Genomic DNA, 72,089 nt, shown 5'->3' with positions numbered 1-72,089 from the left:
GACGTTGTAGAATGATCTGCACCTTATCTGAAACCCACAAGGCTGTTACCTTGGGGAAGGGAGGGTTTACTGTATTTTATAAAGAGTGCTTCTCAGTGGATACCTGATTTGTTTTGTGTTCCTATGAATGTGATGTGTGTCTTGACATAAAATTTTATATTTTTATAGCCCTGTTTAACACATCACAAAAATATAGAGATTTCTTGATTAAGACAAAAGGCAAGAAGTATGTTCAGCACAAGTCTTGACTAAAGTTGAAGGGGGGGGGGTAAACTGCCCATTTCTTTGTCTACTTCTACTGCCAATTATTTTCCCTCTGTATAATTTTGAGGTTCTTTGGCTAAATGGCTAAATTATTAGTGCATGAGCTGCGCCCTTATTAGCCCTGTGTAGTGGAACAGTCATTTGTGCATCTTGTTATGTTAACAGTCCCTGTATCCCTCTTCCCTCTGGGCTTTGCACTTGGCTTATGGGTATCAATCAAATTAATTGAACTCAATGACCACCCGGCACAACAGCCAATGAGAGGCTGCTGACATTTGTCTTATTTACCAAATTCCTTTCTAATGTCATTAAAAGGGGAATGTGTATCTATTCAGGCAATCACAGGTCTGTATATACAGACAACTCACGCTGGCCTGTGATTTTGTTAATAGGAAACTGCTAGAATCCCATTTTTGCACTTATCAGTGTGCTGTGCACAGAACTGCTGACACAATGTCAACAAATTCCTAATTTTTTGTGGAACTGCAAACCAGACCAGAAAACTGCATTTTAATCCTCTCGAACCCAATACCCAACCTGCTACTGCTACACATGCCATAATTACCATATTCAAGTACTTAATGCAGGTACTCGGAAGCTTATGGCACTTCACATTTCAGTCCATGGGAATCAATATAATTAATATAGTATAATAGTGGTTTGATTGGAAGAAAATGACTCTTACTACTGATGTATTACTTTTATTATGTTTATCTGTATCAGAATCTAGGGTCAGCAGGTTGCGATACTTCCTATATACAGTAGCTTCCTATATCCTGCACAATTATGGACCCGCCTTATACCTTATGCATAGCAATGGATATGGCCCAGGTGTATAGCCTTATACATTAAGCTGGCCAGACGCAAAGATAAAGGTCACACGAAATGAAGGTTCGTACGAAATTCAGATCCTGTGTAGATTGTCCTGACATTTTTCGTACCATTACATTGGGTCATTTAGTCGGACAGGTTAGAAAGTTTCTGTCCAATAACAATAATATCTCTGCATCGATTGCCGATCTGACAATATCAGTGGGTGACTGTCTCTGCTATTTGTCAGACATTACTTTCATACGATTGCTGTAACGGCAGTGGTAGGTCGGAAGATTGCAACGAATGATCATTTATCAGACATAAGGATAAATCTATGGGATGTCTCCTGTATTTTGCACACCCTAGTACAGCCTCTTATACCCTGTAGAAGCCACAAAACAGACTCCAATCCCCACAGCTGTGGATCTTACCCTCAATCGTCATCTTCATGTATTTATATAACCCTGAAAGTTATGCTAAAGAGATCATATTAATCATAAGAAGGGTTCAGACTGACAAACCATTATAATGCTTATTCACAGCATTAAATCCCGCAGGATTACATACAATGAGATGCACAAACAAATGCACGTGCGCTCACACACCCACACACACCCACACACACACAGTCATTCAGGAGGTAAAACTCACTAATCTGATCCATGAATAAGGCAGAGAATATGAACAATAAGCACAATAGCAAAATACTGTCAGCAAGTACAAACCGTTTTGTCAACACGTTTGTCATATTTATGGCAAATAAACACGATTTCTGATCTGCATGCCGCATTCTTTATTGTAGACATGAAGCATCTGGCACTGGTAGGCAGCATCTGGCACTGCAGCTACTTCAGCCCTACAACAGTCTGTTATTCTCAGTGTATATTACAGCCCCAACTCCCCACCAACTGCTGCTGAAACTTCTTGGAACCAGGATTTTTTTTGCTATTCACGAAGAAGTGCAATGCTAATGTGTGAGAGTTAATAAAAAAGGATAATATTCCAATTACAAATGCGGCTCATTAATCCAATTGCTTAAAATATTACAGATCAAGGGAAGCATATGCTGAAAACTGTCTTTAATACACCCATACCAACAGGATTTTCTGCATGTGATTAAAATATGATTTCTGGACGACAGCCAGTGTGATTAGGGCAGCTGATTTTAAATACGGCTGTTTCATTAAGAGGGGTCAGAGAGAGAGAGAGAGGAGCACTGACACCTAGTGGCCCAATGTACTAATTAAGCCGCTCCTATATAACATTTCTGATGTCTTTTTAATGGACTTCAGGCTGAAGAATTTATGTATAAAGGTTTACAAACAAATGCAACAGATAATAAATTGCAGCTGAGTATGAAAGGGAAACTGTCCTAATGTAATTCTTGTTTCATAACTGATGATTATTTCAGGAATAGTAGGTTCCTTATTTCCACGAGATTAAGTCATGGATATAACGAAGTTTTGCAGAAGCTAAGCCTCCCCAAATCAACATCAATGAATTTCCTTACAACAAACGGGATGGCAATATTATACAAGAAGGTGGCACAGCATTTATCCTGCCTTGTGTTCTGGCTTGTTTTACATGGCACTGTCCTTGGGATAGAAGGAAAAGCTGGCATCTTCATAGAAAATGTCTTTAATTAGCTGCCCCAAACCCAAATGTCACCCTCCATCTATGAATGAAGCTCAGGATAATTCCTCTTACATAAAGAACTATGCTACTCTACATTTGCATTTCTCTAATAAGTCTTGGTACAGCAAGGGTTGCCATCCAGATGGTATTTTACTAGTCTAGGCTGTCAATCACCAGCTATGGCAAAGGCTGGTACTACAAATTTGCCAGCAATCATCTTGATATTAAGGGGCCGATTCACAAAGGGTCGAATATCGAGGGTTAATTAACCCTCGATATTCGACTGGGAATTAAAATCCTTCGACTTTGAATATCGAGGTCGAAGGATTTTAGCACAAATCCTTCGAATCGAACGATTTGAAGGATTTTAATCCAACAATCGAAGGAATATCCTTCGATCAAAAAAACTTAGGAAAGCCTATGGGGACCTTCCCCATAGGCTAACATTGAGTTCGGTAGCTTTTAGATGGCGAACTAGGGGGTCGAAGTTTTTTCTTAAAGAGACAGTACTTCGACTATCGAATGGTCGAATAGTCAAACAATTTTTAGTTTGAATAGTTCGATTCGAAGTCGTAGTCGTAGTCGAAGGTTGTAGTAGCCCATTCGATGGTCGAAGTAGCCCAAAAAACACTTCGAAATTCGAAGTTTTTTTATTTCGAATCCTTCACTCAAAGATAGTGAATCGGCCCCTTAATGTGTAATTTCCTATCTTTTCCTTCTTGGCCACTCAGTTACCCCCGTCCTGTTTCAACCTAGATCCACCCCAATCCCACCTCCAATGCAATCAAGCAGTGGCGTAACTAGATGTTACTGGGCCCCACAGCAAATTTATATTAGGCCCCCAAAACACTCAGAGGTTGTCCTGTTTTACCGATATATATTGAAATTGCTCATTAAGTAGGGCCGCATGGGGCCCCCTATACCACCTGGGCCCCCCTGCAGCCGCAGGGTCTGCTTCCTCTGTAGTTACGCCCCTGTAATCAAGCTTCCCTGGAATTTTTAAGCCACCCCTGCAGAGGTTGCAACCAGGAACTGCGGCACATCGGAGAAATTACTAAAAATTGAGTGTGTGGCTTATTAGGGGGACCCTAACTCTACGGAATAGGGGTTTATAAATGGACGTTGTCAGGACCAACAGTAATTTAGGCCACACATTTGATGTACCACATCTATGCCAGTCATGTTCCCCTGGACCCCTATAACAGTTATTTGACCCAGGTTTTCAGCAGTAATAATTGAGCTAAATCTGTAGGTGTCTGTGATCCTGCTGAGATGAACAGAGTCACCATCATAGGATTAAAAGCAGGACTCATGGGCCCAGATGAATTGGGGGAACTGTCAGAACCCAATCTTGCCATTATGGGACTTCTCTTCAAATATTTATGTATAAGATTGCTGGGCTTTTCCTGGCTAACCTTTAAATGGAACCCTAACAAATTATCTGATGTAGGAAATAGCCTACTGTATCCCCTTTTATTTTAAAGTACATTTTCCCTTTAAATAAAGCCAATAGTCAGATATCAGATAAGCCTGTGCAACAGCTGTGGGTATTAGTGCAACAGTATACCTGATAGACATGCGACCTTGCGGGGAGAGGCAACTCATAATTGTTACAAGCCAAGGAAGATTACTCCTTAAACGCAAGCCAGACAGAATTTGCTTTGCATCAATAATCTGATGAGCTCATTTGCTGGCAGCGATTTTCTGCTGGTTTTAAGAAAATTCAAACCCCCGAGCAGGAAATAAAAGTTTAGTTTGTAATATACACACATTGCAATGTGATTATACTACATATCAGCATTGTATTATTGAGTTATTATTTTCTCCCAGTTACATATAAAGATTTATGTGATTTTTATATTAAATTCTGAAATTCCCATGTCTAATACTACTGGAATTAATTGTGGGCTTTGAGAGTGAGCAGCATGTCTAATGCTCAGTGCTCTGATCCCTGGTGTTTAAAGGGATATTTCTGCAAAGAGTCTTTGGTACAGTCTAAGCAGCTCCTATAGTAGCCGTGGGGATAGTAGCCACTGGGAAGTGACTGTAGTTGTGGAATAGCAGGTATAGTAGGGAAAGATGTGCGTATAGTAGCAGTGGGATCATAATCTCTGGAAAGGGACTGTGATTGTGGGATAGTAGGTAGCAGGTAAAGTAGGGAGAGATGGTGCCTATAGTAACAGTGGGATATTAGTCTCTGGGAAGGGACTGCGACTATGGGATAGCAGGTAGGTATAGTAGGGAGATATGGTGCCTATAGAAGCAGTGGGATAATAGTCTCTGGGAATGGACCGTGGTTGTTGGATAGCAGGTATAGAAGGGAGAGAAGGTGCCTTTAGTAACAGTGGGATAATAGTCTCTGGGAAGGGAGTGTGGCTGTGGGATAGCAGGTATAGTAGGGAGAGATGGTGCCTATAGTAACAGTGGATAATAGTCTCTGGGAAGGGAGTATGACTGTGGGGTAGCAGGTATAGTAGGAACAGATGGTGCCTATAGTAGCAGTGGAATAATAGTCTCTGGGAAGGGAGTATGACTGTGGGGTAGCAGGTATAGTAGGAACAGATGGTGCCTATAGTAGCAGTGGAATAATAGTCTCTGGGAAGGGACTGTGGTTATGGGATAGCAGGTATAGTAAGGAGAGATGGTGCCTATAGTAACAGTGGGATAATAGTCTCTGGGAAGGGAGTGTGACTGTAGGATAGCAGGTATAGTAGGGAGAGATGGTGTCTATAGTAACAGTGGGATAATAGTCTCTGGGAAGGGAGTGTGACTGTGGGATAAGTATGTATAATTATAGTTAAAGTAATATAGGAGTGCTACTGATCTGTACAAAGTTCCTCTCTGTAATATCATATATGCAAGGGAACACATTTTCAAAAGCATGGATTTTTAGTAGCATTATGATAAAAAAAATATGATTACGCCCCATATCAAGACTTTACCTGGTTGCGTTACCAAGGGAAAATTTTCTCGCAGGCTGACTTTCCATAGAAATGCCATTTTATATAGGAGAATATAAATGAATATTGCTGGTGAAACAAGGGTTGATATTAGCTTCCCAGTCTCTCAAGGTAGAGCTTATTGACCCATGTGTGGAGACAAACAGACCAATATTTGGACAGATTATTTTGGGCAGGTTTGGAAATTCATCTGGCTGAAGATGGCATCAAGCCAAATGATGTGAGTATTCTTGATTGCAATATGCAGTATGATATTATATAGCCCTTACTTAGGACAATTGAAATAACCCCGATAACAATAATAGATACATTTATCACAACATAATTGAATATGCAATAGTTACAGCTCATGGAGACTTTATGTGTAACCCACATAAAAGCCAGTTGCAGCGATAGACCTGGCAATTGTTTGTAGGTATAAGATACGTTATCCAGAAAGCTCACAATCATGGAAAGGTCATCTCCCACAGACTCCATTTAAATCTAATTTTTAGAAATGATTTCCTTTTTCTCTGTAATAATAAAACAGTATATTGTACTTGATCCAAACTAAGATATAATTAATCCTTATTGGAGGCAACTTTTAAAGATTTTTTTAGTAGACTAAAAGTAATAGCCTCTGTATGTACACCTATGATATTTATTGTAATCTATGCAATCTATGGCTATTTATGCACCCAGAACGTAAACCCTGATTATTCTCTCTCTCTTTCTCTCAAGAGGAAATCAGTGGTGGAAATTAAAGTCTAATTTGAAATCAAAGCAAACCAGATTATTGAGAATGCAGAGAGGTTATTGGTATAGTTCTGCAATGGATTTATTGAGTGAGTCAGAGACTCCTGAACTACAGATGAAGTCCTGCGATGTGCTTCCATAAACTGACTCATGAGCAAATTTATTCTCGTGGGTCATTTTGTTGAACTGGGAGGTCTTTATGGTGAATTGAAGGTAATACATGGGCAGAAAGAAAATTCAGACACACTAGGACACTGGTAACAGGCTGGCTGCAATACATAATGGTATCAAGTGGGGCAGTAAGGCTCCTATCCCTGTCTGCTATTATTGTGCTTCCAGCTACTGGATGAAATTGAGCATTACAAGTGCAAGGGAGACAACCAGATAAGAGTTAGTGTGGATTGTATTTATGTCTGTAATTATATTCCTAATTTTCTCATATTTTTGTGCCACACTCCATAGTAACGACTAGAGCCTGCACTCACTGTGCCACAATCCATAGTAAGGACTAGAGCCTGCACTCCTAACTGTGCCACAATCCATAGTTAGGACTAGAGCCTGCACTCGCTGTGCCACAATCCATAGTAAGGACTAGAGCCTGCACTCCTCACTGTGCCACAATCCATAGTAAGGACTAGAGCCTGCACTTGCTGTGCCACAATCCATAGTAAGGACTAGAGCCTGCACTACTCACTGTGCCACAATCCATAGTAAGGACTAGAGCCTGCACTCACTGTGCCACAATCCACAGTAAGGACTAGAGCCTGCACTCCTCACTGTGCCACAATCCATAGTAAGGACTAGAGCCTGCACTCCTAACTGTGCCACAATCCATAGTTAGGACTAGAGCCTGCACTCGCTGTGCCACAATCCATAGTAAGGACTAGAGCCTGCACTCCTCACTGTGCCACAATCCATAGTAAGGACTAGAGCCTGCCTCATTGTGCCACAATCCATAGTAAGGACTAGAGCCTGCCTCACTGTGCCACAATCCATAGTAAGGACTAGAGCCTGCACTTGCTGTGCCACAATCCATAGTAAGGACTAGAGCCTGCACTACTCACTGTGCCACAATCCATAGTAAGGACTAGAGCCTGCACTCACTGTGCCACAATCCATAGTAAGGACTAGAGCCTGCACTCCTCACTGTGCCACAATCCATAGTAAGGACTAGAGCCTGCACTCCTAACTGTGCCACAATCCATAGTTAGGACTAGAGCCTGCACTCGCTGTGCCACAATCCATAGTAAGGACTAGAGCCTGCACTCCTCACTGTGCCACAATCCATAGTAAGGACTAGAGCAGTGATCCCCAACCAGTAGCTCGTGAGCAACATGTTGCTCCCCAACCCCTTGGATGTTGCTCTCAGTGGCCTCAAAGCAGGTGCTTATTTTTTAATTCCTGGCTTGGAAGCAAGTTTTGGTTGCATGAAAACCAGATGTACTGCCAACCAGAAGCTCCCGTAGGCTGCCAGTCAACATAGGGGCTACCAATAGCCAATCACAGCCCTTATTTGGCACCACCCAGGAACATTTTTCATGCTTGTGTTGCTCCCCAACACTTTTTACATCTGAATGTTGCTCACGGGTGAAAAAGGTTGGGGACCCCTGGACTAGAGCCTGCCTCATTGTGCTACAATCCATAGTAAGGACTAGAGCCTGCCTCAATGTGCCACAATCCATAGTAAGGACTAGAGCCTGCCTCACTGTGCCACAATCCATAGTAAGGACTAGAGCCTGCCTCACTGTGCCACAATCCATAGTAAGGACTAGAGCCTGCACTCGCTGTGCCACAATCCATAGTAAGGACTAGAGCCTGCACTCACTGTGCCACAATCCATAGTAAGGACTAGAGCCTGCCTCACTGTGCCACAATCCATAGTAAGGACTAGAGCCTGCACTTGCTGTGCCACAATCCATAGTAAGGACTAGAGCCTGCACTCGCTGTGCCACAATCCATAGTAAGGACTAGAGCCTGCATTCGCTGTGCCACAATCCATAGTAAGGACTAGAGCCTGCATTCGCTGTGCCACAATCCATAGTAAGGACTAGAGCCTGCCTCACTGTGCCACAATCCATAGTAAGGACTAGAGCCTGCACTCACTGTGCCACAATCCATGCACATGCAGCATACACTCCCTGTGCACTAGATTCTATTATAAATATAGTATTTATTCCAGTTTAAATAGTCTATTTTGCAGTGCTGTACTTTAAATTCACAACAGTATGACAGACAGAATCCAAACAAGTACAAACATTGGAATAGGCCTGTACTCAGATATAACCACCATGATTGTTATGCGCTATTTAGTTAAGTGAGTAATTTTTCTGTCATCAGCATTTCATTTAGGCTTTGTTTTAATGCATGCTAAATGTATGCCTGCATTAAACTAATCAGTATAGTCATCTGGTTTTTGTCACTTTTTGTGCCAGTGAATGTGAATTTTTCCATTACCAAGCTGGTTCCCAGACACCCTTTGCCCCTGTTTTCCTCTGGCACCTTACTCCTCCGATTCACCCGTCTGTGCCTCTTCCCAGGATTTTTTCCACCTTCATTGCTATTTCTATTGCATATATATTTCCTTTCTCTATCTCTGCCATGCCCTTCATTTTCCCTGTCTGCACTCTCTTCTACTTGTTCATCCTTATTTCATCCCTATTTATTCAGAAACATATGCAGATGGTGCCTCACAAGTATGCCGCCCTATGTATCTGACCCTCCATACCAGCATGCCACCCTAGTTCTATATATCACATCCTCAATACAAGCATGTCACCCAAGTTCCATATATGTCACCTTTAATAACAACATGTCACCCTAGTTCTGTGTATCTCACCCTACATACCAGCATGCCACCCTACTTCTGTATAGTTCATCCTCCATACAGGTATGCCACCCTAGTTCTATGTATCTCACCCTACACACCAGCATGCCACCCTAATTCTGTATAGTTCATCCTCCATACAGGTATGCCACCCTAGTTCTATGTATCTCACCCTACACACCAGCATGCCACCCTAATTCTGTATAGTTCATCCTCCATACAGTTTGCCACCCTAGTTCTATGTATCTCTCTTGTAATATCGCACTCCACCCTAGTTCTATGTATCTTTCCCTGCATACAGGAATGCCACCCTAGTTATATGTATCTCACTCTCCATACAGGCACACCACCGTAGTTCTATACATTTCACCCCCGTATTCATCTAACTCGAAAATGTGGGGTTGGTGGGAGCTAAATAGATTTGACTCTGTGTCCCAGTAACTCCTAGTTACACCACTGCAGATATGAATGGAAAAAAGAAGGATACACATGTGCAAAGGAAAAGCATAGGGAGGACTGAAGAAGAATACTGAAGTTTGGCAGATGGACATCCCTGATTGGGAGATATATCTATATAATACACAAAAGCTATGAATATCTTGTAAATTATATCCTTATTAACGGTGAGTTCTTATGTCATCAGTTATAAATGGTGAGTTGTGATGTCATTTCTGTCACATGACTCACTGAAATTTGTGTATTATAATAAATAAAGTACCCCCAGTTGCAAAATATGAGGATATTAGAAGTTACCTCGGAGTTCCATGACCTGTATATGGTCATGAAACTCCTCGGTATCTTATAATATCCTTATATTTTACAAGAGGGGGTACTTTATTCACTATATCTATAAAATATAAAGTTAATATACTAGTATAAATGACTAAAGAATAACAGGTTTCACCCTCCCCTACCTGTCTGTAGAACTGCACCTATTATATACATGTTTGAGTAAGCTATATTAAATACAATGCCCTTGTTACTTCTACTTCAATTAAATAATAGGGGCATTACAGATAAAACTGGTAAATATCTGAAACACTAAACAACTTCACACACCTGCTCAGCATGCACCCGGCCTCGGCAAGAAGTGCAAACAGAACCAGAATTGCCGTTGCCTTGGTTACATCATGCACAATAATCATTCCACTTTTCTCGATCCCCCGTGGAGTCATATGAAATTGTGTCTTTTTGGACCCCAAAATTACTATAAATATAACAGAATTAAACAAAAGTGTCAAATCAGAGTTCTGGAAGAAGAACACATGGCCCACAATACTTAAGAGTTCCAAGGTGAGGTTCTGGATACTCTCAGATACAACAGGCGCTTGGATGACCTAAGTGCAACTAAGCAGGGGTCTTTGTGTAATCATAAATTATAAAACAATTAAATTACTGCTTTTTGTGTTTGCCTTAAACCGATATTCAGGAAAATATTACACGCTTAGTTTAAGGACATTTCTCTAGTTGTCAACCCAAATACCTAGAGCCCAATTGTCTGAAATGGCCCTCTGATGGCATTGATTAATCATCTGTGATTCAAAGGCAGGACCCTGGCCTGTCCCTTCCTGAAAGAATTGCTGAAAAGCACTCCAAAACTAAAGGTTGGCAGGTGCCTGTGGCACAGTTTGAAGGGGTGAAATTCAGGGAAGGAAAAAAAATTCAGATTGTTCTTAATTTGGTCATACACTATAAGATCTGCTTGTTTGGTGACTCAGTCCGACTCGAAATTCAAACCCACCCAATCGACACCTGCCCAATTTTTAATGAGAAATTGATCAGGTGGGCCGGACAGAGGGCCCCATACATGGGCAGATAAGGTGCCAAATTGGTCTAAAGGACTGGAATTGGCATCTTAAATCTGTCTATGTATTGCAGCCTTTACTGGAAAGTCATTGGTCTAAAATCCTTCTTTTCTCATATTGGTATGATAGCAGAAACAAAACAATTACTAACGACAGCACAGAAATAAATATATGGCATGCGATCAATGCCCTGAGAACTTACAATCTAGTAACTGGGGCACAAATAAAAATGTACACGAGGTTTGGGTTTGTGGCATTGTTGTTCAGCAGATAAAGGGCACAGCTCTGTTCTGGTTCTCTTCTTACTTCACTAATCATTCCTTCTGTGTCTCCTACAATGGAGTAACATCTTCTCCCCTGCCTCTTTCTGTTAGGGTTCCTCAAGGGTTTTTTCTCCTTCGGCAAACTAATCAACTCGCATGATTTCCACTACTAACTCTATGCTGACAATACTCAGATCTATCTCTCCTCTCCTGATCTCAATCCAGAACTCCTAACTCTGGTCTCCTCCTGCCTGTCTGCTATCTCTACTTGGATGTCGCAACACTACCTTAAATGAAACTCTCTAAAATGGAAATGGTTCTCTTTCCTCCAACTAAAACCTGTAACTATCATATCTAACAATTCCACTATCATCCTGTCTCCCCTATCCTAGATTCTGCTCTGTCCTTCACTTCTCATATCCAGTCACTAATTAAATCATGTCACGTCCACCTAAGGAACATATACAAAATACGATCATTTATCACCCAAGATGCCACCAAAATTCTTATTCACTCTCTTGTCATATCACGTCTAGACTACTGTAACTCTCTATTGATTGGCCTTCCCCTCCAGAGACTGTTACCTCTCCAGTACATAATGAACACTGCTGCCAGGCTTATACACCTCAGCAACCGCTCCTCCTCTGCCACGCCACTTTGCCAATCCCTGCACTGGCTTTCTCTACCTTTCAGAATAAAATTCAAATGAATGACCCTGACATTTAAAGCACTTCATAACTTTGCCCCTCCATAGATCTCTGAACTCGTCTCTATTTATTTACCCAACTGCTTACTACACTCCTCTACTGACCTGCTACTCAACTCTTCTCTCATTACCTCCTCACATGCTAGCTTTTAAGACTTTGCATCTGCTGCACCCCTCCTCTGGAATTCTCTCCCATGGTCTATCTGACTTTCTCCCAACCTTTCTGCTTTCAAGAAATCTCTTAAAACACACTTATTTAGAGAAGCCTACCATCACTCTGCTTAATTACCAAATGCAATACCAAATTTCTCACCCACTTAATTCTGATCTTGCCCACTCCCATACCTTGTGTCTTATTCCCTTCCCTTAAGATTTTACAGGGCCTTCCTCACCTTTTGTACCTGTATTGGTTGTGATGTATGTAACTCCATATGTTCTACATATGTAATTCATGTGATTTAGCTGTATAAACACATTTACTTTACAGCGCTGCAAAATATGTTGGCACTCTGTCAATATATGTTAATAATAAAGTGACAGACACGATATGCTAAACTGTTATAGCTGGCATAGAAGCAAGGAACTTGCAAGCTGTTAGGACAGAAAAGGATGGGATTTAAGGAAATGTTTGAGGGCAGGTAAGGAGGAGATGATGAAGAAGGGAGCTGAGCTTGGATGATGCTCTGCAGAAGACCTGGAGGTGAACATGAGTGAAGAGCAGGAGAAAGGGTAAGGGTAGAAGATCATGGGAGTAACCAAAGGGACCATTAGGATGTAATAAAAGGGAGGACATGTACAAGGGAGCTAGGGTGCAGAGTAAATTAAATTCTGGAAGGGATTGGCTGGGATTGACTGATAAAATGAAAAGGCAAAGAAAAAGTGGCTGGTAAGGTGGATATCTCTGGCACATTTATTATTGATGGCAGAAGACAGAGCCAGCTGAGTGGAAGATTGTAGATACTTACAGTAGTCTAGACAAGATATTATAAGGACATGGATAAGACTTGTTTATATAGTGGTGATAAGGCAGAGAGAACCATGCGGTGAACAGAGAGAGACCAAAGAGCTGCCGTTGGGCCGAGAGAGCTGAGAGGCTCCACCAAAAGCAGACATGTGCCTGGAGAGACAGAGTGTGTGGAAGGAATCCAGACTGGAGGAACAACCAGCCGGAAATTTCTATATGAGCATCCAAAGGAACTGGTAGTTGCACTGTATGTCTGAATGTGCTGGATTAGCCTAAAGAGAAACTGTAAAGCATCCGAAGAGGATTTGGAGTGAGTAGTGATATTTAAAGTAACAGTGTATTAAAGGATATCCACAGATTTGTATTACTTGTACTGCCATCTATCACTTTAAAGGATATATCTAGTTATTTAGTCAGACAGATCACGCAAGCAAGTTAGTTAGTGAGGCCCTATTGCCACCTGTTAGGAGTGCTGTCTGTATTAGTTGGCCATTCATTTTAGATAAACATTTATTCAGTTTAACCAATAGTGTGTGTGTTTTATTACTGTGTTCCTAGTGGGGCCACCCGTAGGTGCATTCCCCAATCCCACTAGGTGGAGGCACTGCCATAGTAAGTACCAGGTACCCAGTCTCTCCCCATACCACTGTGGAGTGGCTCAGGTTTGTCCCGTGCCATCAGGTAAGCGCAACACGTGGAGTGTAACAATGACAAAGGGGTGTCAAAAGGGTTACATGGGTTATACTTGAGAAAGTGCACACAAGGCCCAAAGCATGTTGTGTACAGTCTACAATAAAGCATAATCACAGTAGACATTCTGCTAAGAGTGCTCTCCTCAATCTCATGCTTTGGCTCCCTGTTGTATTGGACTCTGGCAAATTGTGGCATCTTGTACTTTCATTGCCCCTAAACATATATCAAAATAGTTTCCTCCAAACTGTTTCCTGTAATAAGCATTACTTATGATTTTGCCTTATAGGCACTATTAGGTCATGGCAGCAATTTCCTATAAATTAGGTATATTTTCCTCCAAATACTGATCACTCATTGGTGGGTAAAGTGCTGGGCAGGCATTGTGCGACCAATTAAGGCACTTTCATTCCTCTCTGGGAAACGGAGCTCTGAATCACTTCCCATAGCACAGAATGATAACATCGCTCTTGGCAGGGACTCCCACTAGTGTACAGTATATTGTAACTACTACATCTGCCCAAAGGAGGGGATGAGAGAATATTGCAGGACAGAGAACAACAGTGTGACACAACTTGCTGCACTTACATAGTCAATCACAAGGGGAAAACATATAGCCTCTCTGTGCTACGGTTTTATTTTCTTTAAACACAAAATAAACTGGAGAATTTAATTTGTGTCTCATATGGGTCCTTGTCATATACTTGAAAGGGGTGGTTCACCTTTAAGATAACTTTTAGTTAAGTTAAATTTTCAATTGGTTGTCATTATTTATTTTATTATACTTTTTCTTGATTTGCCTTTTTCTGGCTTTGAAATTGGAGTCACTGACCCTTCTAAAAACAAATGCTCTGTAAGGCTACAAATGTATTGTTATTGCATTTTTTTATTACTCCTCTTTCTATTCAGGCCTGCCTATTCATATTCCAGTCTCTTACTCAAATGGTTGCATGCATGGTTGCTAGGGGAATTTGGACCGTAGCAGCCAGTTTCAGAAACTGCAAACTGGAGAGCTGCTGAAATAGAAGCTAAATAACCACAAATAATAAAAATCTTGAATAATGTCTCAGAATATCAGTCTCTACATCATACTAAACGTTACCTCAAGGGTGAACAACCCCTTTAATTACTTTGAATGATAACCTAGCTTGTTCTTGTGCAGTGTCGGACTGGGAAACCAGGGGCCCACCCAAAAACCTTTAGACCAGGGAAGCAGGAGGGCCCACTGACACCTGGGCCCACCGGGAGTTTTCCTGGTATCCAGGTGGGACAGTCCGACACTGTTCTTGTGTACATAAGGACAGTGCAGGGATTAGAGTCTTCTACAATGCCTGGAACCCCAAACTAAGGAGGCAAAAGGATGTCATTGGAGATGTTCAATCAGTGACCCTCCAACTGTTGAATTAAAATTCCCTTCCAGCATCTAAAACGACAGTACCATTTTGTGTTTACACAAGGGAAAGTAAATGTATTGGTACTCAATTGATATTCCCTAATCCCTATTTCCTTTCTGGCACAACAACAGCAGTCCTGCCTCATTGTACAGCAGGGTCTCAGTCAGGATCAGCACAAGACAAGGCAGGATTCATTTATCAGAATGATTTACTGCACTGCTGCCTGGGAAGGTGCGTTTTCAATTTTAGACTCAAGTCCTTTTTAAAATACATGTATACTGTACATATATGTGGCAATGTGACAAGGAAATAACACAACACTATGATACAATGCCGAATACATTTTAAACAAATACAATAAATTAATAATTTATGCAGATTTGGAATTATGTTATGAAAGTATCCCCTTAACGAGAAAAGCATAGAATATATATATATATACTCTGTTACACACATTTGTATAAAGCATAGCAGATTTACAGCCAATTCAACACTAGGTGGCATCAGACATCTATAGAAGATCTCCAATTGCTTGCTCCGTGCCATGTGTGTAGCAGCAGGTGCCACGGTCAGTGGGAGATGTGCCAGTCAGTAGATATAGTTTCCAGGATGCCAAAAAGAGGTTGCCCCTCTGCCGGATATGTCTGAATGTCTGTATGAGATACGGCCTCTTGTCCTCATTTGTTTGAAAATTTGACATTATTAAGAGAGATCTCCACCCAAAAACTGTTTGTTGCATAATGGAAGAATATTTCATTCTAAACAATTTTCCAATATACAATCGTAACCACATTATACAAAAAACAGTTGGGTGGAGGATCCCTTTAAAATGTTTCCCAGCCATGAACGTATGGAATATTAAATACTCAGCCCAACACAATGATGCAGTTGCACAACAGTGCTGTGTGGTATTGCACATTATTGTGTGTGCATCTTATCCTATCAGTATGGCAGCCACAGGCTACACGTTGCACAAGATCCTTATAATAAATGTACCCCCTTTGTGACCCTTGCGAGTATACACCGCTTCCTTTTTTTTATGCATTTACACCAAAGAATGAATTATAAGGCAACACAAAGCTGTGAAATACAGAGATAGACTGTTATACAGGCTTGCTCCCAAGAGCTTACAGTCTATGGTGTCTACAAAGTGAATGCTGCTGACATAAGTACAGTATTAAAGCATGAATGGGTATATATAACAACACAACTGTACAGGTTGCATGGATATATGAGTATGTCAGTACCTGACCCAAAGAGCTTGCCATCTAGAGTGGTAGGCGAGTAAAGGTGGCTATACATTATATAGGTAGCAAGGTAGCCAAACAAGCAGATCTTTCCTCTGATGTGTCCTCCAAAGGTTGGCAATATTGGGCTAATCCTATTGTTTGGACTAATGGCCAAACAATTGCATGACAATGAATGGAATAAGGGCCAAGGACCTCATCTTTGAGCCAACGTGAAAATCAAACCTGCCCCATTGACATTTGGCCGAATTAGGGTACCTGTATGGGGCGCCTTAAAGGGGTTGTTCAATTTTAAGTTTAGTATGATGTAGATAGGGATATTCTGAGACAATTTGCAACTGGTCTTCATTTTTTTATTGCTTGCAATTTTTGAGTTACTTAGCTTTTTATTCAGCAGCTCTCCAGTTTGCAGTTTCAAATGACCCTAGCAACCATGAACTGATTTGAATAAGAGACAGGAATATGAATAGGAGAGGCCTGAATAAAAACAGGAGTAATAAAAAGTAGCAATAACAATAAATTTGCAGCTTTACAGAGTATTTCTTTTTAGATGGGGTCGGTGACCTCCATTTGAAAGCTGGAAAGAGTCGGAAGAAAAAGGCAAATAATTAAAAAAACTATAACATTTGAATAATGAAGATCAATTGAAAAGTTGCTTAGAATTGGCCAATCCTATAACATCCTAAAAGTTAATTTAAAGGTGAACCATCCCCTAAAGTGCAAACAAGAAGGAAGGTATCAAGTGAATACAGTATATACCTTTCAAAATAAACTCCAAGGATTCAGAAAGACAACAGAACATTTTTCCCCATGACAGAGATTATTATTTCATTTCCATGTACTTCAGCTCCGTGAAGGAATGTCTGCAAATGCATATCAGCTATTGTATAATCATAGGTGCCTCCTTCAGCAGGACGGGGACTGAATCTGTTGGGGAATCTTGTTCATTTGTACACATAAGGTAGAACAGCTGGGAGAAGAACATAAACATTTATAATAGGATTTGGGGTATTATCTGCCTAGAACTCGTTTTAGACATAATAATTCTAATGAAAATGCTTTCACTGAAAATATGGAGAAGACAGTATACCTGACAACAGTTCAGTACTGGGAGTAACACCATCTCTCCCTACTGTACCTGCTATCCCACAGTAACAGTCTCTTCCCAGAGACTATTATCCACTGTTACTATAGGCACCATCTCTCCCTACTATACCTGCTATCCCACAGTCACACTCCCTTCCCAGAGACTATTATCCTACTGTTACTATAGGCACCATCTCTCCCTACTATACCTGCTATCCCACAGTCACACTCCCTTCCCAGAGACTATTATCCACTGTTACTATAGGCACCATCTCTCCCTACTATACCTGCTATCCCACAGTCACACTCCCTTCCCAGAGACTATTATCCCACTGTTACTATAGGCACCATCTCTCCCTACTATACCTGCTATCCCACAGTCACACTCCCCTTCCCAGAGACTATTATCCACTGTTACTATAGGCACCATCTCTCCCCTACTATACCTGCTATCCCACAGTCCACTCCCCTTCCCAGAGACTATTATCTCACTGTTACTATAGGCACCACTCTCTCCCTACTATACCTGCTATCCACAGTCACACTCCCTTCCAGAGACTATTATCCATGTTACTATAGGCACCATCTCTCCCTACTATACCTGCTATCCCACAGTCACACTCCCCTTCCCCAGAGGACTATTATCTCACTGTTACTATAGGCACCATCTCTCCCTACTATACCTTTTATCCCACAGCCCACACTCCCTTCCCAGAGACTATTATCCACTGTTACTTATAGACACCATCTCTCCCTACTATACCTCTATCCCACAGTCACACTCCCTTCCCACGAGACTATTATCTCACTGTTATATAGGCACCATCTCTCCCTACTATACTGCTATCCCCACAGTCACACTCCCTTCCCAGAGGACTATTATCCTACTGTTACTATAAGCACCATCTCTCCCTACTATACCTGCTATCCCACAGTCACACTCCCTTCCCAGAGACTATTATCCACTGTTACTATAGGCACCATCTCTCCCTACTATACCTGCTATCCCACAGTCACACTCCCTTCCCAGAGACTATTATCCCACTGTACTATAGGCACCATCTCTCCCTACTATACCTGCTATCCCACAGTCACACTCCCTTCCCAGAGACTATTATCCACTGTTACTATAGGCACCATTCTCCCTACTATACCTGCTATCCCACAGTCACACTCCCTTCCCCAGAGACTATTATCTCACTGTTACTATAGGCACCATCTCTCGCCTACTATACCTGCTATCCCACAGTCCACACTCCCTTCCCAGAGACTATTATCCACTGTTACTATAGGCACCATCTCTCCCTACTATACCTGCTATCCCACAGTCACACTCCCTTCCCAGAGACTATTATCTCACTGTTACTATAGGCACCATCTCTCCCTACTATACCTGCTATCCCACAGTCACACTCCCTTCCCAGAGACTATTATCCACTGTTACTATAGGCACCATCTCTCCCTACTATAACCTGCTATCCCACAGTCACACTCCCTTCCCAGAGACTATTATCTCACTGTTACTATTAGGCACCATCTCTCCCTACTGATTACCTTTTATCCCACAGCCACCACTCCCTTCCCAGAGACTATTATCCCACTGTTACTATAGACACCATCTCTCTCCTACTATACCTGCTATCCACAGTCACACTCCCTTCCCAGAGACTATTTAACCACTGTTACTATAGGCACCATCTCTCCCTACTATACCTGCTATCCCACAGTCACACTCCCTTCCCAGAGGACTATATATCCCACTGTTACTATAGACACCATCTCTCCCTAATTAATCCCTGCTATCCCACAGTCACACTCCCTTCCCAGAGACTATTATCCACTGTTACTATAGGCACCATCTCTCCCTACTATACCTGCTATCCCACAGTCACAGTCCCTTCCCAGAGACTATTATCCCACTGTTACTATAGACACCATCTCTCCCTACTATACCTGCTATCCCACAGTCACACTCCCTTCCCAGAGACTATTATCCCACTGTTACTATAGGCACCATCTCTCCCTACTATACCTGCTATCCCACAGTCACACTCCCTTCCCAGAGACTATTATCCACTGTTACTATAGGCACCATCTCTCCCTACTATACCTGCTATCCCACAGTCACACTCCCTTCCCAGAGACTATTATCTCACTGTTACTATAGGCACCATCTCTCCCTACTATACCTGCTATCCCACAGTCACACTCCCTTCCCAGAGACTATTATCCACTGTTACTATAGGCACCATCTCTCCCTACTATACCTGCTATCCCACAGTCACACTCCCTTCCCAGAGACTATTATCTCACTGTTACTATAGGCACCATCTCTCCCTACTATACCTGCTATCCCACAGTCACACTCCCTTCCCAGAGACTATTATCCACTGTTACTATAGGCACCATCTCTCCCTACTATACCTGCTATCCCACAGTCACACTCCCTTCCCAGAGACTATTATCCACTGTTACTATAGGCACCATCTCTCCCTACTATACCTGCTATCCCACAGTCACACTCCCTTCCCAGAGACTATTATCTCACTGTTACTATAGGCACCATCTCTCCCTACTATACCTTTTATCCCACAGCCACACTCCCTTCCCAGAGACTATTATCCCACTGTTACTATAGGCACCATCTCTCCCTACTATACCTGCTATCCCACAGTCACACTCCCTTCCCAGAGACTATTATCCACTGTTACTATAGGCACCATCTCTCCCTACTATACCTGCTATCCCACAGTCACACTCCCTTCCCAGAGACTATTATCCCACTGTTACTATAGACACCATCTCTCCCTAATATACCTGCTATCCCACAGTCACACTCCCTTCCCAGAGACTATTATCCACTGTTACTATAGGCACCATCTCTCCCTACTATACCTGCTATCCCACAGTCACAGTCCCTTCCCAGAGACTATTATCCCACTGTTACTATAGACACCATCTCTCCCTACTATACCTGCTATCCCACAGTCACACTCCCTTCCCAGAGACTATTATCCCACTGTTACTATAGGCACCATCTCTCCCTACTATACCTGCTATCCCACAGTCACACTCCCTTCCCAGAGACTATTATCCACTGTTACTATAGGCACCATCTCTCCCTACTATATACCAAGGGCACCATTATGCCACCCATTACTTGTACTCCACACTGGGTGGGAGTAGATCTCTAGTGCAGAGGGCAATAGTGCATTTTCCAAGGTTCCCGAAAGGGGTACACGGGGAAGGAGAAACTTTAGTTACACAGGTGCAGAAAGAAAGTTGGGGGTCACCATCTGTAATGACCTAAGGCAGCAAGTATAGAAATACCTATCATATCCCAATTAGTGTTAGCATAGAATGGCAACTCATTGAGAATCGCTGGGATTAAGAATAAAAGAGGATGCAATGAGAAGAGACTATAAATCAGTGCAATTTCAGAGCAATATGTTTCCAGTTAGTGCAATTATTACAATAATCCATTTCCATTTCCAATCAGTACTATTTCAGAGCAATTTATTTTACTAATCACTAAGCACTTTCATTAGCAAATGTATGTCCAGTCAGTGCAATCTTACAGCACAGTATTTCCATTTAGCCCATTGTCACCTATGAGTGCAGTGATCATTAGAGCAATGTTTTCCCATTCAGAGCCATTAATCGCACGTATACACAGAGTCCAGCGACTAGCAGACCGGACTGCAGCAGGAATCCCTGGGTTATCCCCCGGGAAGGAGGAGGGAAGGCCGTGGGTTTGGGGGGTCGGCGGGACGGGCTGGGAGTCGGTGCCAAGCATATGCCAATCAGCCTGCCCTGGGCGTGTCAAACAGTGAATAGGGGGCGTGTCCTTCTCTCCCTGGGAGCTGTTCCTCGCTCTCTCCCTTTATTCTCTCTATCCAGAGCCGGTGCTCCGACCTAGAGAAACCCCTCCTCGGGCTACAGGCGAGAGAGACCCGGGACAAAGCAATCGCAGAGCTGAGACGCTTCCCCCAGGCACCTGCTGAGAAGTTCTGAGTCAGTACCACCTTCCTCTGCCCAAATGGATCTGCTGTGGCTGATTGTAACTCTGCTGCCAGGTGAGAGGAGTGGGCACTTCCACTAGCTGGGCATGGGGGTGTTCTGGCATACAGGGAAGGGCACAGTGTTGTATTATTATTGTCTCTGCCCTAGAAATGCTTGTTGTTAGATACTAGCACTTTGGCACCACTACTAAATGTGGCACATGGGGGCCCAGGGGCAGCCTCCTCCAGTTTCAAGGCATTGGACATTTTAATGCAAAGTGAGAATAACCAGCCTCTAGTGGGACCAGCTGATTAATATAACCTGCAGCTCTTGTCTATCTGCAACTTCCAAAGAGAGTTATAGTCCAACCGCAGCTGGAGAACTGAAAGCTGGAACTGCAGCTTCACACAGAGCAGTTCACTCTGGGCACTGCCACTATGGACGTGCCCACAGCACAACTGCATGTAACATGGTGGCACACCCCCCCCCAACGCCCACCCTAGAATTCCCGTACAGCTGACAGTCTGGCGACACATGGGCAAATTCCTGCCTATCACACGGATACTCAGTGGCAGCAGGGAGCAGACTGTGGGCGTGTAGGGATGGATCGGCATGTATTGGGCACAGAGATGTATGATATGCTGCGAGATCCAAATTGCTGTACTGTGGCTTTTGTTTTGGGCTGTGGCTGGAGTGGGAATATGAAGGGAGGTTGAGCTTATACCTGTGGCTTTCTACATATACCGAACTGGAAGGATGTTAGGATTTGTATACTCAGTAGCGCAGCTAGATATTATGGGACCGCACAGCAAATTTTTTTTCAGCCCCGCAAAATGTCTAGAGGTTGGCCTGTTATTGAAATTGTATATGAATTAGGGCCCCTACACCTCCTGGGCCCCCTGCAACTGCAGGGTCTGCTTCCTCTGTAGTGTATACTGTAGTGATTGCGTTACAGGTGGGCACAGTGTTGCACACGCACATACAGTCTGAGGAAGACTGGGTATTAGAACTTACAATCTATGTAGGAAAGGTTTTTTTTTGGAACGGAGTATGTAATAGGGTAGGAATCCCCTAGCAATTGCGGCACTACAGAATGCACCGTCATGGTGCATAAATCCATAGGTACCAAACTGTCACATGGGCAAGCCCATTTAAATGCTAAAGCAGATTACCGGTAGTAATTCCCTGATCGAGCTCCTATCATATATTTCATTCCTGTCCTTTATTTACATTCAGGGCACAAAACGGCGATTGTATTGATTCCTAGGGAATGGGTTCTCTTTATACAGACTTCTCAGTCCTAAAAAGTGCCGGCGACGGTCCCCAAGTACCAGTCTGTGCCCTCGGCTTGGAGGTTTTTATTAATCCATTAGCAACAATTTTATCACTTGCCCCAGCCTGTCCTTTGAAATACACCACCTCATTTTATAGCTGTTTTCTCTCCTTTTAAATACGAGTCCCTTCTGTTCCCCGGCCATTAGGAAGCTCTCAGGAGCAAGGGCCCCTGCAATTTGCATTGATTTCTATCCCATGGACTTTTTTTTAGTGTTTTCCAGATACAGTGATCTCCTTATTACAACATATTCGCCTTTTCACATCCCTTCCCATCATTTACCTTCTCTGTGGGTTGTGTGTACTGAACTGCTTCTGCTCTTCCCAATCCCGATGCAACAAACATAACACAGTTAAATAACAGTTAAGAACGTCCCTGCCCAGGATTACTGAGCCCCTCCTGGGATACATGAGAGGAGGTGAAAAGGATTTAAAATGTGAATCTTAGAATTTTTTTTTAGAACATATAGCGATTGGAAAAAGTCAGTGTTTGTGAAGTACTACCTAAAAACACTGTTACTAAAATAAAAGAGCCAGCGCCAAAGTCACACAATCACGCCAAAGGACACAATCAAACCTTGGGCCTATCTTTCTGTTTAAGAGACTACCTAAAAACAATCAGGTGAACGTTTCCTTTAATATGTACAGTCTAAAGAAGCTCATCTGTGGTTCTGCTGTGTGATGGTTCATGGTACAACTGATAGCACAGTGGGTGGTTTAACCCGATACAGTACTACCAGGAACCACCTTGCCCACCTCCCAAAAAAAAATGCTCATTGCTTCTGAGTGGGGGTCTAATTGTTTATTGTCCATGTGCTTTATGCTCAATATTTCCTATTATTCTCTGTGTGAAGCATTGACTGATAGGGGTGTTTTTGCCATCACTTGTTTTTGGCTTGAGACACTTCTTGCCTTCCCGTCCAACCAGATTGCACGTACCCTCACCATTGACCAATGAGCTTTTACCTCTTCTGCAGCCTCAGTTGCACAAGTGACAACATCTATATGACTGGGGCCCAGCTATACCCTCCACTGAGTTTCTGGACCAGTTCCATTCAGTTTTTAAACACAATAGACCCTAACAAGACAGAAATGCTCATGTATTGAAACCAACTAATTTAGCTCACCGTGCCCTGACAGTACCAATACCCAAGGAAAGGGTAATTGTTTGGGTTGCCACCTGGCTGGTATTTTACTGGCCTGGCCGGTAAAAATGATGGCTGATCCCATTGTTATTAATAAGAAAAGAAAAAAAATATATAGGAAGGCCGGTATTTTTTTCCAGAAACATATACATATACTGTACATATGACTCTCATTGTCCATCTTTCCAATCCCTTCACTCCAGCCTAAAAAAGACACTTGATCTTCCGCTGAAGTTTTTGTACTGTCGGATCTATGGATAACTGTGCCATAAATGTATTTCTTTCACACTGAATCTCTCTGCGAATCTGCCCAGAGAACACAAATGTATTGGCCTTCTCTCCTCCTTGTGTGCTTGAATAAAGAGCAGGTTCCCCGCTGTGAGGCCTCGGTGTGCGCTGAATGCACAATTTTGCCGTGGATGTTGTGTTGCACAAGAGTCGTCTTGTGTTTTTGGGCACTGCATTTAATTGGTATGACAGTGTGGTGCGGTGGGTGCACGGGGGAACAGGTTAGGACCTGCTGTGTGTACACTGTCATTTCTCAGCAAATTCCCACATTCCAGACATGGCAAAACAGCACCTTCCCCACCACAGAGACACGCAGACACCCCCATCTCAAACAACAAAGGAACACAGAGCCCCTCCTCTTGATTCACATGTTGCCAGGTGTGAGCCTCTCTCCGCTCTGCAACATTTAATTTATTGGTTTTGCCCACAGGCAGCAATATAGAATCAGTTCCTACAGGGCATGAGTATATTATTATCCTTTTATATAGTGTCAAGATATTCCATAGATTAGATATGCTGTCTTCTGGCACAAGAGAGGACTGATATTTGCTTTGCATATGGATACGTTGCTGAATTTATCAGTGATGTATGTAATCTCTAAACATAATGGGAGATGAGTGATTTACCTGGTTTTTTAAGCACATGGACAGATTCGGGGAGATTAAGTTGCCTGGCGACTAATCACCTCTCTGCGGGGCGGCAATCTCCCCGAACTGCCTTCCCCCTGCCTGCCGCTTGCTATAATTACAAAACGCCAGCGCCAATGCACTCGCGGCGCTTCGATTTCCAAAGTCGCCAGAAGTTTCCTCGTGAGGCAACTTCGGAAATCGAAGTGCTGCAAGTGCATTGGCGCTGGCGTTTTGTCATTATAGCAGGCGGCAGGCAGGGGGACCAGTAATGTCAGAAATTTCTTTAAAAAATTTTTTTTGTATATAACCAAAAAATAAACACCAAGACATATTTAACTTTAAAATCACAAAGTCTTTATAAAAAAAATAACTCACCAAAACTCTGCTTGCGCTCCTCTTCAGATAAGGCAACACAACGACGATCCATCGTGCAGTGCTCGATTTCTCCTTCCTGGCTATCTCCTACAGAAGGCAGGGAGGAGAAATCGAGTGCCGCACGATGGATCGTCGACCTGTCACCTTTTCTCAAGAGGAGCGCAATCGGAGTTTCGGTAAGTTAATTTTGCGATTTTAAAGTTCAATATGTCTTGGTGATTACTGTTGACGTTACTGGTTCTTTAAGGTATGCAGATCAAAATTACAGTAAGATCTGTTATCCGGAAAACCCCAGGCCCCAAACACTCTGGATAGCAGGTCCCATACCTGTATGACCATCTACCAAACACTTTGAGCAAATAATATAATATTACAATATATTCCTTTTTTTATGCTTTAGTATGCTGATCCAGATTACAGAAAACCTCAGGTCCTGAGCATTCTGGGTATCAGGTCCCATACCTATATGAAGGAATCGGTATACAAAATGTCTTCAATTACCTCCCCAAACACAAAGATAAGTTTCGGAGAGCCATACGGATCTGCATTATGTGAATATAGATTTCAGGACTGCAAGAGAAAACCATCTGTTGAGCTGAGCGTTTTGCTGGAATCCATGCTCTGTTGTTTGTTTTTAGGCAGGCTGATGATTTAACTTGGACTTTTTAAAATAAAGTAAATGGCAGGGCGAGTGGAGTCACAACCAACTGATAGATATCAGTGAATGACCAACTGACCTCACTTTACACTCGCCCCGAATGCAAATTCTAAATTGCGTCTCTAGGTCTTTTTTTTTTTTTATAAACCGAAGGTAAAAGAATGTGGTAAATATGAGAAGAGAAGATCTGAGGCTTATTTGCTAATGGGATGCAGCACTGAGACTGAGATGGATGCACTTTATATAGAAGTACTTTATATAGACATAAATTATATGCCAGCTGCAGAGTTGCCCTAGTGGCGCAGTGTAAAGTCCTGCGTCGGGTCCCTGCAGAATACACTCAAAGTGCTTGAGTTTCCGGCAAAAAGTCCCCGATTCGTTGGCCATGCAGGCAGTCCGCGGGTAACCCGGCTGGGTACCCAACAAAGGTGATCCCATCCACCCTTGTGGTTCTTCCAGTTTTTAATTTTTTTTTGGAAGATTCGGCACTGGAGTGATGTCACTTCTGGGCAAATGTGACATCACTTCCAGTTTCATTAGTTAGGTTAGTTGGCCTATTGCGGGTTGGGTAACAAGCACATGCGGGTCAAATATCGGGTACGGGTTTCAAAAAATGGACCCAAGCAGGACTCTACTGCAGCGTACACAGAGTAGGTCAGTGTTGAATCTGGGGGGAGGGGGGGCTGCATATGGTTAATTCATTGTGCCCTAATGCTTGCCTGTGAGAAATGCAGATAATTCAGCTAGAGGTGCCACAGGACACACTTTTACAAGGCTTAATAGCAATTCAGTCTGAAAATTGCCAGCTCCAGACCTTTATCTCACCGATGACATGGAGTTATCTGATGTCTCTGCTACTGAGAACTTTGCATGTTGTTTGTCTCCCCCCACCTTGGACTCTACTCCCACTCTGTCTGCAGCAGAGATATCTACTAAACAGGCTGAACTCTGCCTGGTCGGATCCATACAGATCTGTGCCTATGTATCAGTAGGATTACTGCAATACTTATGTGGCAAACACCAGCTAGTAAATAAAAACTATGGTAGTCAAGGTGTCGCCAAGATGAATTATTTCTACATAGGGTGAACTAAGACTCTCAGAAAGCAGAAGGTGGTAGGATTGCAGGTAAGGGAGGTCTTAGTAATGGTTGGTCCTGGGGTAATGTAACATTTGTTGGAACCTATTATATAAAGCATTCCGTTCCATTTAGCAGGGGAATTGCAGTTCATTAACAGGGGGTGCTGGTCATTTGTTTTGCCCCCCCCCCCCCCCAGACCAAGTGCAAGAGCAATATGTGCCTCCTTCTGCCGCCACAAACAAATACAGAAATGCCAAATTGGCAGGGTTGTAATCATGGAGGGATGCAGGTCTCCCATTTTGGATCAAAGAGACCTATGGAGATTTTTTAAAATGCAGGGATAAAAGTGCATAAAACATGGCATTTTTTCTACTTTGACTCTGCTCTGCACTTAATAGTGTCTCAAAACAATAGTCTTCCTCATTGGAACTTGTTGAGATGCGCGTCTTGCTCTCTTCAGGTATCAGAGCCATGTCCGGAGCAGGCAAGAACGTGGCCATACTGCCCATGTGCCATAGGATTCTTGGCAAGCTTGCTGATTGAACAGATTTTTACCTGGTAACGACCATCAAGAAAACTGAGCCAAATTGGGATGACCCAGTCCCTTGGCATAGGGAGTCAGGAACATGATTTCCTAACCTTTTCAATTTCATATGAACAGGCCGTTGGGAAGGCCACATACAGGGGCTCAGGTATGCCCACATGCACAGGCAATTTTTACCACTTTTGTGCAACCTGTACAGCTAGGGGGCTCTTTATCATACTGTGTGAAATAATTAACACCAGAAAAACGGTGTAAAAAGCGGTGTAAAATGAATGCAAAAAAGGTGTGAGCTTTATGCCTGATTTTCTGGATTTCACGCCATTATTTTACACCACTCCAAATCTTGTTTAATTCAATAAACTCCATGGGAACAATTCAAGTGGCAAATAAATTCAGGCACGGAATAAAAACCAAAAAATGGCAATGGGAGGACACCGTATTTGTACATGGCATTCTGGTTACACTGAAGTACGGAATTGCTAAATACACATCTTGTAGAGTGGTGCTGGGTGATGTGTAGTGTTTTTTTTATATACCATGAAAAATAATCCCCATAGTTAGTGTTGTTCAGTGGAGCTCCTTTTCACTAGATATGATATAAGTGTATCTCTGCAGGACCCTATACAAAGTTAAGACTGGGGCTAGACACCCCTGCTTGATTCTTGCAACACAATAAAGACCAGTCTCATAGCGGTTGGATGTTACTGGTACAGGGATTGCAACATTGCAGGGGTTGGCACATTTTGGGTGCTGTCACTCTTCAGCTGCCTTTGCGCCTGCGTGAGAATCCTACTAGCCGTGCCCAGTTGGAACTCATATTGGTTGGCCTCAGGGCACTTTTATTATTTTTTAATCATACACCGTAGCTAGTGATCGTGCTAATTGCTTGCGTCTATTGGACAGCCTTGGGGTGCGTATTTCTTTACATCATGCACTGTAGCTGGCAGCCATGTTGAGTTTCCTTTTCCACCTACCCCATTAGAACAAAGAAATTTGCGCTGCGGAACCCAGTTGTTCACATACATATGCAGCAGCCTACGTTGTCCTGTTTAGCATTAACGCTGCCTTTCCTTCGGGCTCACCCCTTCACCTGCCACTGATTTCATGCTAGGACGGCAGCTGCTAATATTTCTATATTTTTTTCTATATTACTCCATACTGTGCTGGAACGACATGGCATCACAATGAATGCTGGGAAGTGTAGTTCAGTAGCAGGTGGAGGTCTCATTGTTGCAGTTCCTTTTCTGAAAAGAGATAAATCATTAGAATTTTTTTTTCTTCCCAGCTGATTCTCTGTGTGTAAGTCTCTTAATGTCAATCCTCTGTATCCCCCCATATCATCTCATTTTTAGCTTCTTCCGCTCCCTCATTCTCTCTCAATTTCACTCCTTCTCGCTTTCCCTTTCTTTCTGCCCCCTGCACCCCCCTGGTGAAGTGTTTAGAATTCAAAAATGTGCCATGTGACTGACTGTGAGATGCTCTTATTGTGAAGTGACTCTCAGGATCCTGACAAGAGATTTTTTTCACCCCACCCCCCTCAAACCCTCCCCTTAGAATTCCGTGCCCTCCTCTATCATCACCCCCTGTGTGCCTATAGCACATAATGTCCTTGCCCCTCCCTCCCGCCACCTCCCTGCTCAGTCCATGTGCCTAATTGACGCTGGTACCTTGCTCAGTCCCTCGATTCTGCACCGCTTAGTGGCCCTAAACCCTTTCCCTCATAGTTTACTGGTTTGGAGCTGCCATTCTCTTGCCACTCTGTGCCCTCCTGAAGGGCCTCATTTTTCCCACACTGTCTTTGTGCCCGTCTTTCTTCTTTGTCATTGGTTCCCCCCATAAATTAAAAGCTCCATTCATGATTTCTTTCTTGCTTTTTGCTGTTTGTCTAGTCCCACCACTCAATTTCTTTCCTTCTACTCCTCGATTCTGTTTTGTTGCTCCCTCTTTGCACCTGTTAATCTTTAATCCTCACCCCCCTCCTTATGTAGAACTCAGGGAGAGGCCTCACAGGGTTTCTGGCAAGTCTCAGGCGCCCCCTGCTCTATTCACAAACTAATGTATGTCTGGCCCATAGGCAGAACCCCAGGTTACCCCAAGTAACAAACTACCTTCCCCTTCATTGTCCAGTGGTCTCCCTAGCCCTGTAACTTTATAACCAGAGTCAACACTCCTTTAACTCACTAAATCCTTAACAAGGAAGGACTTTAGCTGGAGCATCACAGGGAACCCTAGAAAGATGCCTATGTGTAAGTGTCCCAATAGGCACGAAACGCGTTAGGCTGTCTACTATGTCTTAATAAACAGGCCTAGGGCGGCAGGATTTTAGGGGGCAGCATGCTGCCCAACCACACCCGCATTGGTTAAAAAACACTGGGGATGCGCTGGAGATACAATATTTCTTTTAATTTCCCATGTGCCAATCCCCATTGCTCAGGTTCCGATGAAAATTTGCACAAATAAAGGGGAGGAGACAGGGGCATCGAACAGCATTGGGCCTAGGGGCACCCGGTATGTAAATCCGGCCTTGCTAAACTTTTTGGATATTTTTGGAGGGACTCACGCCTATTTTGTTTGTTTTCTATGGATATGCACCTGTTGACTTGGGTGAAATGTGAGCACATCCTCACTTTTTATTAGTGTGTTGTTCCACTATAACTTAATTTACTTAGGTAGTGCCCGCATTGTGACCTCATAGTGACCTGCTGTTTTTTGCTTTTGTTATGAACCCTAGAAAGACCCTTGAGAAAAAAAACCATAAAGGACCCATATTAAAGGAGTTCTTCACCTTTGAGATAACTTTTAGTATTATTATTAACATTTATTTATATAGTGCCAGCATATTTTGCAGTGCTGTAAGTATGTTGAGTATAAGTATGAGAGTGATTTTGTGAGATAATTTGCCATTGGTATTAATTTTTTATTATTGAAGGTTTATGAGTTGTTTAGCTTATTATTCAGCAGCTCTCCAGTTTGCATTTTAAGCAATCTGGTAACTAGGGTAGAGTCCTGCAGCGGGTCGGGTACCCGTGGGTTACTCACAAAAAAAAGCAGGTACCCTGTAGAATGAGGGTAGCATTTGAAGGGGCGGGTATAGATACGGGTCTGCGGGTTGCGGGTCTCATCTAAATTTCTTATCTTATTTTATATTGTCGATATTTTAGTCCTTTTCAAATTTTACAAAACTTGTTCTGTCTTTTGATGACGTCACTTCCGGTTTGCAGCAACATCACTTCCTGTTTGATGGTGGTAAGCGGGTCCGATTGCGGATAAGGCAGTTGCTGGTCCGGGTCGGGTAGCAGATCAAAGTGGGTAAACTTGCGGGTTGCGGTTCGGGGCGCGGGCTGCAGGTTGCGCGTCCGGGTCAGGTCCAGGTCTTAGAAATTGGTTCTGCGCAGGACTCTAAACTAGTGCCCAAATTCCCCTAGCAACCATGCATTGATTTGAATAAGAGACTGGAATATGAATAGGAGAGGCCTGAATAGAAGGATCAGTAATAAAAAGTAACAATACATTTGTAGCCTTACAGAGCATTTGTTTTTTAGAAGGGGACAGCGACGCCCATTTGAAAGCTGCAAAGAATCAGAAGAAAAAGACAAATAACTTGAAAACTATAAAAAATAAATAATGAAAACCAATTGAAAAGTTGCTTAGAATCGTTCTATAACATAGTAAAAGTTACCCTAAAGATGAACCACCCCTTTAATAATATATCTATTCTATATTGCAATATGCGCCCTGCAGCTGGTGTTAGATTGCAACCGCCAGCATTTGTACTACAGCTGGACACCCCAATAATCTCTTTTCCTTACATCGCGGCCCCAGTGGATCTTTAGTGATCAAGCCCCCCCCCCCCTTTTAAATCAGGCCCTGCAAGTTTGTCTCTCTCTCCTTGCTTCCGTTTCCCAAAGATAATTTATTCCCAGTCTCCACAAACCCTTTTGGGCTGATATGCTAAAACTTAAATTGCACGGCTCTGTTACCCATAGCAACGGCTTTACTAATGCGAGAGAGCGCAATTGCGCTCTCCGCATTAGTGTTCCTGCCTCCCCTCCCAACAGGTAAGTCGGCGAGGGGGGGGCAGCATTGCATGAGCCGCCTCAGGCAGCCCTTAGGTACGAATCGGCACTGCATAGAATTAGAATTAAGAATTAAATCATAAAACACTAAATGCAAGTTACCGTTAATATGAAATCATTCACAGTATTCATATTTTTGCATAATGAAAGCAATTTTCCCATTTACATTAATTTACAACAATAATTAATTTTTTTATAGTTATTTGCGACTATAATTCTTATTTATAGCAGCATGTGTCTCTCTATGTTCTCTGCACTGCTGGTTCTAACTTGTCCTCCTAGGCTGCCTGTTTCTAAGCTTAAAAGGGCTCTTAAATCCTATTTTTTATTCTGTAACCCCTCTTTGTTCAACATGAGTGTGACATGCTGTCTGACCTGCTGGTGTTATACGTAAATAAATGATGATAATTGGCAAAGGGCAGTGGCCCCAATAACCAGAAAGCAGCTCATTCAGTTTAATTGCTATTATTTTATTATTTAAATTTATTTTATTTGTTTTTTTTTTCATTATTTATTTTATTATTTTATTAACATTTACTCCAGACCTTTCAACATTCGTATTTCTCCCTGTCATTAAAGCCATGAGATGGCTGCCAATAAAAAGCTGCCTAGTGACTGGGGTCATTGGCTGCCTAGATACATTCCAGTTTAAACTCGTACTGGAAAGCAGCAAAAACAGACAAAACCAGAAATGATAAAAAGCCAATAAAAAATTAAAGACCGACTATAAATGATGTTACAATTCTACTATCAATATAAAATGTATATGATTTAAAGGCACTTATGCATTTTAAAATGTCCATATATGTGAAATCTTAAATTTGGAACGTTTTCCAGACACGGGGTGTGGGAGACGAATGAGTTATCAATGAGAAGGTTAGAATTTACATATCTGCTGGTATTTACACAGCTTAATTGATTTCCTATTCCCCAATGATCTGAGCAGGATTGGACAATATTTGTCTTTCAGCCACTAATCATTTTGGATTTGAAGCCTCAATTAGGAGGTGGGATGGGGCCCAGTTGGTGACAGTAGGTGCAGAATGTGATGGATAGTGAAAGGTGGGGGCTGAGGGGGAAGGTCTGTTCCTTTATTTTGTTCCTTGAGGGATTTCACTGATTCTCAGTAGTTTTATCTTACAGTCGGAACCCACAGCAACCAGTTAGCACTTGGCTCTGATCAACTGCAGTAAGTAACATTAAAGAAAGGAAAATGTTAAATCTGGACTCCAGTTTGTGGAATATTTGTAGAAATATCTATTTATTCATGGGCACAAATAGTGTGTTTGTGTGTTTCCATTTCCCACAGTGCCAAATATAGTAAAATATTCACCGTCAGAAACATGAGAATAGCAAGGATCCACCGTGTCATTAACTTGCCGACCCCTCGTTGAGTACTTTATGGGGATGCCAAGGGAACTCGCACTTGGAACATGTTTTCTCTATGGGAAGAAATAGAGCGTTTTTACCAGTTTTCATGTTCTTGCAGAATGTGGCATATTTGGTATTTATGTGGTGCTGACAACCACTGGAGTGTGGGAAAAGAAACAAACTCCCTTTTTGGTAATTCGATGATCTCCCTGGGGAAATATCCGGTGGATTATACTATAGCTGCTCTGCAGAGTAACCCTTCTGTTATGCAGCAGCAGAAGCAATAGGATTATATATACTTTTAGGGCACAATTAGAGGCGCATTTACTAAGGGTCGAATATCGAGGGTTAGTTAACCCTCGATATTCGACCATGGAAGTAAAATCCTTCGACATCGAAGGATTTACCGCATTTACTTAGATCGAACGATTAAATCTTTCGAATTAAGCGATTCAAAGGATTTTAATCCATCAATCGAACGATTTTCCTTCGATCAAAAAAAGCATAGAAAGCTTATGGGGAAGGTCCCCATAGGCTAACATTGGTGCTCGGTAGGTTGTAAGTGGCGAAGTAGGTAGTCGAAGTTTTTTTTTAAAGAGACAGTACTTCGACTATCGAATAGTTGAACGATTTTTAGTTCGAAGTCGTGGTCGAAGTAGCATATTCGATGGTCGAAGTACCCAAAAAAAACTTCGAAATTCAAAGTTTTTTTTACTTCGAATCCTTCACTCGAGTTTAGTAAATGTACCCCTTAGTGTTGGACTGACCCACTGGGATACCAGGAAAACTCCCTGTGGGCCCAGGTGTGAGTGGGCCTTACTGCTTTTAAGCATTTGGCCAATTTCATGGTCATTCTCTATTTCTTTATAGTTTAAAAGAAGCTTAATAATGGAAGAATAAAGTATATTAAGCAGATATAAAATATGTGTATAAAGAGGTTGAGTGAGGAGAGGAGGAATAAAAGTTTGGAAAGTGGGCACCTGGTCTATGGTTTTCTGGTAGGCCCCTGGCATCAAAGTCCGACACTAGGCAGGGGTACATGGGGCAATTCGGAACCAAGGTTGACACCAATATAATTTTATGTATGGGATCCATTATCGATTTTCCATTATCCAGGAAGGTCCAAAATATGGGAATGCCATTTCCCATCTGTTCCTATATACCCAAACTCATTGACTCATTTGTCTTTTTTTGGTATTAAGGGAAGACCACTAATGATAAGCAACATTTAAGCAACATCTGGAAACCTTAATTTTAATCACTTACCCTTTCATAGGCTCAGAGAAGATTCTTCTCTAATGGTAACAGCATACAAGGTGACTTGATCACCTACTGAGCATTGACAATTAAAATGCCAGGAATCCTAGAAATTTTCCTCTTCTGCAAGGAGCCCCTGGGCACCATCATCTCTTGAAAAAGCCCATGCACCATGTCGTAGAACAGGTGGGTGTAGGACCACAGTGCTTCCCATTGACTCATTACTACATTGCCCATCCCTGTGCCCTAGGTGGACATTGGCTGAAAGTTTGTGCTTCATGCCTCATGGTTGGTAGCCAAAAGAAAAATAATGAAACTCTGATCCAGTTGTGAGCAACATTAGTGAATAACTCTCCTTGAATATTGCATTGAAATGCAAAAAACCCAACCTTGTACTTTCAGCTGTAACTTCAAATCCCAGTATGCACTGATAGATGAAGCATGTAGTAGTTCTGCAGATTGTATAGCTAGGCATATTATTCTTCAGAGGTTTCCTGCTTTGCTCCATGCTTAAAAAAGCTGGGTTGACCCACCATAAATTTTTCTATTAACTGGGCAGCAAATTGAAGACTAAGCTTATTGTGAGCTAAGAGCATTCCTTCCCTGCAAATTTGCATTTGTATGTGAGACATGAATGGAGCTGCCAAGGCAGAAATCCCCCTTTAGACAAAAAGCAATTGCACTGGGAACTGTCAGCTAACTGGGAAGGCCTTGAAATATTTAGCACTGTCACTTCGTTAAACAGGGTAATCCCTTCTATTTAGATTACTTGGTGCTTTGTGTGGCCCTAGCACCACACAGTCTTTGCCCCGTATATTTGAGTCTATTGGGAACTTTAAGCTTAAGCTCAGCTGAAGCAAGCAATATGGCAGCTCTCAGTAACACTATATGCAAATAGGAAAAGTGTAATATTTGTTGTGCATAAGAAGCTTTAGCCTTTTACTGTGTGCCTTTATATCGTCAATGAACTCCTTGGTGATTTACAATATCCTTATAATTACCAATAGGAGGTACATTATTCCCAATATAGTCTGCAGAAATAATTGCAGATATTATCCTATTGGCCTATCAAGTTGGACTCCTCCAGTCACCATTTGGGGGGCCAAGGGGGGGACTACAGTTTGCAAAAGCTAGATCATTGCATTTATGAAGGATCAGAATTTCCTAGGTGTCGTTTATCAGTTGCATCTAGTATTGCCCTATCATATACATCCTACCGATAGGATTGGAATTGTTGATTGATGGTCTCAGATAATCCTCATTATTTATTATAACTGGTTGGCATTATTTATCAAAGCACTGAAAGCATCTGTTTTCTATGGGTCCATTGAAGAAGGGGCAGAAGCCTCTCTCCTGAAACAGTTGGTCTGGTCCTTCAAGCCTGATGAATGTTCCCTTTGTCCCTTTGAGATAACTCAATAAACTTCACGTTGGGTTCCCTTGCCTTTAAGTGAATGCATCTTTTCTATGTGCTTCAATGATGAACGCTGCGCTTTTACTGTATCTTTTTAACCTATCACACTCGGCAGGCTTTAGGGCTGAAAGGGAGGAGAGAAACTACTCCAGATTGGCCAACTTGAGTTTATGGGGGAGCATTGTTATCTCTGATGGCTTTCATTAAATAGGTGCTGCAGCGTATATGTGCTCTTAGGAGAATAACCAGAGCTAATAACTGACTGGTTGTGGTTGGCAACAGCACTTGTACAGGTTAGTCTGTATCTTAATAAACGGATCTATAATACTGAAGCACATGGTAATCAGAGAGCATTGAGTCTAATATCAGTTGTAGGCCCAAGGCAACAAGAATTTTCGAAGCAAAAGCCTATTGAATCTGATGGTGTAACTTAAGTTGTAGACCAGGGTGGAGCTGTTTATGTAGACTTTATAGTTCATCAAAGCATCAGCATTGTTCCTTACCATAAGCTAATATTTAACTTGTAAAAAGGTTACGATCGAATTGTAAAACAGTTCAATGGATAGGTTGTTGGCTGAAGGATGGGCTGTAGATCATTATATTCATAGTCCCACTTTGTTCTAAGAATGAGGAATGGTACAAATTTGACCTTGGATCTTGACTTTATAGTCTACTCAGTTTCACTGAGACAAAGATGGCTTTAAGCCATGAAGAGTCCACCAAGAATTAAGTGTCATATAACCCTGATTATTATTAATGTTACTTTTTTATCTTATTTATTAGTATTGTAGAAGGACTTCATGGAATATGGTAATGAGATGGAATGTTTAGGTCCTAACGATATCTATATGGGTTTGAGTGTTAAAGCTAAAATATGGTTTAGGCCAGTATTGAGGAGGTAGAACAGGCTCTGCAAAGCCCCAACTAATTCATTTTTAGAATATTGGTTTCTGTTCTAGAGATCACAATGAGCAGAATATTTGGAGGTTGGTATATGACATTTGTTCTTGATGTACTCAGTATGCTTCATGGCTCAAGGAATCCATCTTTACCTTAGCCAAGGTGCACAGTCAAATTTGAACCCTGTCCTTATCCTTATAGAACAAAGTGGGACAATAAATAAAACCTTAAAAATGGATGCCCAGCCTGGATTCAAATTCAGCTTCATTCCATTTTTACCCAAATGAGTATTTTCCAAGCTGGAGGTTATATGCAAGCCTAGAATTGTCACTTGGGTCATGAGTTAATTTGTGAACTTGGCCTGTACAGACTTGGTACAGGTTTGTTATGGACATCTGTTATTTCCTCCAGAAACATACAGGCAGGTTAATAGGCTTTTGACAAAATGTGGTAGTGAAGCGATTGTTGTTAGAGGAATAAATATGACAAATTGTACTCTACCTCTTGGGAAACTGATTTATTTCAGTATGGGGTACGCATGTTAAACTGGAGCCAGTTCATAACCTTCCCTGAAATAGCAACCCTGAATTTGGCAATAACGTTTGTAGAGACAGAGGGCTTGGGAGATCCTGAATCGACTTGGATCCTGCAAATAATACTTACTATGGGAAGGGAAAATTAGGGTCAGACATGTTAAAAATGACACATGAGGGATGGCTGAAATCCAAGAACAACATTGAAGTAGATGGACACTTAGTATGGCCCGCAGACATGCCAATGTCCACTACAAACTCGTGGAAACAAGCCTTTAATGTTAAAGTATTCTCTGTTGTGCTGCAGGAAATAACGTCTTCCCTTTATTCTTCTCTTGTTTTTCATAAGTCTCTGTTGCTCCAGTGCACTATCCCTGGGCAAACAGTGGATAGCACAGTGCAAATACAGTGTAATTAAACCTCAACAATGCAAAAGGCTACTTTCTGTACCCAGTGTAGAGAAACCATCTAGAATTTCATACACCTAGAGGCTGTGTGTGGCTGGGGTCTCTTGTTTTTGCTCCAGCACTGGTAGATGAACTATTAACACCCACTAAATTTCAGTTTGCAAGTTACCCAAATTGGACAGGTGGCCTACAGTCCATGGGCTTCTTTTGAAGCTCCCAGTTGCAGTGTGTGGGGCATTAATCACCCTCGTTCTGGCCACTACTACTGGATATGTCTTTAGGGGTACAAAGAGGGATTGAGTTTTTGGTTGGAAGTTGTAGGTTGTTGGAATTTGTGGGGGACAATACAAGTTTAATCACTTCCACCAGGCATTTGCAATTGTTTGGCAGGAGACCTCAGCAACCTGTGAAAGTCACTCGTCAAAACCTGCCCCTGTGCTTAAAGGTGAAAATTCAAGTATATGAGGGGAGGCAGGCAAATTTGACTGATGTTTTCCACTGACGGAACTGCAAAATGTCTTTCCGAATAACACACGCCAGCTGTGTTTAGTGATTGCTTTGCTATACCGTCTTTTCTCAAGTTTATATCTCCAAATTACCTTGCAAACACATTAGTGTTCCTTTATGAACTGGTTATCAGGGATCCTTCTATGCTCCATCTACGATCCTTCGAGCTGAATATAAAAAGAAGAATACAATTGCTATCAGAAATAGGGATGGGCGAATTTGACCCGCTTCGCCAAAAATTCGCCGCCGGTGAAATGACGCAGACGCCCATTAAAGTCTATGGGTGTCCAAAAAATTTTGTCACGCGGCAAAATTTTTTGACGCGCACCCCACCATACAAGTCTATGGGCATAATTTTTTCAGGGAGAAACGAGGCGAAAAAATTCGCCCATCCCTAATCAGAAATAGGGTCACTTTTCCTTTTAAAAAAACTTTTCTGCACAAAACACCACCCTTTGCTTCCTTCATTTGTTGAAGAAACAGTGCTGCTTCCAGATTGAATTGTATAGAATTTCATTGGTCAGGTATAAAGCTGGCCATAAACAGATTTTATTTTTAGTGCAATTAACACTCATTTGTATTAGTCTGCCAGTCTACAGCTAAAATGTTGGGATACTACACACATGATCTGAAAATCATACGAAATAAAGATCAGAATCTTTATACTGCATATGCTAGAGATTGAGATTGCTTTATCTGTATGTCTTTATTGGGGAAGAGATCATTGTCTCTTGTGCTGCATCTTTATTGGTTTATGCCAGTGGGAAATGGTTTTCTGGGTCTTTGGAGGTGATCCACATGATAATTGCTGCTTGGTATTCAGTTTTGCTATTCCGGTATTTAAAGGGAAAATCAGCCGTTAATTCGGCAAGCAGAGCGAAGTTGCCCTAGCGTTGGCTAATTGCATACGGCCCTATACACTCCATTGCACTTCGCCTGGTCAGAGCTGAGCAAGTCTGGAGGAACAGGTAACGTTCAGTAAAATGCACATCTTAGTGAATTAGCAGACTTACATCCATCCGTCAGAATTCGTCTGGCGATAGAGTGCGAATGAGCGATAGTGTATGTCTCTTTCGCTAGCGAATTTTCGCCTGCACCCGTTAGTAAATCGGCGGTAAAGTTCCAGAATGACGTCACGCTGGTGAACTTTTGCCAGCATTAGTTACTTGGCCCTTTAGTAAATTTGCCCCTATGTGTTTTGTGTCATATGCCATCTTGCTGATTCTTTCCCAGCAGTGCAGCACTAGCTGCTTGTCGGTTACACTGAGTAATACAAGGTCAGTCTATGCAAGGACTAGTCGTCATACTGCAAAGGCACAAAGTTCACAACTACAGCCCCTATGCTTAAAGGAAAACTAACCTTGCACACCACAATGCTTATTTTGTTACAAAGAGCTTGATTACATTCCATTGTGTGCATAAGCCCTGTGATATTTGAGACACCCCGCCATTCTGGTTATTTTCCCGATGTGGGCTAATCTGTGAAGGTCTCTGCTTTTGTTTACCTTCCCTGAGCCAACTCTCTGCAACCTGTGTGTGCACAAAGTGCTCTTGTCTTGTGAATGTGCCAAGTGCCGGAATGTTAAGGGGGTTATTTGCTCAGTTCTGACTTCAGTGTCGCAATCTTTGCTTTGTGCGCTCTGTGGCCTTTGATATTGTTTCTTGGGCAAGAACGGCTAAACAGATAGTTTTTTTGATTTCACATTTTATACGTTTAAGGGCAGAGACACACGGGCAGATTCGGGGAGATTAGTCGCCCAGCGGCAAATCTCCTCTTCTTTGGGGCAATTAATCTCTCCAAACTGCCTTACCGCCGGCTAGAATAAAAATAGCCGGCTGGGTGGCACTTGGATCACTTTGTTTCCCGAAGTCGCCTCATGAGGAAACTTCGGGCGACTTCGGAAAACGAAGCGCTTCGAGTGCCATCCCACCGGCGATTTACATTCTAGCTGGCGGGAAGGCAGGGAAAACAATTCGGGGGGAGATTAGTTGCCCCGAAGAAGAGGAGATTTGTCGCCGGGCAAATCTGCCCTTGTGTCTCTGCCCTTACTATTGTTTTTTTTTTTTGTATTAACATGTAACTGATGGTCTATGGATTTGGAAGGCAATAAATGCTTTGCCGTGTTGTCTTTTTGGGGTGCAAATAAGGGCAATCTCCCTTCACCCTGCAAGTTTTGAGACTCTGCAAAGAAACCATTTTGCACTACCAAACATTTAATCTTTTTGTTGAGGAAAAGATTAGGATATTAGGAAAGATTTGGCAAGATCATGAAACCACCACATTTATTTATTTACCCCTACTACCACTACAGACAGCCCTAATATTTTATTTGGCTTTTCTTGCTACCACAAGAGTATTCATTTCTATTATATCTCTCTCCCGCAGGATGTCTATGTGCGGTGACTGTTAATGTCCCTTCACCAATTGAAGCTGAGATTGGGGATCAATTGAGCATCCAGTGTAAGCCGTCTGCCTCCGGGTCACCCAAATACAGCGTGGAGTGGTTTGTGGTGAGTAATGGAAAATTAATTTTGCTGAGAGTCCTCAGAGTGAGACTTAAGAGTTTATATTTTTTATAATGTAAAAATATAATGTAAAAATAGAGTCACTACCATAGTCCCCCATCCTGTAGTGTCTACTGTAGTGTCCAACCTCATTCCTATAAACTATGGGTTACCAGTTGGACACATGCTTTCTGTTTTCCGTGACACCTCCCTGCTATATCCGATACAGACAGATCAGTATGGGGACCCCCAACGCATCGCAACATACAGCAATGGAAAAAGTATCACAGACCCAGGAACACAATACAGTGACAGAGTGTCGGTCAAAAGTGACCTCAGCCTCGTGATCTATGATGTCAGTGTAGATGACGATAGGAGCTTCCTCTGCAAAGTAAACGCGGGGAGCGAAGGCACCGCTACGGGCAGCGCTGACCTGAAAGTGTACGGTAAGTTTAATAAGATGTAGATACAATTCTTGTCCATTAATAGTAATGTAACAGGGTTTATCAGATGGAGGCAAGCTGAATGTAGAATTTTATAGGGCCTACTTATTCTTTTCTTGGTCTGCCTAGCATTCTTGTGAATACTTATTCGGTCCAGTGTCTGTTCTTGGGTTTACTTAATTATTCGATCTAGTGGCTAGACAATATTATTGTATATAATTACTCAAATGTTGTCCAAACCTTTATGGTTTTACCTTATACTTACAATCTTCATTGTCTAACAGACCTTGTAGAACCTGCTTACTCTGTCCAATACCTGTCCTAGGTTTTGGGGTCTGTTTGCTCATTCTCTCCAATGCCTGGCCAACATTCTTGAGTGTACTTACTTATTCCAACACTCTAGTGCCAATTATTGCTCTCCAATATCTAACATTGAACAGCCAGGGGCCTACTTACACACTCTGTCCAATCCCTGTGGTATACATTGTGGGGTTCTTTATCTGACTCTAACAAATACCTGTGCATGATTCTGAAGGCTTTTTACTCATTGTATACAATACCTGTCTATTATACTGCGGTCTACATATTCACTCTATCCAATATACCAAACAATATTTTTGGGCCTACTTTCTCGATCCTTGAAATGTGTGTCCAAAATTCTATTTTTATTCTCATTTTTATATGACAGTGGCTTCATTAGTTATACATCTGCAAAAATTCAGACAAATCAGCGGGTCCCTTGTGCAGGCTTTTTAGAAGTTTTGTGCAGGAAGTAATTCTTGGGATATTCAGATCTTGTTGTTAACTGTTTTTTTTCCACTTGTCTCAGATCCACCAGAACCACCAGAACTCACCATGACTGGGGGAATATTGTCAGTCACAGAATCGGATGCAGTGGAGGTGAATGACTTTCCATCATTTGCTTATTTTAATGTTTTCTCTCTGATTTAGTCCTAAACTTTCAAGCATTCTTTGTTTCCGCAATTTTAATAGTTTTTACTGCACTAGCCCAGATGTGGATGCACCACACACGTTTAGGCTGATGTCTTGTTTACCTCCCCTTCTATAACTCTTCTTTGTTAGATTGGATCCTGTATCGGTCGGAATGCTTATCCTGCACCAACTATCGAGTGGTACAAGAACCAGCAACCCCTAAACCCACCAAAAAGCCCAAACAAGGGTATGTGCAGATTACTTCAGATTTCTTCAGATTTCTTGGTGTTTTTGTTTGTTGATTAACATTTTTTCAGGTCCCTTTCAGCTCATAAGCTTTTTACAGATATACACTTGTGTCAAAAGTTGAAATCATCCAGAAATGCTCATGTTTTTAATAGAAATTGCTGTTTTTATTAACCAAGGAAGCATTTCTGATGTCAGAAAACTTTTTTTATATAGTCAGACTTAACACTGAATAATCCACCATTGGCAGCAATTCCAGCTTGTAGGGCTTATTTCTCTGAATTTATGATGAGGCTTTTCCCGCACAGTAGGGTTGAGGTCTATTGATTTACACCATGTTAATTACATCAGTATACCAGGCTGATATTTTAGGAACTTATACCAGAGGTCCCCAACCATGTTGCTCACTAATTCATTGGATGTTGCTCCAGTGGCCCCAAAGCAGGTGCATATTTTTCAGTTTCTGGCTTGGAAGCAAGTTTTGGTTGCATAAAAAAACAAGTTTCTGACCAAACAGCCTCCTGTAGGCCACTAACCCACATAAAGCTACCAAATAGACAATCATAGCCCTTACTGGGCACCCCGTTTGATGCTTGTGTTGCTCCCCATCACATTTTACATTTGAATGTGCCCCATGGGTAAAAAAAAGGTTGGGGACTCCTGTCTTATACCAAACAGCAAATCATATTACTAAAATAACAAGGTAAAAAAACAAAAAAAACACATTATGATTGAGGGATTTCATCCCGAAACGCGTTTTGTACTGCTCCTGCTCCAATAAAACATGCCCAGAAGTGCCGTCTATTTCTGATTTTGTGTATAAAATAACAAGGGGCAGATTTATCAAAGGTCGAGGAGAATTTTCGAATTCAAAAAATGTGAATTTCAAGCTATTTTTTGTGTACTTCGACTAGGGAATAGTCCAAATTCGACTTCAACCATAGGCCATCTAAAACCTGCCAAATTGTTGTTATGGGGGACCACCTAGAACCTATTTGGAGTCAATTGGAGGACTTTGAAAAATCTACGTTTTTTTTTTGGAAAAACTTCAAATTGAATTGAATGGGCTATTACGAATGCGCTAATTAGAGTCGTACTAGTGCGCTAGTACGACTCTAATTCAACCAAATACGGACCTATTCGATCGAAAACTGACCTATTCGGCCAAAAAAAAACTTTGACTTATTTTCGTTTGGTCTTTTTGAATTCTAATTTTGAAGTTTTTCAAATTTGACCCCTGATAAATATGGCCCCAAGTGTCAGTATCATTAACCATAGACAAAGATAGGAACTGAAACTTAGGGAAAGATTTATGAAAGGTCAAGGTGAAATTTGAATGTCGAGCTAATTTGTGTACTTAGACTAGGGAATAGTCCAAATTCGATTGAAATTTGAAAATTTGAATATCAAAATTTATCATGTACTCTTTTGTCTCTTTACAAATTCGACTTCGGCCATTCGCCATTTAAAGGAGAAGGAAAGGTTAAAACTAAGTAAGCCTTATCAGAAAGGTCCATCTAAATATACCAGTAAACCCCCAAAGTAATGTTGCTCTGAGTCCCCTGTCAAAAGAAACACTGCATTTCTTTCCTTCTATTGTGTACACATGGGCTTCTGTATCAGACTTCCTGCCTTCAGCTTAAACCTCATTGCCCTGGGCAAGAGCATGCTCAGTTTGCTCCTCTTCCCCACCCCCTCCCTTCTCTACTGTAATCTGAGCCCAGAGCAGGGAGAGACTCAGGCAGGAAGTGATGTCACACCACATTAATACTGCAGCTCCTATTCTAAACAAACAGAGAGTTTCTAGAGCTTTTTACTCAGGTATGGTAAAACATTCTACAGAATAAATATAGCATTCTAGCTTGCACTATTGCAGCTAATCTATTGGCAATAAAATGCCTCCGTAGCTTTCCTTCTCCTTTAAAACCTGCCAAATTGCTGTTTTAGCCTTTGGGGGACCTATTTGGAGTCAATTGGTGAACTCTAACTAAAATCTAGGTTTTTTTGGGAAAACTTCAAATCGAATTCGATCAAATGCGCTATTACTTAGATTCGTACGAATTAAATTTGATCGAATGCACTATTACTTAGATTCAATCGATCCGAATTCGACCGAATACAGACCTATTCGATCGAAAACTGACCTATTCGGGAAAAAAAAACTTTGACTTCATTTTGTTTGGTCTTTTTGAATTCAAATTTCGACCCTTGATAACTCTGCCCCTTAGAGCTTACATTCATTAGTGTATGAGAATAATAAAACCGAACTTTGTCTTTTTCCATATTTCCAATGCAGATCTGTACATGACGTCTCGCACAGTCAGAGAAGCCTCTGGTTTGTTCACCGTCTCCAGCACTCTCTTCCTAAGGCCAACGAAGCAAGATGCCGATTCTCGATTTTCCTGTAGAGTTGTATTTGCTGTACCTGGAGGATCATCCGGCTTTATGGAATCTAAGGCCTTTAATCTGACTTTGCATTGTGAGTGAGGCCACTGCTTGATTTTAGCCCCTACAGTCTCACATCTTTTACCTTGATACCACTTTATTTTGCATTCCTATTAAGCACCCCTTATTTATGTGTCTTTTGCATTCCTCTGTATTTCTTCACCTTCTTCTTGAGTTCTCAATATTTCTTCTGTGAAACATACAGTAATGTAGACTTGCAGAAGCTGAAGAGTTGAACTTAATTGGTATGTCTTTGTAGATATGGTAATTTGTATTAGGACTTGAGGTGTGGTACCTTCTCACAGCTGTTGGGAATCCCTTCTGTGTGTGTTTGCATTCTGGTGTCTGGAATATACACCTTAAAGGGAAAGTAAAAATGCCTTTGAGATACTGTCATCAGAGCTGCAAAAAGTGCAAGTGCTAGTGCTAGCCAATCATGGTCCCTGCTATAAAGAGAGCAATAAAGTACAGCTTATGTGATCTCTCTTAACTTGCTTATTTCCGTATAGTCCTGTGTTTTAAATATTTCCTCTGATTTCAGTATGTCACATTTCAACTGTGTGTTGGAACCCATAGAATTAAATTGATCTGCATAAAATTAGAATTATTAATACACCATTATTTCATTTTTATAATACCTAAACGAAAAAAAAAAATATTTATCAGAAACAATAATAAAATTGATCTGCATGAAATTAGAATTATTAATACACCATTATTTAATTTTTAACGAAAAATTTTTTTTTTATCAGAAACAATAAAAAAAAGAACTGTCTAAATTGCTCAGTTATTTCTAGCAAAGTCAAAGAAACCTCTGTGCAACTTGCTGTACTTCTCTGATGCTGCTCAGCCCTCACTATTCAAAATGTCTGTTTCCCTTCAGTTTACACAGAAGACGTGAAGTTTGAGTTGCTGTCAGCCATGCCGATAAAGGAGGGGGACGATGTGACTTTTCGTTGTGCAGGAGACGGGTACCCCCCACCTTCCTATATGATTGAAAGAGTCAAGGTACTGGGAGTTTCTTCATGACGTCGACTGTTCTCTTTGTACTATGCATTGCTAAACGTTTGTTATGTGAAATCATAAAAACATCAGTTTTAATGTGGTTCTGAACTGAAAATGTGAAGATAAGCGTCATATCAGTATCACCCATGCTGATGTTTTCCTGTTGACAGCAATGGGTGTGACATCCAACATTCTGAAGGAATGAATTGAATTGAAATGAATTCTCTCTCACTTGTACTTCTCTTTGTGACCTCATGTCCCAATTGACAGTCCTCCAAACCTCCAGCAAATCATTATCTCTGTGTGTTCTTTTCTTGTCTTACAGGATGGCACAGAAGAAGAATTATACTCTGGCTCTGATTCAATCTTTATAAAACGTAACGTGTCTAGAGAAGACTCAGGGGTGTATCGATGTCACGCTCTGGACTTTGACACCCCAGAGGAGATTATTCTTTTACGGGAACAGAACATTTTTGTGCACTGTGAGTGTGAAGTATGGCGAGTAGTCGTGATATACCGTTTTGTATTCAGCTTGTGGCATTTTATTTGGAGTTCTCTTTGGAGGTAGATAACGAAGTTACATTAAAGGCAATTTTACCTTCTAAAGGTGGCCATACATGGGCCGATAAAAGCTGCCGACAGACAGCAGCTTATTGGCCTGTGTATGGGGCCCCCCGACGGGCTTCCCCGATCGAGATGTGGTCAAACGTCGGATGGGACTAAAAATCCCTTCAGATCGCGGCCGTATGTGTTCGTTGATGTGGTCCCGCGATCCGACCGCCCGTTACTATTCGTTAGGATCCGATCGTTGGGCCCTAGGGCCCACGATCGGATCAGCCTGATATTGCCCACGGTGCCCGAGGTGGGCATATCAGGGAGAGATCCGCTCGTTTGGCGACATCGCCAAACAAGCAGATCTCTCCATGTTTGGCCACCTTTAGTCATCTGCAAGGTTCTGGTTACCACAGGGGAATACCCACAGCTAATTGCTTTAGTTTAGGTATTACTTTGAGTTTATAAAGATAGGGAACCAGTGTATGAAGTACACTGAAAAAAAAAGTACTACTGTGTACAGTGGGCTCGGGAGCACACGCTCCAAACCTTCAGCAAAGGGAGCAAATACCAAGAAACATCAAAGGAGGCTGGCACAAGCCTGGACCACATCAAGTAGAAGAGCCAAAGTCAGATGGTAAAGATTAAAAGTACACATTTTATTTTCCATAATTAAGAACTAAGGCCAGACACGTTTCATGTCTACCAAGGACACGAAACGCGTCAGGCCTTGGTTACCATCTGACTTCGGCTCTTCTACTTGGTGTGGTCCAGGCTTGTGCATTACTTAGAGTTTGCCTGACCATTTCAATGGTAATGACCCTCCTCTAGATCATGCCCAGTTCTCCAGGCTTGCCAGGGAGATGATGGCCGCTTAGATTAGGCTACATTTGTAAGCAAAGCCGCTAATACCTTCATACAAACATGGCGGAAATAAAGCAAAGGGACATTGCCACTAGACAAAAGCATAGAGGAAATGTTTTATGTGGAGGCCCATAAAAACCAGCAAGCATTCCTTTTTTCAGGATTTTAAACAAAATCAAAACCCAAACCCTTTAATTAATAGTTTGGGCTCTTTTTTTACCAACTGGACTTTTGCAGCTTTCAGGCAAGTATCTTCGGGTGGTCCCTTAGGCATTGTCTGCCATAAATACTAAAAATATAATTTGGTTTTAACTCAGTCTGAAAATATTTTATTTTGTTACAGCAGTTGTAAATTAGTCAATATGCACAATGAATATGTATATATAAATTTGGTTTCAGATTCCGTTAAGTTTTTGGCTCTTTAATAACTTTTGCTTCATCAAATTGTCTCAAAACAGATCTGGGACCCCTTTCTGTGCTCCCACAAGAACCAGTCACCATACCTCATGGCAAGGACCTCCAGCTGTTTTGCTCAGGTGATGGCTCTCAGAAGCCCCATCTGAGCTGGAAAAAGGTAAAAAGAATCAACAGGGGCCCCATAAATTATTAATTTCATTTCTTAAACCAGAACACTTTGATTGATTGCCAAAGCCCAAGCTAATTTGTAAATGGGCCCCCATTTTCAAGTTACAAGAGTTGGGCCTACCAAACTGTGTGTTGTATGTGCAAACATAAGTCTTCTCCTCTGTTCACCAACACAATCCTTCTATTCAGTTTCCGTTCCCCTTTTCTTGTTCCTCATGGTACTTAAAGGGCATGTAAAGTCTAAAATAGAATAAGGCTATAAATGCTGTATTTTGTATACTAAATATAAACATGAACTTACTGCACCACAAGCCTAATCAAACAAATGATTTATGCTTTCAAAGTTCACTACAGGGGGTCACCATCTTGTAACTTTGTTACACATCTTTGCAAGACTAAGACTGTGCACATGCTCAGTGTGGTCTGGGCTGCTTAGGGATCATCATAAACAAAGCTGCTTGAGTTCTGCATGGCTGGGAAGTAAGGCGGGGGCTCCCCCTGCTGTTCATAAGTATGATTGTTTCCCTGCTCAGCAGTTAGGGACCGTCTGACAATTCCTATCCACAGCAGTTTTTTCTTATAAAAACGGTACACATTTTTTAATTAAAGTATATTGGAGATAGGTTTCTTTTTCATGACAGAAAGTAAAAATGGGATTTTATTTTTTTGCCTTTACATGCCCTTTAATGTCAAATATCCTCCTCCCGCATTGCTTACATTGTTCAGGTTTCTTCGTATACTGTATATAGTATGCATCTTGAATATTGCAGTAGTCTTATTTCTTGTATTAACAGGGTGACAAAATGATCTCAGAAACCAGTAGATATCGACTGCGTGATGTCTCATATGCTGACGCTGGGGTTTATACATGTCTGGCTACTGTGCCTGAAGTGCCTGGACTGATGAAGGAGCACAGCATCACTGTCGCTGTTGAGGGTGAGGTGGACTCCATGCATGTTAGGGAGGCTGTGGTGTGTGTTTACTGTATATCCTTATAATATCTTAAAGGAGAACTAAAACTTAACTAAAGAAGTAGGGCAGAAATTTTGTACATTGTGTTTTGGGTTTCTGTACCAGCCCAAGGCAACCACAGCCTTTTAGCAGTAAAGAGCTGTGTCTCCAAAGATGCCCCAGTAGCTCCCCATCTTCTTTTCTGCTGATTCACTGCACATGCTCTGTGCTGCTGTCACTTACTGAGCTTAGGGACCCACTCACAATATACAATACACATAGAATATAACTGTAACAGTATAAGGCTGATTTGTAAAACATTCAGATTATTGGTACATGGCAGGTCAGAAACCAGCACATTTAGCATCATAATTTCATAATCAGCCTGTAGCATCAGCTTATATGACAGATGAACCTTATTTTCTGCTTGATGATGTGCAACAACCCCAAAGCTTCTCAACAGCTGCTCAAAACACAATGCTCAAAACACAATGGGGGTCATTTACCCATGGAATCCAATCAGATTGTTGCATTCATTGTTCTACTTGCAGTTGGCTTTAAAAAGCTAATCACTGATTGGTTGCTATGGGTAACTGCCCATGGGCAAATTTTCCCACTGTTGATAAATGAGCCCCAATGAGCGTGTGAGTGTCACAGACACTTCTGACAAAATCTAAGATGGGAGGTGAGATCCCGAACCTTTAGGCTTGTGCAATAAGTTCAATATATAAAATATGACATTTATAACCAATATTCATTTTAGGCTTTAGTTCTCCTTTAAAGCAGTTGAACCATAGGGTTCATCTCTTGATGGAATGCCTATGGGATCAAGTGATTAGTTTCTCTCATTGTTTTTCCCTCGCCAACAACATTTTTGCACAAGAAACGACAGGAAGCTGAGCGGTATTCATCAAGATAGTCTTTTCTAATATGCCCCATAATAACGCTCCTCTGAAACTTACCAAGGCTTCTATTTAGCCATGAGGTCTCCATGACAGCTTCTTTCAGTAGGGCCAACAAATTTTTTCTTTCGGTCAATGAAAGCGTCTTCCTCTAAGGCCATGATTCAGTGATCCCCAACCAGTGGCTCGTGTTGTAGAAAGATGTTGCTCTCCAACCCCTTGGATGTTGCTCCCAGTGGTCTCAAACCAGGTGTTTATTTTGGAATTCCTGTCTTGGAGGCAAGTTCAAGTTGCTGCCAACCAGAACTTCCTGAAGGCTGCCAGTCCACATAAGGGGCTACCAAATACCCAATCACAGCTCTTATTTTGCACCACTCAGGAACATTTTCATGCTTGCTTGCTCCACAACTCTTTTTACATCTAAATGTTCCTCACAGGTAAAAAAAATGTTTGAGGAACCCTGCCATGAGAGTTTCTTCCTATAGAGCCATGAAGGTTTCTTTCTTTAGGGCCATGAATAATTATTTTTGTGAGGACCATAATGTAGAACCATAAGTGTCTTGTAGGCCCTGTACGATAGTAACTGCTAAATTAACCCATAAAGCACACAATCGTAAAGTCACCTTCTTCCAGTAAACTTTGCAGCTTTTTTTTTGCGGCTTGTAGCTATAAATTTGCAATCAGAAATGAGGTTGCAGTAGGAAGAGTGGTCCAGCAGCAGTTTACCCATTTTGTTTATCCAATGACATGTTGCTGGTTTCATTTTTCAGCTCCGTAGCAAACCTGGTGTAAGGCCGCTGGTGTTCATTTTTGGGTGCATTGAGTTTTTTTCCACTTTCAAAACACGAATGTCCAAACTGATTAATCTGACTGATTAAACACTAAAGAATATAGTGGAATATATTTAAATCCCATGAATATAAATCATCCTTGTTTTGCATTCTGTAACAGGGATCATAACCTGGGGTGTGTAATCTGCTGCAAAACTATAATTCCCAGCATCTGCCCTGCAAGCAAGGGTCTGTAGGGCAGTAAAAGCCAAAGGTGACTTATCTCGGTTGTAAAATAGCTACGATAATGGCCGCCATTCAGCTCAGGGGAAAGAGATGTGCAAAGCTGGAGAGCAGCTGGAGAAGGGTTGCTATTCGCTTGTCTTTGTTTATGTCCTTTCTCATGGAATAATAAGGGCATAAGCAGTCACCCTAGTGATATTGATCACCAAAGATATGGGGAAGGTAGTGGCTGTTTTGCAAGATCCTTAATTTTAATGGAGGGGATTAAGTAGAAGAGTGAAAGTGGCATTAATTAGTAAAAATGCTAATCTTATGCCTGCCTGGAAACAAGGTGATATTGTGTAAATTAGCAAATTTAAGGTAAAAGTTAAAGTAATTAAGATTTATGCACATTTATTACTACATCAATGTTCATGTATAATTCAGTGTATTTTATTAGTGTGAAGTCAGTTGTTCTTCTGAAGGGAGGCAGCTAAAAGGCAGAGTGCAATTTGCCCATTGGTCGCAGTTTTACCAACTAAAACGGAGTTGATTATGAGTGTTTTGTCCCCTACCCATGGCGCTACGAACCCATCTGGTGACAACATACTTGAAAATGCCCCCTGTGCTTTGCCCTTAAATCATCCTTTTAGCATGTTATAGAGTGGCTGATTGTTAGCAACTTCTCAGTTGGTCTTCATTGTTTATTTTTATAGGTTTTTTAATAATTTGCCTTTATCACCGCCTTCTTCTCACTCGGCTTTTAAATGGGGGTCTCAAAAAACACTCAAAAACTATAAATAATAAAAAAATGAAAACCAGTTGCAAATATCACTCTCTACATCATACTAAGGGGGTTATTTATCAAGGTCCGAATTTTTCGAAGTATTTCTAACATAAAAATCCGATGCCCGAATGGACCTTATTTATCATTAAAAAAGGACCTCGAGAGCTTTAAGATGCCGGATTTTAGGAGTTGGACTTTTAAGACCATCAGGCTTTAATAAATTCCGAAAAAATTCGTAGTTTTTTTCTTAGTCTGAAAACTACGAATTATTCGAATTTCAGATATTCGGAGCATAATAATTAACCCCCTAAGAGGCAAACCTCCCCTTTAAAGTAATGTTTCATGGTAAAAAAATAAAAGAAACACCAAGAAATTGATGATTGGAGGGCCATTTATTTTTTTTCATATGGGATAAGTTAGTGAAGTGTAAGCTTGAAACACCTATAGGTGTTATTGTGATGCTTCCCAGACTAACACTGACCACACATACTGAACTGGCTGACCATTGCTCTGTGTGTGGTCACTTTAAGATATCGGCAGCCTAAGCAATGCCATTGTTGAAAGATAACCGTGGCCTTCTAATGGCAGCAGTGCATTTTTTATATTGATTAAATGGTTGATTTAAGATAATAAGTTAGTTATGTACATTAGGACCAGTGACTGAATGGCGTTTCATTCTATGTATAGCTGGGTTTAATGCACAATTGCTGATGAAGCCCTTTGGGTGCTTAATGGAGAGGCAGGTTTGTTTTAGGAGATTGGTTAATCCATTTAATAGCTCTCTTGGTTCTGCCTGAACCATTTATAGCTGCTAGGGTAAAGGATAATTATAATATATAGGCGGCTCCAATACATTGGTTTGGATGTAGCATGTTTCACTGGTATGTTATTGTTGTATTGCTATTGTTGACCTTTGTTAAAGAAAACAGTTTAGACCAGTAGCATAAAGGTTATTTAGATCAAGACTGCCAGCACAGGTCATTTAGGGCCTCATACTGTACCTTTATATAGTCATAGGTATCTATATATACACACACACACACACACACATATATATATATATATATATATATATATATATATATATATATATATACGTGTATGTATATATATATATATATATATATATATATATATATATATATATTTGCTTGTTGCTGGAGTCAATGGATTATGTTGGATTTGTGAGGGTCACAGCCCCTTCCTGTATAAATAAAATAACAAAAAATATATTTTTGGATTATTCTAGGAGCCCCTCAGCTGGAACGTGGAGATGAAGTAGTTGAGGTGCTTTCTGAAGGTTCTATGGTGACACTAACCTGCTCAGCACAGGGATTCCCAGAACCAGAGATCACCTGGAACCCACCAGAATTAAAGGTACTTATCTGTGTGCATCATATAGTGTATTTTTAGTGTGTGTTCTGCTTCATTGCCATCAGTTTTCATATAAATATTGCGAGGACTGTCTTTGCATCTTGGCTCTGCACCTTATATTACATAACCGCCATTTATTGTCTTGTTCCCATGTTTTGTTGCTGGAATTTTTCATGAAAAGTCTCTATGATCAAACAGCTTAGTATCTTGTAAGCCCAAAGTTGGACATAAACATGCTACATCCAAGCAAAGATAAACATACATAGACCTCTTTGTGCCATGTAGATTCCAGATCTGCCTAAATATAAACTAAGTTGTGGGTGTTACAAATGTAGGAGAAGATTCCATTATAGGGATTTATTTTCTTTTTCAAAAAAGGGGCTATTGTGAGTAATTCTTTCATTGAACTTCGCGTTCCCCCTCAGTCAGAGCTGTCTCCAAGCAGTCTCTCTGCCATGAATACTGGACTCTCTTCTTTCTTTGTGCGGTAATAGCTCATGAGTAACGAGGTCAGTGATGCTTTGTTTGGCTTCTCAGGGAGTTTGATCATCCTTGGCCTTTGTGTTGAAGAATGAGTCTTGTTAATCATAGTTCGGTGTGCGATTGGTCACCACACTTGCTTACAAAGATCCCAATCAGGCTGTGTGCCTTGTGGTCACTACTCTTCCTTCTTCATTCTTAGAGCACACAAACATTAAATGGACAACACGTGATAAGCACAGTAACCATGAAAGCCTTATCTAAACTGATGAATGATATATCCTGCTCTGCAAGAAATGACCTTGGGTCTGCCGAGAAGAAGTTCACTCTAAACAGTAAGTCTGGTTGAGATATAAACTCTAATCATCATCATCAGGGCTGAGGCATGTGTGGAATGGTCATGATACGAACTCTAAATACCTAGTAAGTCTTAGCAAGGGTTGTATGGTATTTGAGTGTGATACAGGCTCTACCCATGTTGTGCTGAGGGCCTAGTCTTGTGAGGTATGATTGTGATATGAAATATAAACATCTGGCAAGTCTTAACCACAGTTGTGTGGTGTGGAGGTGAGAGATGATGTCTTATCATCTCTAAGTTAGGCTGAAGGCCAAGGCCTTTGTGGTGGAAGTGTTGTATGAGCTCCAAACATCTGGAAAGTCTTACAAAGGGTTGTGTAGTATAATACTAACTTTAACCAAGTTAGGCTGATGGTCCTGTAGGGTTTTAATGTAATATGAACTCAAGACATATGTTAAAGGGGGACTAAAGTCTAAAATAGAATAATGCTGTATTTTGTATACTAAACATAAATATGAACTCACTGCACCACAAGCCTAATTAAACAAATGATTTATGCTTTCAGAGTCTTGTTACTTTGTTAAAGGAGAAGGAAAGCTCCAAGACAGTTTATTGCCAACAGATTAGCCACAACAGTGCAAGCTAGAATGCTATATTTATTTTGCAGAATGCTTTACCGTAAACAGCTCTAGACACTGTCTCTGTTTGTTTAGGATAGAAGCTGTCATATAAGCTTGGTGTGACATCACTTCCTGTCTGAGTCTATCCCAGCTCACTCATAGCTCTGGGCTCAGATTACAGCAGGGATGGGAGGAGGGAGGGGGTGAGGAGCAAACTGAGCATGCTCAAGCCCTGCCCTGTAGGTTTATGCTGAAAACAGGAAGTCTGATACAGCAGTCCATGTATACACAATAGAAGGAAAGAAATGCTGTGTTTCTTTTGACAGAGGACTCAGAGCAGCATTACTTTAAGGGTTTACGGGTGTATTTATATAGACCTTTCTGATAAAGCTTACTTAATTTTAGCCTTTCCTTCTCCTTTAACAATCTTTGCAAGACCAAGACCATGCACATGCTCAGTGTGGTCTGGGTTGCTGCTTAGGGATCGTGGTAAATTATCAAAACAGCACAAGTCAAATAACATCTGCTATAGGAAGCTGATACAGCAAGACTGATTAATAATCAGAATATGCAGACTGCACCGGGTCTGTGGATACAAATCCCTACACAGTCGCTGGCTGCTTTACAGGGAAACAAACAGAATTGCTTGAGTTCTGGGAAGTAAGATGGGGGGGGAGTAAGTATGATCCTTTCCCTGCAGAGCAGTTGGGGACCATCTGAAGTTTCCTATCCACAGCAGTCAGAGCAAGTAAATGAAAGGAGAATCTCACTGCATACAGTCAGGTTTCTTATAAAAACGGTACACATTTTTTAATTAAAGTATATTGGAGATAGATTTCTTTTTCATTAAAGGAAGTAAAAATGGGATTTTAATTTCTTACCTTTACATCCCCTTTAATTCTTGCCAAGGATTGTGTGCCATGTTAGTGTGAAGGTTTCATTTGTACGTCATGCTGAGGGTCAAGGTCTGAGTGTCATACAAATGCTAAACAACCAAGGGCTTTGTGGTATGAGTGTGATATGATGTTCAGAATATTTGAGATCTTAATTAAATATTTCCTTTTTTTACACAGTGAACTCGGTTTCACCAAGTGCAAGACCGCCACAAGGTAACTGGGGCATTGTTGAAAGGGGAGAATCAATGCTAAATCAGTGTCTCTTTATTATTACCCTTTAATAATGTTTGTATTTGATTACAGAACAGACCGGTGGAAGTAGTACAGCCATCATTGCTGTGGTCGTTTGTGTCATCCTCCTCCTTCTGGTCGTGGCCCTCTTTTATTTCCTACAGAAGAAAGGAAAATTAACGTGTGGCTCATCGGAGAAGCAGTCATTGTAAGAGACTCCTTTGTTTGGTCTATAGGGAAAGGCAGCAATGTGGTTCATAGTGTATTTTGTAGTAGAGATATGGAGTTGGGGTTGGAGATGAAAGAGGCAGTGAGAGAGTCTAATTCATCGTAGATTTATACAACCGCACCTTTTCATGTGGAAATTCCCAAACTGTGGGACTGTCCACGTAGCGGGGGTCAAAGTAGTACCTTGGGGGCCCAGTCTGTGTCCCAACTGGGATGAGATATGGGGGGAATAGTTTTCTTATCTAGGTTTTGATAACCACACCTGAATGCCAGATATGCTGAGATTTGGGTTGAAAATGCATATTCTGGGCCAGATGTTCTTGTAATATTATAACAAAATGACGGATACAAAATGGTTATTTACATAAGGGAAGAGGACCCTGGGAAAATGCTCTTGAGGGAGCCCAATGTCTAAAATAAAAGTGAAATCTATTGCTATACATTTTGCTATTCTGCTTAGTTGTATTGACTCCCTAGCAAAATAAATCAGCTCTCACCTATATGCACAACTGTATATGAAATGTCATAAAGAATAAACTCTGGGTTTCCCTTTATGGCCCTAGATTGTGGGGTAGTACATACCCCCTTGGAGCTTGAGGCATTGAATGTGAACCCATTTAGGATAAGATATAAAGTGAATGCTTATTTGCAGCCCTAGATATTCCAGGACATCCAGCATAAAGGCAACTGAGGTTATAAATTATTATTACTATACAGGTATGGCATTTGTTATCTGGAAAACCATCATCGGGAAAGTTACGAATTACAGAAAGGCCATTTCTCATAGACTCATAGATTATCTAAATAATCCAGTTGTTAAAAAATGATTTCCTTTTTCTCTGTAATAATAAAACAGTACCTTATACTTGATCCAAACTAACATATAATTAAAAGTAGCCTATTGGGTTTATTTAATCTTTACATGATTTTCTAGTAGACCTTAGGTATGGAGATCCAAATTATGGAAAGATCCATTATCTGGAAAGCCCCAGGTTTCATGCATTCTGGATAACAGGTCCCATACCTGCAAGAGATTATTCAGTTTATTGTGTTCGACGTCCCTGAAACCCTAGTAGGATGACAGCTATGTTTTCATATCCATAACATATAGGTGACCATACACGTGCAGATTAAAGCTGCCGACATCTGTCCTTTAGTCCGATTCAGCATCTTATCTGCCAGTGTATGGGGGGCTTCCGACAGGTTTCCCCAATCAATATCTGGACAAGATTTTTCTGGCGATTGATACCACATCATCTGATTGATGAGGTCCTTGTCCCGTCGGCGCCCATTCTCTTTGTAGTAATCCGATCTTAGGGGGCATTGGCGGCACAACAGAGTTTGCAGCTGGGGAGCCGGAGGCTACTGTGGGGGGGGGGCTGAGGCTACAGGCCCAGTGGGCCCCACAGTGTGACACTGAACTTGCCCCCAATTTTGTACACAAATATACTCTCCTTCTTATTTTTTTAATGAATTAATAAAAAAAAGGTAAGTAAAGTGCCAACGCTTTTCTAGTATATTTTATCATTGTCTGCCTTGGTTAGCCATTCTAGCTGCCAGTTTGTCTTTATGGAAGTTATTGTCTGGCAACATGTATAGAGTAGCAACATCTTTATCCTTTCTCCGACCTTTGGCTTTGTATGTGTTTACTGTCCCCACCACCACCTTCGTTCATCTCACCCTCCTCTTCTTCATCTGACATTCCAGCTCTGTGTTGAGTACAGATATAATTAGAAAGTTATCTTAAAACATATGAGTACCCAAAAGCACATGTTGGAGGCATATCCCCAGACTCCCAGGAGAATTTATTGTGTTCTTTTTTATTTAACAAAATGGGAAATGAAATAAAATGACCAATTAAAGAGAATAGATGCTCAGAATTTCTCCCATTTCATTCTTCACTCACATTCCCAGTGCCTCGTCCCTTACTTCCTCATTCCTCCCTTCTCTGCTTCACTCTCTCCTCTCATGTTAGTGTTCCCTTTATGTGTCTCAGTAGACCGTTATGTCCACTTAAAAATAACTTCTGATATAAACAACTGGGAGCCCTCCTTTCCTCTCAGTTCTACCTTAAATTAAAATCTATATCAGAATTTATTTGGACTTAAAAAAGGGCCTATTGTAATTATAGGTTGTATATTAAAAGTTTCCCTTGTTCAAGGGAATTTGAGACTTCTTTTTATCAAAGCCTTTCCGGGGGAAATATTTTTATGTTGCACTCAACTCATTCGCATCAGGAAGCTGTGATATATTTAAAGGGGTTGTTCACCTTTAAATTAACTTTTAGTATGATGTAGAGAGTGATATTCTGAGACAATTTGACAAACAGTTTGTTTTCATTTTCTATTATTTGTGGTTTTTGAGCTATTTTGCTTTTTATTCAGCAACGCTACAATTTGCATTTGCAGCAATCTGATCCAAATTCCCCTAGCAACCATGCACTGATTGGAATAAGAGACTGGAAAATGAATAGGAGAGGCCTGAATAGAAAGACAAGTATTACAAAGTAGCAATAACAGTAACTTTCACTAACTTCGAGTGAAGGATTCGAAGTAAAAAAACGTTGAATTTCGAAGTGTTTTTTGGGCTACTTCGACCATCGAATGGGCTACTACGACCTTCGACCATCGTTCAACTATTCAATAGTCGAAGTACTGTCTCTTTAAGAAAAAACTTCGACCCCCTAGTTCGCCATCTAAAAGCTACCGAACTCAATGTTAGCCTATGGGGAAGGTCCCCATAGGCTTTCCTAAGTTTTTTTGATCGAAGGATATTCCTTCGATCGTTGGATTAAAATCCTTCGAATCGGTCGATTCAAAGGATTTTATCGTTTGATCGAAGGTATAATCCTTCGATCGTTCAATCACACTATTTGCGCTAAAATCCTTCGACTTCGATATTCGAAGTATTTTAATTCTCAGTCGAATATCAAGGGTTAATTAACCCTCGATATTCGATCCTTTGTGAATCGGCCCCCTAAATGTGTAGCCTTGCAGAGCTTTTTTTTTTTTAGATGGGGTCAGTGACCCCCATTTGAAAACTCAAATAATTCAAGTTTAAAAAAAAAAAAAGATTTCCTTCTTCTCTGTAATAATAAAACAGGACCTTGTACTTGATCCCAGTGAAGATAAAATGAAACCTTTTTGGAGGCAAAATAATCGTATTGGGTTTATTTATCAAAATCCAGAAATTTCTGATAATTTTCAGTAAAATAGTCAGACCAAATCCGTACATATTTGATATATCCATACTTTTTTCTGAAAACTTCCTGTGCGGGGAAAAAACTCGATAAAACCATGAAAAAATTCGAATTGTACAATTTTTTTTTTAGATTTTTGCCCGAAAACCGCAAAATTTTCGGATTATTGCTGAAAAACCCAGTGCAGGGTCAGGATATCTTCGTGACTTCTCTCATGACTTCTTCATGAACTCAGCAGGTCTGAGTCGGAGTACTTTTTTATTCTGATTTTTAACTAATTCCAAAAAATTCTAGTTTTTTTCCCACTAAAAATTCGGATTTTATGGTAAAAAAAAAAAACTAAAATTTTTGGCATTCAGACTTTAATAAATTACCCCCTATATAATTATTTTAGTAGACATAAGGTATGATGATTCCAAATTATGGAAATATTCCTCATCAGGAAAACCCCATGTCCCGAGCATTTTGGGATATATCCAAAACAGCCTTTAAGTATGCTGGACATGTACATCAGTCATGTATATCAGTATATCAGTCATGTGGAAGCATTTTTTACATGACATTTGTCTGTTCATGAAATGAATTTTCCATCCTAGTGCTTTCTCTGATGTATTCACAGCAGGAATTGGTCACAGTTGTGCTGACGGAGCTTAGCCTTTCTTGTCAAGCTGTTAATGCCATGATAGTTGATAGAGGAACAGGATTCATAGGGGCAAATTCACTAACCTCTGAACGACGGCTTCGCTCACAGTGCAAAAATTCCCCAGGCATAGATTCGCCAGAACAACGATAATTCACTAAAATCCGAAGTTGCGAAGAATGCTGGCGAAGTTGCGCTAGCGTTACTGTGCCAAGCGAAGCTGCGCTATCGTTGCCTAATTTGCATACAGCGGGAAGTAAAACTTCAATGGATGTATATGTTGCAGCAAATACATTACATTACACAAGTCCATGGAACCTTAATAAAATAAAGTTGTTATATTGCCCTACACATGAGCCCAGTGTATAGTTTATGTGCCATATATTAGGAAATGTAGGGGGGAAAGCCAGTTACCCCAAAAAAAAATTCGCTCTTTTTGCAGCCTATCACCCTGAAAAAAATGAAAAGTCGCCAGCGTTTTTTGGGACTTAGAACATTTTTCAACTATTTTTTGAAGCAAGCCTTATCTACTCTATTGCACGTCGCCTGGTCTGAGGTGGCGAAGGCAAGTCTGGCGCAAGAGGTAACGTTCAGTAAAATCCGCATCTTAGTGAATTTGCGTAGTTACGTCCATTCGCCAGAGCGCAAATTCGCCTGACGTTAGGGAGCGAAGTACCGCTAGAGTCTATCTCCTTCGATAGAGAAGTTACTCCGGCGTCCGTTAGTAAATCTGCGAAGTTTCGCCAGCGTTAGTCACTTCGCCCTTTCGTAAATATGCCCCATAATGTAGCCTAACCCCAATGCTTTTTTGCCTGAAAAGAAAAGGAGTTTTTATAAAGCAGAACAGCTTCCTCTAACTTTACACTGGTGTAATACTACTGCCAGCAACCAGTAAAGAAGTAAAGAAGAAGCTTCGTTAATAACTTCATTACTGAAAAGGTGTTTACTCAGCATTTCTTATCATTTTTCACACCTGAAATTCTTTGCTGCCTGAATGTTCACGTTGATTTCCATGTGTTACCTAATTGTGATCTGAAATGGTGTAAATTAATGGTACATCTTTTGGTGTCAAATAAGAAGCACACCTGATTTAATCTAGTTTGTAGGTGTAAAACATTCTACCATTTATAGTGAGGATGTAGAGGAGTTGTATAAATTCTACACTCTTTCCATTAGGCCATTTCTAGGATGTGCTAAGCGTATGAAGATATTTGATTAATGGGGTAAATGTTGTATTTGGGGGGTTCATAAAGACATAAAAGTGAATATTTTCAGTTATTTCCCTGGTTATTGGCCATTAATGTTCTTAATTGCATTAAAGGAATTGTTCAGTATAAAAATAAAAACTGGGTAAATAGATAGGCTGTGCCAAATAATAAATGTTTTCAATATAGTTAGTTAGCCAAAAATGTAATGTATAAAGGCTGGAGTGACTGGATATCTAACATAATAGCCAGAACACTTGGTTTCCATTGATTGGTTAGCAGGCAGTACCCAATCAGTGATTTAAGGGGGTCCACAAGGGTCATAACTGTTGCTTTTGAATCTGAGCTGCATGATAAGGAACAATTGCAAACTTACAGAGTAGTTATGACCCATGTGGCCCCCCTTCAAGTCACTGACTAACTCAGAGTTAGAGAGCTGAAAAGCAGGAAGTAGTGTTCTGTTATGTTATGTTAGACATCCGCTCACTCCAGCCTTTATAGATATTTATATTTGGCTAACGAACTATATTCAAAATATTTTATTTTATTTTGCACTTCTATTTACCCATTTTTTATTTGTACACTGAACTGTTTTTGCAGAGTGAATTATACACCACAACAAAGGTGATGCTCATTGGTTTTATGTTCAAGGGTCTGTGCTCCAAATAGAGGCTTCCAGGAGCAGACTTTATTCACATGACAAAACAACCACCTACTGGGAAAAGCTTTAATCTTTTATGAAACAATCCTTGGGATTAACACAAATACAAGATTCCAAAGTCTATGGTTGGGTGGGAGGGGGTTGTTGAGTAAATATCAGCTGCTGGCCTATGTTCCCAAATTTTTTTTTTGTAGGTTTTTGTAGGTTGTGTGCACAACATTATAGTGCCATTATAGTGCCAATGTGCAAGTGCTTGTGTGGAAATAATCGCTGCACATTGTGAGGCTGAAACCTACACTGTTCTAAGTTATAAGTACAGGTATGGGACCTGTTATCCAAAATTCTTGGGACCTGGGGTTTCCAGATAACGGATCTTTCTATAATTTGGATGTTCATACCTTAAGTCTACTATAAAATCATGTAAACATTAAATAAACCCAATACGCTGATGTTGCTTCCAATATGGATTAATTATTAGGGATAGGGGGATTTGACCCGTTTCGCTTTTCCAAAAATTGGCAGCCAGCGAAAATTTGCCGAAATGCATTAAAGTCTATGGGCGACATTTTTTATTTGACGACATTCATGTCTATAGGCGTAATTTACACAGCGGCAAAATTTGCTTATTAATTATATCTTAGTTTGGATCAAGTACAAGATACTGTTTTATTATTGCAGAGAAAAAGGAAATCAATTTTAAAAATCTGGATTCTTTGATTATAATGGAGTCTATGGGAGAACACCTTTCTGTAATTCGGAGCTTTTTGAATAATGGGTTTCCGCAGTGATCCCCAAACAGTAGCTAGTGAGCAACATGTTGCCCTCCAACCCCTTGAATGTTGCTCTCAGTGTCCTCAAAGCATGTGCTTATTTTTGAATTCCAAGCTTGGAGGCATATGTCAAGTAGATTCTGTAAAAATGTTTGGTTTCCACAACTTCTAAGCATCTGCAGCCACTAGTTCAGAGTCCAAAATAGCAAAATAGATGTGCTGACAACTATATATGTGAACTAGAACCACCTGTAGGCTTCCAGTCCACATAGGGCCTTCCAAATAGCCAATCACAGCCCTTATTTGGCACCCATAGGGACTTTTTCATGCTTGTGTTGCTCCCCAACTCTTTTTACATTTGAATGTGGCTCACGGGTAAAAAAAGGTTGGGGACTCCTGGGTTTTCAGATAACGGATCCCATACCTGTACTAACTTATGCTATCTGACTGCTTGATAAATATACTGGTGTGGGTTAGAAGAGAGAGTGCCTCTTTTTATGTTTTATTTTCTACCCTTTCCATATTTGCCCAGGTTTGGAGAGACTGTTTGCTTTGTTTCAGCTTTCCTATCAGACCAATGGTACATATATGTTACCTAGGAGGCAATTTCAACGCACTTTCTTATGATCCCATTAAAATAAATTTTCTTATGCCAGGCCACCAGTCGATACTGAAGTGGCATCTGCTTTTACAGGCCATTGGCCTATATAAATAGATCATTGCTTTTTGGCCATCTGTCTGAGTAGACAATTTGGACAATAACTCCCAAGCCTTTATGCTCTCCTTTTCTCAGATTTGGCCAGATTTTGGCCTTGTCTAATGTAGCTTGTTCTTGTAGTTGGCAGTTGGCTATATGAGCATTAGCTATGCTTGCTTGGAGCAGGCATTTGTGGTTATACTCTACCATGAGGTTGTAAGATTTCCCAGGGAATGACTTTGTTGACATTTACCCACCTACTGTCAAGGAGCACAGCAAGGTACTTACATACTGTAGACCTCAAATAAAATCTTAACTAGAAGACCCATTCTCTTTATAAGCTTAATTTCAAGTTTCTCGGTAAAGTGTAGTGGCATGTGTTCTTCAGCACTTTCTTCTCCTTATCCGTGTGTCAGCTCCCATACTGCTCCATACTAAATGGTTTTCATCAGTAGATGAGATAACTGGTAACACATCCACAGACACCAGCAAACTGTCATGGAAAAAATGGTGGAATGCTTCATTATAGTGTTTTCAGTCAATTACATCTAAGCTGCGAGTGCACTAAATTCAACATGAAAGCCTATATGAAATATTTATTGTTTTAAAAATGTATAATTCTTGTAATGTGAAACAAAAAACAAAGGGCTGTCCATTGAACAATGCTGTTTATCTGTCCCACCGCAGAGCCCAGGATCCAGCTTCGGGTGAGCTAGCTGTTGAGTTAAAATCTGAGAAAGGTAACGAGCAACGAGGACTTCTTGGTTCCCGCGGTGGAGGTGGTCAGCCATCAGAGGTAAGAGGTCAACCGTATTTGACTTATATTGGTTTTTATACCAAAGAAAAGATGAAAAATAACTCGTATTTATTTCTCCTTTCCTTAAGTGTTAACAACGAGGAGCACTGAGCTCTACCATGGAAGGACATTTGGATGGACAGCGCCATCTTTGCCTGCCCTGGAACTCACTTGCTGCCTCCATGTCTCCAGCCTGTGGATTTCTGCTTTCTCTGCTCCCTGCACTTGTCTCAGAATGTTACAAAAGAAAAAGCAATGCAAGGACTCAGTTCAATGAGATACCGCATAAAGCCCTATGGACCTCTTGTGTGATGCTAAAGGAGAGAGCCCCCCATCCAACCTCAGGATATCTGGCTTTTATTATGACTCTTTGTAGGGCTCTCTTAACAAGGTCTGTTGAGGGGATAACACTCACCCCTTCCCGCGTTGCCTTAATGTCAATTGGCCATCGCTGCATTTCTACAGATCTCTGCCAGTTTGCTTAAATTTGATCCATTTTGCCTTTTTGTTGCTTTTAGTTCATGTTATACCTGTTTTTATTTCCCAGACTTTGTGTGAAAGATCTCCATAAGCCCACTGGGTGATGCTGCATTCCCAGCATGCCTTGAGGGAGTAGCACTGTTGGGACTTTATTGAATTACACTGGCCTTGGCCTTCCCCTGCTTGGGCCTATCTGTATATAATGTATTTACCTGTTGTCAGTACACTGGTTAGATTCTCAGTTTGTGCCTATGTTTGTTGTCATTTTGATCCCCAAAAACATACCCGGGATTATTGTTTTGTCTCCCAGTCCGTTCTTATCAGTCACAGTTTATATAGTTTATTATTCAAGTTAATATACTCAAAAGTATGTGGACAACCCTTCTAATTACTGTATTTGGCTTTTTAAACCACAGCCTTCTTTGCCCACTCATGTACCAATACATCATAAAATGGCATTCTTGACAGTTTCTAGTCTGGGAACAGTTTGGGGAAGACCTATTTCATCAAGATAATAACCCTAGCACAAAGTAAAATCCATATAGAATGGGTTTGCTGAGATGAAAGTAGAAGAACAGGACTGGCCTGCACAAAGCCCTGACCTCCACCCACCAGTTCACATCGTCATACATATGAATGGAAACAAATTCCACCAACAATGTTCCAACATCTAGTGGCAAGTCTTCCCACAAGAGCTGACAGTAAAGGTTGCTTTAGAAGTACCAACTTCATATTATTACCCTTGGTTTTAGGATGAGATCTTGGACTGGATCATGCCTGTGTACTTTTGGCCATATAGTGTATCTGTCAGGTTGTTTAATGGCAGCCCATAAGGTAATAGTTGGAAGAAACACGGTGCTCCAAAATAAATTGTAAATGACTCACCAAATAGCGAATGTGATCCGGGTGCACGAGCCCCAGACCCCCTGCTTTAGGGAGCGGTACGGCAAAGGATGTGAAGAAGAAGAAGCAGGGCCGGCCGGCACTCAAACGGATCCACAGGACCAGAGAAAATGAGTTAAAAATATTTTTATTTATACAAAGTTAAAAAATGTATATTTGCATCTCCATCCGCCCTACGCGTTTCGCACCCACTTAGGGCACTTAGTCGTGGGCTTGCCATAAGCGAGTGCGAAACGCTTAGGGTGGATGGAGATGCACATATAAATTTTTTAATTTTGTATAAATAAAAATATTTTTTTTTACAAATTTTCTTAGTTTTCCTGTGGATCCGTTTGAGTGCCGGCCAGCCCTGCTTCTTCTTTCCATCCTTAGCCCATAAGGCAGGGGTCCCCAACCTTATATTTTACCCGTGAGCCACATTTAAATGTAAAAAAAAGTTGAGGAGCAACATAAACATAAAAAAAGTTCCAGGGGTGCCAAATATGGGCTGTGGCTGGCTATTGGTAGCCCCTATTTGGGCTGACAGCCTACAGGAGGCTCTGTTTGGCAGTACAGTTGTTTTTTATGCAACTAAAGCTTTCCTTCAGACCAGGAATTGAAAAATAAGCAACTGCTTTGAGGCCACTTGGAGCAACATCCAAGGGGTTGGAGAGCAACATGTTACTCATGAGCTACTGGTTGGGGATCACTGCCATAAGGTAACCCGCTCATGATAAGACTTAGAAGAAAATCTTACTGCAGGGTTATACTTATTTCTTTGCAGTTCTGCACAATGATTGATTGTTCTGTTATGTCCCTTGCAAGGGAAGTCTGGTGACCTTATTTTTAAATCTACATTACCGTATATATGTTAAGAAAATAAGCCCCAAACAACTGTTTGGGGGTAACAAGACAAATGATCCCCTGTAGCTACATTTACCCTACAACAAAGCAGACTGATTATTGATTGATTGATTATTGCCTTGCTCTGCCCATTCCATTCACTGAATGAGAGAATGCACATTATGCTCAAGTTCTGTATTTCAGTCAATGGACAGGGCAACCGTGAGACAGGGAGTAAGTGAATGCTCTGGATCGAGTAATCTCCCTACTACAGTTGATACTTTGGGGCAGATTTACTAACAGTTCGCACCCATCACACCACTTCGCTAGAATACTAATAAGAATACTCTAATTCACTAAAATGGAAAGTTTCGTCCCGGGCATCGAACGCTGGCGACTTTTCGCTAGCGTTACTTCGGCTGTGTGAGCATTTCATAGTGAAGATGCACTAGCATTCATTTGTGCCTAGCAAAACTTCGCTAGGGATCTTGCGCTTAGGTCAATTTGCATAGGGCGGGAAATTTAAAGTTGTATGGACGTCTTTATTATAAATGCTGCTGCAAATGGTTTAAGTTACTGGTTTATATTTCACATGTCCAGGGAACTATAATAAAGACAAGAGAGTTAATATAATGCCCTACACATGAGCCCACTGTAAAATTCATGTTCCATATGTTATAAAATGTCTGGAGGAGAAACGATTATCCAAAAAAGTAAAAGGAGTTTTGCAGCCAATCCCGCTTAAAAAAAGGAAAAGTCGCCAGCTTTTTCGACACACAGGATATGATGTAAGTGACTTTGTCAGTAAATCTGCATTTTAGTGAATTTGTGGAGTGACGTCCGTTTGCCAAAGCAAAAAGTCGCCTGGCGATAGAGTGTGAATGAACGTTAGTTCATCTGTCTGTTTCCCTAGCGAATTGGCGGATGCACCTGTTATTAAATTGGCGATGTCCCTGCAGGTGCTTACGCTAGAGAATTGTCGCCACTTCGCTCCTTAGTAAATCTGCCCCTTTGTGTCCCCAAAATCATACTTGAGCAAACACTGCCTGTTTTTTTTCAATATGTTCATCCTGGAACAGTGCCAGTCCCTAGTAGTGGATTAGCCTAGAAAAATCTATTGACTTCAGATGATGAAACTTCAACGACATGCCACTGAATAGGGAGACGCCGCTGTAGGGGTCACGCACATTCAGTTATATATACAGTCAGTATGACCTATACAGTATATAGAACCTTATTTTAAAAAGAAGAAAAATGTTATTTAACTGCTTTTGACGGTGAAATGTGTGGGGTTAAGCTAATGGTCACAGAGCAATAAACGTTGTGTTCTTTTTGTGTAAGGTTTAGAGTTTCTTTTTTTCTGATGTTTTGAAGGATTTCCAGTTGAGAATACATTGGCACATGATAGAATAACAGGTTTTGCCATTTGCCATTGAAATCACTGGGGGGGAAACAAGGCACAATGCCCCTTGTTTTTACCTGGACAAGTAATAATAATAATCTGTTAGCTTTATACTGAAGGCAGCCGACTGATTACAGAGTAAGAAGTTTCAGGACATAGATTTAATATAAATATATCCAATTCTTTACATTATAAGTGGACCCCAGTATTTAGCCTTGAGTCTTTATCCAATACATCCAAATAACAGTTGTATGCAAAGCGAAAGAACTAGATATGTTTGCTCAATAGAGAGAGCTTTGGACAGACTGGAGGTAATAAAGTGGCAGATGATGTGATAAAGATAAGGTCGCTCATCCCAGATGCTGTAACATCTAGGGGCAGATTTATCAAGGGTCGAAATTCGAAGTAATGGTAGAACACAGCCTATTCATCAGATTTTTTTTGATACATTTCAATTGGTCCTTTTTTTATATAAAAAAAAAGACCAATTGAAATGTATCAAAAAAAATCTAAGTTTTTAACTTCGGGTGAATTGGCTGTGTTCGAATCGAAGATTCAGCGCATTCGATTTGAATTTGAATCCGAGGATTTCCCCCAAAAAAATTTTGATTTTTCAGAGTCCACCAAATGACTCCAAATAGGTTCTAGGAGGTCCCCATAGACTAAAACAGTAATTTGGCAGATTTTAGATGGCGAATGGTCGAAGTTTTAACGTTAAATTTCGATATTCGAATAGTCAAATTTTTTTCAAATTCGAATGGAATTTTGGCCTATTCGATAGTCGAAGTACACAAAAATAGCTCCAATTTTTTTTACTTCGAATTTTCAATTCGACCCTTGATAAATCTGCCCCCGAAACTGCGTTCACAGTTACATAAATCGATCCAAATAAGAGGATAAATATCTGGAAATAAAAGTAAATAACGCTTGTTTTTAGCACCCGGCATCTACTGACAATAAATATTACTGCCAAGACTACACCATGTGTATTTATGTGAAGGGGGAAAATGTTTAAATAAAGTTGGACAGATACAATGACAGCCCACCAAATTGATTATGGATAAATTATAATAAATGTTGGATTTTTGTACCATAGAAAAAAGTGCATTTAGGTTTTTTGTAATTTCAATTGAACTTTATGAACATCTCTCTATGGGTAGTCTTCCTGATAATTGGTATTGTTGATCAGCCTCAATGGACGATAGCAAAAAGGTAACCCACCAATTGTCCAAACTGAGACTGCCCAGACCCAGGTCCAGTATTTTGATTTCTGACGCTATTACAGTATCCCGTTTCTCGGTGTCCTCTGGAGCCAACAGCCCACAGACTTACTGTGCAATGTATAAAGTACATGTACAGGTATGGGATCCATTATCTGGAAACCTGATATCCAGAAAGCTCAGAATTACAGGAAGGCTGTCTCTCATATACACCATTTTAACCAAAAACTGATTTTCTTTTTCTCTGTAATAATAAAACAGTAGCTTGTACTTGATTCCCAACTAAGATATAATTAATCCTTATTGGAGGCAATGTTGTCGTTAATGTTTAAATTATTTTTTAGAAGACTGAAGATATGGTGATCCAAATTACAGAAAGATCCCTTATCCAGAAAGGTCCAGAGTATTCCGGATAACAGGTCCCATGCAGCGTCAGACTGGGCCGGGAAAAAACTTGGTGGGCCCCGTCTGCCCAGACCCCCTCAGCTCTTGACGTCCTGCCCGCTCCGCCCACTAGCCCCACCCGCCCACTTGCCCCGCCTGCTCACTCGCTCCATAAAGTAGGTGGGATGGGAGAGGGCAGAGGGTGGTTTGCTGGGGAGAGGGTTGCGGGGGCCCTGATGTGGCAGCCCCGGTGGGCCATAACCCCTCCAGTCCGACCCTGGTCCCATGCTATACAAGGGTAATGCAAGTAATAATATTAGTAATAATAGCTATTAGTTCTATTAACCTGGACTATAGTGGTCACAGCAGCTAAAACATTTTTTATTTTAATATCCGTATCTTATCAGTAAATGCCTTTCTTTAGTGCAACACTTAGGGGCAGATTTACATAGGCTCGAATATCGAGGGTTAATTAACCCTCGATATTCGACTGCAGAATGTAAATCCTTCGAAGTCGAAGGATTTACCGCAAATAGTTTGATCGAACGAATGAAAAATCGTTCGAACGAACGATTAAATCCTTCGAACCGTTCGATTCGAAGGATTTTAATCCATCGATCGAACGATGTTTCTTCGACCTAAAAAACATTAGAAAGCTTATGGGGACCTAACATTGCACTTCGGTAGGTTTTAGGTGGCGAAGTAGGGGGTCAATACTCATCAATCAAAACTCAAACCTCAACAACTCGTTTATTAAGTAATCCCTCGAAAAATTCTGGAGGATAAGAATGTTTATAAAAAAAGTGTATTTTTATTTTGTTTACAAAACAACAAAGTTGTGCATCTCTCAGCTCAGTGCATAATGATGATCATTATTACACACTATCCCTTTGCTCTGGCATCACACTCTACAGTCCTGCGCGTAACCAATTTATGAGACGCGCAACCCGTATCTTTACCACTTTGATCCGCTACCCGACCCTGGACCGCAACTGTTTTATCCACAACCCGCCAGCCACCATAAGTGATGTTGCAGCAAACCGGAAATTACATCATCAACCGTGGGCGGAGACAGAAAAAACGTTTGGTAAGATTTTAATAGGAGTAAAATATAGAAAATATTTAACATAAGATAGAAATATAGATGAGACTTGCAACCCGACCCACAACCCGCAGATCTACGACCCACATCTATACCCGCACCTGAAAATCCTACCCTCATCCCACAGTGTACCCTTGTTTTTTGCGGGTAACCTGTGGGTGCCCGACCTGCTGCAGAACTCTAACACGCCCTTTAAAGGGGTTGCACACCTTAAATTAACTTTTTAATATAGAGAGCGATATTCTGAGGTTTTCATTTTTTATTATTTGAGGTTTTTGAGGTATTGAGCTTTTTATTCAGCAGCTTTCCCGTTTGAATTTTTCAACATTCTGGTTGCTAGGGTCCAAATTACCCTAGCAACCGTGCACTGATTTGAATAAGAGACTGGAGCATGAATATAAGAGGGCCTGAATAGAAAGATGAATAACAAAGTCGTAATAGCAAAATGCAAAGTAACAATAGCAAAGTTTTTTATATTTAATTTATTTATTCCGTTTTTAAAAAAAAAAAAAAAAAAAAAATACAGAATAAAGCAATACAGATTTTCATATTCAACTCAAAACATTTGTACATATACATAAACATAATAGAAATTGAAATAAGAAGAAAAGAAAAGAGAAAAAAATAAAAAAGAGAAGGAAAAAAAAGAGCATTTGTTTTTAGGCCGGGTCAGTGACCCCAATTTGAAAGCTGGAAAGAGTCTGAAGAAGAAGGCAGATAATTCAAAAGCCAATTGACAAGTTGCTAAGAATTGTCCATTCTAAAATACTAAGGGCAGAGGCACATGCTCATATTTGGGGTAATTTAGTTGCCCGGCGATAAATCGCCTCTTCTTCATGGCGACTAATCTCTTCTAAGTAACTGCCTCCCGCCGGCTAGAATCTAAAACCCAGACGGGATGGCACTTGGAGCACTTCATTTTCTGAAGTCTCCTGAAGTTTTCTCGTGAGGCAGCTTCGGGCGACTTTGGAAAATGAAGCGCACCATCCCGCGGTTATTTACATTCAAGCCGGCAGGAGGCAGTTCAGGGAGATTAGTCGCCCCAAAGAAGAGGAGATTTGTCACTGGGTAACTAATCTCCCCGAACCTGAGCAGGTGTCTCTGCCCTAAAAGTTAACTTAAAGGTGAACTGACATTAGGTGCCCACATTACAAACAGAGATGCTCCTATAAAGTCAGACAACAGTCCTTGGGAAATGTTTGGTTGACTTGATGCCAATTCCAGTGATGCCAAGAAGAGACATAAAAGTTAATAGTGTGCCAGGTAACTAACAAATATTTCAGATGGGTTTGGGGGAAAAAGATATGGACATACATTTTGTAGCAATGGCTTGATATTTTTGCCCCTTAGCCCAGGGGAGGTGCCCGTTTGCTACCTTGGTATAAGTAAGGGTTTTGGTGGTCAAGTACCGGCACATATCCAACAATAAATACCCGCCTGATGTTTTAAACTTTATTCCCTACTAAAATCATTATTGTAAAGCATTATTTTTATTGCCCAGGGGGCAACTCCAGGTAAGATAGGTTGCTCTTGGAAGGGATTGGGGGGGATCAGAATGTTATAATGTACTGTCTATGGGAAGATGCACAGCAGCCATATGTTCTAAGGCAAAGCAAAATAAATACATATTCTTCTGGGACATTCACTGCGTCCTAATATAAGTATCCACTGGCTTCATTTATTTTGGCTTGGTTGTATAGGCAGAAGTGGAAAATATCTTTGATTAAGTAAACATGACATTTCTGAAGAACAAGTAATAAGTAATTACAGCGACATTTGAAGGGCTTAGATGTGATCCAGATTGATCCTGTTTCCCTCGCTGGAGCCCATAGCAGAGCAAAAGTAAACATAGATAGATATTTCCTTCTTTCATGGAACTTTTATATCCTGGAGTGATATGGCCTACTGGATGGACTTAGATCCATTCTGATCTTACATCTTTATATGTTTCTTGTAATAAATTTTATAGATGCATATTGTCAAATGCAGAGAGAGAAAGCATTTCATTGGGTGTGCCCATGTGTGCCAGATAGGTCATTAAATGGATACTGTCATGGGAAGACATGTTTTTTTAACACATCAGTTAATAGTGCTGCTCCAGCAGAATTCTGCACTGAAATCAGTTTTTCAAAAGAGCAAACCGATTTTTTTTTATATTTAATTTTGAAATCTGATAAGGGTCTAGACCAGGGATCCCCAACCTTTTGAACCTGTGAGCAACATTCAGAAGTAAAAGAAGTTGGGGAGCAACACTAGCATAAAAAATATTCCTGGGTGCCAAATAAGGGCTGTGATTGGCCATTTAGTAGCCCCTATGTGGATTGTCAACCTACATGAGGCTCTGTTTGGCAGTGCACCTGGTTTTTATACAACCAAAACTTGCCTCCAAGCCTGGAATTCAAAAATAATCACCTTCTATGAGGCCACTGGGAGCAACATCCAAGGGGTTGGAGAGCAACATGTTGCTCATGAGCTACTGGTTGGGGATCACTGGTCTAGACATATTGTCAGTTACCCAGGAGCCCTTTAGTCATGTGACTTCTGCTCTGATAAACTTCAGTCACTCTT

The 72,089-nt window shown here is 41.0% G+C and overlaps 1 protein-coding gene across 2 annotated transcripts; it reads left to right on the top strand.

The window, feature by feature from the left end:
* Positions 1-21,261: 21,261 nt before the first annotated feature.
* Positions 21,262-64,149, top strand: bcam.S (basal cell adhesion molecule (Lutheran blood group) S homeolog). 2 transcript variants are annotated; one of them, XM_018228139.2, is made up of 16 exons: positions 21,262-21,462; positions 40,290-40,414; positions 40,638-40,854; positions 41,681-41,751; positions 41,935-42,031; positions 44,327-44,509; positions 45,359-45,483; positions 45,806-45,962; positions 47,355-47,470; positions 48,276-48,417; positions 52,363-52,490; positions 53,170-53,302; positions 54,959-54,994; positions 55,085-55,220; positions 63,100-63,208; positions 63,298-64,149. In XM_018228139.2, exons 1-16 carry the CDS (start codon positions 21,426-21,428, stop codon positions 63,301-63,303), a joined length of 1,818 nt encoding a protein of 605 aa, XP_018083628.1. In that variant the 5' UTR covers positions 21,262-21,425; the 3' UTR covers positions 63,304-64,149. The 2 variants fall into 2 exon arrangements, with proteins under 2 accessions (XP_018083628.1, XP_018083627.1); XM_018228138.2 differs by lacking the exon at positions 21,262-21,462 and adding an exon at positions 25,244-25,333.
* The last annotated feature ends 7,940 nt before the right edge of the window (positions 64,150-72,089 follow it).

The sequence above is a fragment of the Xenopus laevis genome, chromosome 7S (genome assembly GCF_017654675.1).
Source record: "Xenopus laevis strain J_2021 chromosome 7S, Xenopus_laevis_v10.1, whole genome shotgun sequence".
NCBI classification, from domain to species: domain Eukaryota; kingdom Metazoa; phylum Chordata; class Amphibia; order Anura; family Pipidae; genus Xenopus; species Xenopus laevis.
Note: the sequence above shows the minus strand (reverse complement) of the source record. Positions and strands in the feature narration are given on the sequence as shown.

Coding starts and splice junctions, on each gene's coding strand:
- bcam.S (XM_018228138.2), top strand. CDS start 25,282: ATGGATCGTCGACCTGTCACCTTTTCTCAAGAGGAGCGCAATCGGAGT. Junction 52,491..53,169: donor GGAACCCACCAGAATTAAAG/GTACTTATCTGT, acceptor CTTCATTCTTAG/AGCACACAAACATTAAATGG. Junction 54,995..55,084: donor AAGTGCAAGACCGCCACAAG/GTAACTGGGGCA, acceptor ATTTGATTACAG/AACAGACCGGTGGAAGTAGT.